This window comes from Glycine max, chromosome 5, assembly GCF_000004515.6.
Source record: "Glycine max cultivar Williams 82 chromosome 5, Glycine_max_v4.0, whole genome shotgun sequence".
Lineage (NCBI taxonomy): Eukaryota > Viridiplantae > Streptophyta > Magnoliopsida > Fabales > Fabaceae > Glycine > Glycine max.
In genome coordinates, this window is record NC_038241.2 from 3052534 (window position 1) to 3120741 (window position 68208).

The 68208-nt window shown below is 33.0% G+C and overlaps 8 protein-coding genes across 10 annotated transcripts; 5 read left to right on the top strand and 3 right to left on the bottom strand.

The window, feature by feature from the left end:
• Positions 1-2966: 2966 nt before the first annotated feature.
• LOC100806155 (uncharacterized) lies at positions 2967-9366 on the top strand. Its single transcript, XM_014775444.2, has 3 exons — positions 2967-3409; positions 4405-4776; positions 4875-9366. The coding sequence occupies exon 3, from the start codon at positions 4923-4925 to the stop codon at positions 9207-9209; it is 4287 nt and encodes a 1428-aa protein (XP_014630930.1). The 5' UTR covers positions 2967-3409; positions 4405-4776; positions 4875-4922; the 3' UTR covers positions 9210-9366.
• A 1899-nt stretch (positions 9367-11265) lies between these two features.
• Positions 11266-15408, bottom strand: LOC100806681 (rac-like GTP-binding protein ARAC8). Of its 2 annotated transcripts, NM_001369170.1 has the most exons (8): positions 15119-15408; positions 14806-14893; positions 14356-14465; positions 14205-14268; positions 12900-12964; positions 12752-12817; positions 11903-11994; positions 11266-11614 (listed from the first exon to the last, which is right to left on the bottom strand). In NM_001369170.1, the coding sequence occupies exons 1-8, from the start codon at positions 15221-15223 to the stop codon at positions 11575-11577; spliced, it is 630 nt and encodes a 209-aa protein (NP_001356099.1). In that variant the 5' UTR covers positions 15224-15408; the 3' UTR covers positions 11266-11574. The 2 variants fall into 2 exon arrangements, with proteins under 2 accessions (NP_001356099.1, XP_040871167.1); XM_041015233.1 differs by having other exon boundaries at positions 11266-11994; positions 15119-15405.
• Positions 15409-19077: 3669 nt separating this feature from the next.
• LOC100817187 (protease Do-like 9) lies at positions 19078-24331 on the top strand. Its single transcript, XM_003525217.5, has 9 exons — positions 19078-19825; positions 20751-20950; positions 21308-21488; positions 21603-21794; positions 22428-22660; positions 23455-23556; positions 23638-23688; positions 23793-23897; positions 23982-24331. The coding sequence occupies exons 1-9, from the start codon at positions 19234-19236 to the stop codon at positions 24078-24080; spliced, it is 1755 nt and encodes a 584-aa protein (XP_003525265.1). The 5' UTR covers positions 19078-19233; the 3' UTR covers positions 24081-24331.
• On the bottom strand, positions 24234-26115 carry LOC102661182 (WAT1-related protein At4g15540). Its single transcript, XM_014775924.3, has 4 exons — positions 25683-26115; positions 25441-25599; positions 25192-25343; positions 24234-24629 (listed from the first exon to the last, which is right to left on the bottom strand). Exons 1-4 carry the CDS (start codon positions 25902-25904, stop codon positions 24554-24556), a joined length of 609 nt encoding a protein of 202 aa, XP_014631410.2. The 5' UTR covers positions 25905-26115; the 3' UTR covers positions 24234-24553.
• A 3145-nt stretch (positions 26116-29260) lies between these two features.
• On the bottom strand, positions 29261-30913 carry LOC102659936 (WAT1-related protein At5g40240). Its single transcript, XM_006580580.3, has 5 exons — positions 30854-30913; positions 30270-30461; positions 30004-30162; positions 29762-29913; positions 29261-29634 (listed from the first exon to the last, which is right to left on the bottom strand). Exons 1-5 carry the CDS (start codon positions 30911-30913, stop codon positions 29475-29477), a joined length of 723 nt encoding a protein of 240 aa, XP_006580643.1. The 3' UTR covers positions 29261-29474.
• Positions 30914-35600: 4687 nt separating this feature from the next.
• Positions 35601-38650, top strand: LOC100500416 (RING-H2 finger protein ATL48). The gene is made up of 2 exons (XM_006579496.4): positions 35601-35811; positions 38258-38650. The coding sequence occupies exons 1-2, from the start codon at positions 35751-35753 to the stop codon at positions 38428-38430; spliced, it is 234 nt and encodes a 77-aa protein (XP_006579559.1). The 5' UTR covers positions 35601-35750; the 3' UTR covers positions 38431-38650.
• Positions 38651-44935: 6285 nt separating this feature from the next.
• On the top strand, positions 44936-51734 carry LOC100527526 (putative ubiquitin-conjugating enzyme). 2 transcript variants are annotated; one of them, NM_001250382.2, is made up of 7 exons: positions 44936-45004; positions 46984-47056; positions 49064-49143; positions 49473-49587; positions 49928-49980; positions 50210-50338; positions 51297-51734. In NM_001250382.2, the coding sequence occupies exons 2-7, from the start codon at positions 47013-47015 to the stop codon at positions 51431-51433; spliced, it is 558 nt and encodes a 185-aa protein (NP_001237311.2). In that variant the 5' UTR covers positions 44936-45004; positions 46984-47012; the 3' UTR covers positions 51434-51734. The 2 variants fall into 2 exon arrangements, with proteins under 2 accessions (NP_001237311.2, XP_040871119.1); XM_041015185.1 differs by having other exon boundaries at positions 44940-45004; positions 46804-47056; positions 51297-51662.
• A 5573-nt stretch (positions 51735-57307) lies between these two features.
• LOC100807741 (RING-H2 finger protein ATL47) lies at positions 57308-59695 on the top strand. Its single transcript, XM_003525444.5, has one exon. It carries the CDS (start codon positions 57979-57981, stop codon positions 58966-58968), a length of 990 nt encoding a protein of 329 aa, XP_003525492.1. The 5' UTR covers positions 57308-57978; the 3' UTR covers positions 58969-59695.
• The last annotated feature ends 8513 nt before the right edge of the window (positions 59696-68208 follow it).

The window sequence follows — 68208 nt, forward strand, 5'->3', positions numbered from 1 at the left end:
TAATGTCTCTTCTTTATTCCCCCTTCCCCATATTAGGTTTATTCTCACACCCACTAATTACTAAAAAGAACCTAACCCTTGAAGGAACTGCAAGTGCCATAACCCGAGACAAAAGAAGCGGTGGAATATCTTGAAACGATGACACTGTGGAAGAAGTGTGTGCTTTTACGTTTTTTATGAGCAACTTTGGAATTGCAGGATCCAGGCATGAAATGGGAATAGTACTGCTAAAAAAAAATCAGTTTTAGAAAAAATATCCATGACTAACAATAATTAGGTATATAATAACCAAATATATAAAAATATTCATAAAACTATAAACAGTTTTATAGAAATGATTATTTCAAATAACTTATTTTATTTAAAAAATAATTATAGTTATAAAACTATAATCAATTTTATAAAAATAGTTATTTAAATAACTTATTTTTAATGATTCATAATCGGATATATAACTTATTGTATAAAAATTATATAATTGATTTTAAAAATAATAATCAATTATACCAAATTATAACTAGTTATACAAAATTAGTTATAATTATTATAACCAATTATAATCTAGTTATTTATTTATTTATTAATTATGATTATTTAAATAACCAAACCATACGAAAAAAAAAGTGAGATTTTGTGTTGCAAAAAGAACTTCTTGTCAACTTTTTATGTTACTTTCTCTAAATCTTTCGTTCTTCCCCATTCTGTGTCTTTGAAGAATGTACATTGACCCTAATCCCATGTTACTTTCTCTAAATTTTTCATTCTTTGGAAATTAGAAACACAGTAAACTTAAATATATATTTAGTTTCTATAATATATTAAGTGTGACAAAATGTCACATTAGTAACCTATTCAGCATGCCGCATCAACAAATTATTTGACAACCACGACTACAATATATTTCACATTAGCAACATATGTTACTCGGTGTGACATGTCAAATGGATTTTTTTTTTATAATTATCAGAGGTTAGAATCTATTATCTCATATATATTATTGGGTTAATTATTGTTTTAATTCATGGGGTAGGGGTTAGTCCCTAAAATATAAAAGTTTTTTTTAGATTAACAGATTGTTATTTGTAGCCCCTCACGTAATAATTGGTCTTTTATGTAATTTTTAGCTGCTATAATTTAAATTGTATTTTTTAGCAGCTAAAAAATTTGTATTTTAAAATCGTCATAAAATATTAAAAATCACCAAAAGTATCATTTTATTATGCAAGGGACTAAAATGAACAATTTATAAAAAAAAATCAAGAATTAAGTAAAAAATTAAATTTCACATAAAAACAGTATATCTTACTAATTCAAGGACTAACACAATAATTAAGCTCATATTATCTAAATTTCCCACCATTAAGCGACTCTATTGGACACATAACTAACCTAACAATGGCACAAGATGGAAAAAAATAAACAAAAGTTATAAATGACAAAAACAAAAAAATTAATATACTTTTTTTACAACAAAAATATATTATACTATAGAAACTAAAAAATATTTAAGTCAAACAAATATTTTATGAGAGTTAAAAGCAAAAATCATTATATTTATTGAGATGTAAAATATATTTAACCTAAATATATTTTAATATGTTAAAACATTCCATTTTTCATCTAATACATTTAATTAAGAAACATATGGTCAAACTCATATAAATTGTTTTTTTACAGTGAAATAAATAAAAAACATTTTTCATGTTTTCTTTAAGTCTAAGCATAAGTTTTTCTGACTTAAATAAAGTCGTAATATTGTATTTATTTTTGTTGGATAACCTCTAATGTTATATAATAATGAGAAATGATTTATGTTAAGTAAAATTAACCCTGTCATTATATTACGTAGTGTTTGTTGGGGAAGATTCGAGGGGTAAAACCTTAAGACTCAGGTTTATGGGTCTTCTCCTCATTTATATGGTAGTCTCCCCTCGAGCGGAAGTCTTTATCATCCACGAATATAGCCATGGCCTTGTTGGGGAGATTCGAAGGGTACACCTGTGAACCACGAGCCACCACATAAGAAAGCCTGACACCACACTCTAACCCAAGACCTTAAGGCTCAGGTTTATGGATCTTCTCCTCACTTATATGGTGTTCAACCTTTCCACTTCGACTCGATATGGGACTTCACCTCACACTAATCCAACAGTGTTTAGTTTTGATTTTGATAAAATTAATATCAATAAAATTGATTTTAAATATATGTATTTTTATAAACTCCAAAATAAATAAGAATTAAATTTAGCAGCAGCAGTTTGAAAGCAGTAGTATGATGAAATTTTCTGCTTGATTACCTGGAACCGCAGAAACGTCGATTTTATTACTTGCCGCAATAGGTGTTCGAACAATAGAGGACAACCTTAACTTATCCATCATATGCCATCATGTGAAGTGTTTACATGAAATAATAATTCTCCTTATATAACTTAAAATAATTATTTTGAATAACAAAAAATTCAGAAAAAAAGTACTGACCGTCACTATAATTATACTGTAATCTAATTATAATTCATTTTATATATAATTTTATTAATTTTTATACTAAATATTTTAAAAAATTATATTAATAATAATTTATGATTGAACTATAATATAAAAATATTTTATAATTCAACATTTTTAGGAATAAAAGTAAATTAAGTAATTAATTGGCATTGAGGTGGCGAGAACATGGCAATTACTAGAATTAAAATAATAATGAGAAGAAAGAAAGAAACAAAGAAAGAAGCGAAGTGGAGTGTGTGAGTGTCAGAGACAGATTAATAATGAGTTCAGAAATCAGAGAGATATTATAGAGAGCAACTCCAACTACAAATCAAAAGTCAAAAGGGGCCACGCATTATGCGATTCCCAACACCACACGGACCAATCTCCACTCATATTCGCCTCACCTCCCTGTGACGTTATCATTCTCCCTGCCCGCACTGCCCGATCCTGCCCGTCCTACTCAACCCAAGTAGCGCACCCCCCCCCCCCTCTCTCTCTCCAAAAAACCTCTTCGCATCGCACGCATTTCCCTTCTCGCAAGATCGTAAGGCGGCTAAGAAATTTCGCTTTTCATCGCCGCGTTCCGATTCGCGTTCGATTTCGGGCCCTGATAGAGCTTCCGAATTTTAATTGTTGCTATTTTTGGCGGAGGATGTTTTCGCGTTAGGGTTTTCGGATGCAGATCTAGGGTTTCGCGGAGGTCGAAACGGTGCGTTTTGAGGTTCGTGGTTGGGGAATTGATGGTAGTCGTTGGGTTTGAAGGTGGGATCGAGGTGTGGAGAGGAAAAGGAGGACTCGGCACATGTGGAAATCCCCCACGCGTGCCCACTCTAGTGTAACCGTTGATTTTTCTTCTTCTTCTTCTTCTTCTTCTTCTTCTTCTTCTTCGTTGAAGTCTTCAGTTGATTGGTTTTATAAGGTATTCCTCCATGCTCTTTTGTTTTTATGGAACAATTTTTGGAATTGAGCTTGATTTATTGAGGTGATTTGTGTCAATGGGGGAAATGAATCCTTCGAATTTATTCTTGTGTTGCCATAGATTGAACTATGCCGGTAGGATGTGTAGTTTTGAGAGATTTTTCTCTCTGGGAGTGTTAAATCACCTGGTTGAATGCTCATCGAGTTAAGATTACTTTTAGAAATTTCACACCATATTACTATTCCATTCTCCAACTAATAAGGTTGTATAAATGATTTTTTTCTGACTTGTTTTTACTATGGTTTTGAGGTTGGGTTGCTATTTTGGTTGCGTTGTTCTGTAATCTCTATCTGCATTAAAATAAATTCTTGTTACTTATGGTAGGCTTTGATAATTAAGAAGAAAATCTACCTGGAATTATAAACTTGATTTCTTTCCTGTGGTTGTTTATTTTGCTATATTTTACTTTTTTAGTGCTTCATTAAGTGGATAGTATGAACGATTGAGTTAAAAAAAAACATTTATCACTCTCTTCCGAGTTCCGACTTTTGACAATGCTGGAGAGTTCAAATTCTTGTCTTTTTTTCTTTTTTAATAATTCTCTAAATCTAAGTATTGGTTTTCTCTTTCTTAGTTATGATTTTTTCTTCTTTGGCAAACTTTTTTTTATTACATGTCAAAAGAAAAACATGTACTTATGATAGATAATATGCTTTCAGAGGGATAAAGTGGATTTCTTGTTCTTTTAGTAAACTTCTATTTATGTATGTCCAAAGAAAAATGTCTACTTATGATGGATGATTGATTTAAGAGGGCTAAACTGTTTAATACTTGTTGAAAATGCTTTTTTTCATAACGATAATCTATCGTTGAAGGAAATTTGAGCTTTTCAAATTTAATTATAAGAAATGGCAGAGAACTTAAATGTGGTCTTTAAATATATTGTTAAAATCATTAATGGCTTGCTGAAGATTTTATTTCTTTTCAAATCATAGGATGGTCGCAAAATTATTGCTGGTGACTGTGCTCTCTTCAAACCACCTAAAGACCGCCCACCTTTCATTGGAATAAGTCATCGTGTGACAGTTGGTAAAGAGAATAAGTGGAAGTGAAGTGTTAATTGGCTTTAACGACCCATTGAAGTAAGACTTGTCAAGGATTTGCTGTTGGAGAGTGCTCCAAACAAAATTTTCTACTCTTTTCACTAGGAGGAGATTCCTGCTACGTCACTGCTTCATCCTTGTAAAGTTGTGTTTCTTCCAAAAGGTGTCGAGCTTCAATCAGGGATTTCTTCATTTATATGCAGGAGGGTTTATGATGTTCTGAACAGGTGTTTATGTTGGCTAAGTGATCAAGATTATATTGATGTAAGTTTATAATGTCTTATGTTGTTGTGTATGTCTCTTTGATTCTCTAATTTTGGTGCTTACCTTTCCCCCCGTTTTTGTTGTCCACAACATCCCAGGATTGTCAAGAAGAAGTAGATAAGCTAGTACATAGGACTTGTGTAGAAATGCAGCCAGGCGGTCGATCTCCTAAGCCAGTGAGCAGTCCAACATCAACATCACAGTTAAAATCTGGTTCAGATAGTGTCCAAAACAGTGTTTCTTCCTTTTCTTCTCATGTTAAGGGTAGGAAAAGGGAGAGGGTAGATCAAGGGCAAGAATCTGTAAAGCGAGACCGTTCAACCAAAAATGATGATGGGGATTCTGGTAATTTTAAGGCGGATAGCATTTTGAAGACAGAGATTGCCAAAGTAACAGAAAAGGGGGGTCTTATTGATCCTGAAGGGGTTGAGAAATTAGTGCAGCTGATGGTTCCTGATGGAAATGAGAAAAAGATTGATTTAGCTAGCCGGTCAATGCTTGCAGCTGTAATTGCAGCAACCGAGAAATTTGATTGCCTTAGTCGGTTTGTGCAACTAAAGGGTTTGCCTGTATTTGATGAATGGCTCCAAGAGGCACATAAAGGGAAGCTTGGTGAGGGTATTGGGTCTAGGGATGGTGATAAATCTGTTGATGACTTTCTTTTTGTATTACTCCGAGCACTAGATAAGCTTCCAGTAAACCTTCAGGCTCTACAAGCTTGTAACATTGGTAAATCTGTGAATCATTTGCGAACTCATAAAAACTTGGAAATTCAGAAGAAAGCCAGGGGTTTAGTTGACACATGGAAAAAACGTGTTGAAGCTGAAATGATTATAAATGATGCTAGGTCTTGTTCAGTTCAGACTGTCCCCTGGCCAGCCAGACAACGACTTTCTGAAGTTGCTCAAGGTGGGAATAAACATTCAAGTGGGTCAGCTGATGTTGCCATGAAGAGCTCAGTTACACAGCTTTCTGCATCCAAAACTGCCTCTCCGAAGATTGCCCCAGGAGAGAATACTACAAGATCTACATCTGCATCTCCAGGGTCTACGAAATCAGTGCCTTCACCTGCACCCGCAACCGCAAACTTGAAAGATGGACAGCCCCATGCTGCAGCTGTTAGTGGTTCATCTGATCTTCCTGTGGCAAATGCAAGGGATGAGAAAAGTAGCAGTTCTAGTCCATCTCATAACAGTCAATCTTATTCAAGTGACCATGCCAAAGCTGGGGGTTTCTCAGGAAAGGAGGATGCCAGGAGCTCTACTGCAATGAGTGTGAATAAGGTATCAGGAGGCTCTTCACGGCACCGAAGATCTATGAATGGATTTCCGGGTTCAACTCCATCTAGAAGGCAAAGGGAAACTGGATCGAGCAGAAATTCCTCACACAAGAATTTAATTTCAGAGAAAATATCTCAATCTGGATTAAGGGAAAAAGCAAATGATGGAACTCTTCTTGAGGGGCATACTCCGAAGCTGATTGTTAAGATCCCAAACCGAGGTCGAAGTCCTGCACAAAGTGCCACGGCAGGTTCTTCTGATGATCCTTCAATCATGAACAGTCGAGCTTCATCTCCTGCTCTTTCAGAGAAGCATGATCAGTTTGATCGCTGCTCAAAGGAAAAGAGTGATTTTTATCGAGCTAATATTGGTGCAGACATTAATACAGAATCGTGGCAGAGTAACGATTTCAAAGATGTATTGACTGGTTCTGATGAGGGTGATGGATCACCAGCAGCCATTACTGATGAACAGTGTAGGACTGGTGAGGATTGTAAGAAAGTATCAGATGTATCTAAGACAACTTCTTCATCACCTGGGAGTGAGAGTAAAGCCAGGAATTTGCAGGATGCTTCATACAGCTCCATCAATGCTCTTATTGAAGGTGTTAAGTACACTGAAGCTGATGATGTTGGAATGAATCTTCTTGCTCGTGTGGCTGCTGGAGAGATCTCAAAATCTGAATCGGGAATGCCAGCTGGATCCCCTAAAAAAAACACCACTACAATTGAACAGTCATATGCAGGTAATGCTGCAGTAGTCAAGTCCTCTGAAGAGTATCTTGTTCAGGATAAGTGCTACTCTAATGCTGAACATATGAAGCAGGATTCTAGATCTGGTGATTTTGGGACAGATGATGATATTCGGGCATTTGAAGGGAAAGCTACAGGAGAACACAATCCATCTAGTATGGATTTACAGGTTACTGAAACTAGTTTAGAAAGCAAAGGAAAATTAATTGTAAAATCATCTGGTACATCTGCTGGCATTCCTGAAAGCACCTTCCAAGAAGTCAGAGATATTGACTCTAGCAAACTGGTAAAGGAAAAGAAGGTTGTTGTGAGAGTGGATGCTGTCAATAATGTTGATGAGGTCAATGTTGTTGCAAGAGAAGGTGAAACAGAGGCAATTGAAAAATTGTCACACACCTGTGAAGAAGTTGATGTCAAGTGTGATAACCATGCTTCTGAAGGACTAAGCTGTGACAAAGAGACAGCTGGCAAGTCTCCTGCCACTTGTGTGCCCTCTGACTCTGTAAAAGCGACAGATGAGAATGCGCTCCAATCATCTGGTTACATTGTTGATAAGGTTCCTGAATACCTAAATGAAAGGGAATCTGAAAAAAATGATGATATGGCTGCTCAGGATCATGCTAAGCAGTCTTTGAAGCAAAAAAATGAGTCTGAAAATGATGCTATTATGGTGCCCGAGAACAGAGGTTTATGTTCAGGTGCAACTGGTCTTGATGCTGAATATGTGGAAGAGAATTCAGGTACAAAAGAGGTTTGTGACCAAGATGCAGGAGCAGGACAGATACTGCACACAGATTTACCTAGCTTTCCTTCACGAGAAATGGATCAGCATTCAGGTCAAAGGGATTCAAAATTGGCTGCCATGGAATCAGAGGAAGCAGAGGAATGCACCTCTACCACTGGAGATGCCTCTTCTGCATCTGTTGCTGGTGTCTCAGAAGTGGACACAAAAGTTGAATTTGATTTAAATGAAAGGCTCAATGCAGATGACGGGAAATGTAGTGAGATACCTGGGTCTACACCTGCTGCAAGATTGGTCAGTCCTGTTCCATTTTCTGCTTCATCCATGTCTTTTGGTATTCTCTCGATCACAGTGGCTGCTGCTGCTGCAGCAAAGGGCCCCTTTGTGCCACATGAAGATTTATTGAAAAGTAAAAAGGAGCTTGGTTGGAAGGGATCCGCTGCTACTAGTGCATTTCGGCCGGCTGAGCCCAGGAAAGTTATGGAAATTCCTCTTGATATGTCTACTACCCCTATTCCTAATGATGAAGCTAGAAAGCAGAGTCGGGTACCATTGGATTTTGACTTGAATGTTTCCGATGAAATAATACTTGATGATCTTTCTTCTCAGAACTGTGCTCGTCAGACTGATTGTGTAACTCGTTCAGATGATGGGCATGATCCAAATAAATCAATGGCCTCACATGTTCGTTGTTCAGGAGGACTAGGTCTTGACTTGAACCTAGTGGATGGAGCTTCTGACGTGGGCAATTGCACCTTAAGCAGTAGTCATAAAATGGATGTACCACTTACGCAGTTTAAATCAGCCGCCAGTGGTCCTCCAAATGGAAAGATGAGTGTCCTTAGGGATTTTGATCTGAATGATGGACCTATAGTTGATGAAGTCACCACTGAACATTTGATGTCCACACGATCTGCCAGGAATAGTGTACCATCTCAACCTCCTATTTCTGGACTTAGGATGAGTAATGCAGAAGTAGGCAACGTCTCTTCATGGTTTCCTTCCACTGGGAACACCTATTCAGCCGTAACAATATCTTCAATTATGTCTGATAGAGGTGATAAGCCATTTTCAATTGTTGCCCCTAATGTGTCAGAAAGGGTGTTGGGTCCTGCAACTGGCAGCAACCCATTTGGACCTGATATTTATAGGGGGGCAGTTTTGTCATCTTCTCCCGCAGTGCCATATCAATCTGCACCATTTCAGTATCCTGTCTTCCCTTTCAATTCCAGCTTTCCTCTTCCATCAGCATCATTTTCTGGTGGATCAACTCCTTATGTAGATACAACTTCAGGAGGGAGGCTTTGCTTCCCTGTAGTAAATTCACAGCTTATAGGTTCTGTTGGTAATGTTTCAGCCCATTACCCCAGGCCTTACGTTGTTAGTTTCCCAGATGGTAGCAATAGTAGTGGTGCTGAGAACAGTAGGAAAAGGGCAAGGCAGGGTTTAGATCTTAATGCTGGACCTGGTTCAGACTTAGAGGGGAGAGATGAGAGCTCACCTCTTGTACCACGGCAACTTTCTGTTGCTAGTTCACAGGCCCAACTTGAAGAGCAAGCAAGGATGTTTCACTTAAGCAGTGATGTTCTTAAAAGGAAGGAACCCGATGGGGGGTGGGATGGCTACAAGCAATCATCATGGCAGTACCATAATTTGTAATCTTAGAATCTAATGACCCACAGATGCCTGTAAGTTTTTAGTTTTGTAAATTCAACTGTTGTTTGTAACATGTAGGTGCCCGAGAGGAGGATATTTCAAAATATATACTGTATTGTGCTGATGTAATACAGAGGAGGGGGGAGAATTTTTTCATAAAGCAATTTTTTTATTTTATATTTAATGATATAGGAATAAGTGCTATTGCAGTTGCCCTGTGAGTTTTATGTCCGTTCTCCACTGAGAGCATTGAGAGCATTTGAGTTTTATAATCCTGTATCTTTGAGAGCATTTAATTCTTCTTGCCTGGTTTTTTCACTGCATCGTTCCTTTTTAACCAAGTATGTGGTGCTTCGCAATTAAATGTTCTGATGCCATTTAGTTTGTATACTCGATGTTTTATCTTCGGGTAATTTGAGGAGCCAGTGGTCTTCATCTAAATTGCGAGCTTTGGGAGACTTGGGCGTTAAGTGAGCACCTGATTATGTATATAGACTCTGAACCTGATCTTGTTTATCAATGTATCTTAGAAACCTTGCTTTGGAGAGCACCTGTTTGCTCATTTCAGTAGTTTCTACTTTCTAGGTCAGTTTTCCACCTGTAAATATCTTGAGGGCTTGCCTTCAGTTAGGGCGGATAGTGGTCTCTTGTATCGTTTCTTTTTAGGTTGTGTTTGGTTTAGAGTGGGAAGGAAGAAATAGGAGAGAAATTGTGTACTTTTCACAGGGGATCCACACTTTTTAGATTGTACTTCAATTCAAAAAAATTCTTTTATTTTCATCTTCTAATCCAAACACACTCTTAGCGAACCAAAATCATTACTTTGTCGGCCCTTCTAAGTGGATCGTAGAACTGCTCTAAATAAATATACCTTTTTATATGTTCTGGTACTAAATATCCCTTCTTGCTTTTTTTTTTTTTCCATCTGTTTTTATTCTTTTTACCTTTTAGTTGTACTCATACACCAACTGAAAGGTATAATTTTTGCAGCTTGGATTTTCTTCCTCTGCTGTGGATGGTTTAATTAATCTTATATCCCTGTTTTCTTTTATCCTTTTCTGATTCTTGTATATGTGCCATGGCTTTTTTCTGATACTTGCGATAGAGTGTAACTGCAAAGCTTAATATTATATTATTTGTTAGTGGAGTTCAAAATTTTGTATGGCCACTTCTGAATTTGGCACTGCGGTTGATGTTCTTACTTCTTAGTGACGGCTCTCTGTTCGTAGGCAGTAAATTATAATTTTAGAAAGCATGATTCTAGTTACAGCTTCTGCCAAATACTCAATTTGTAGAAACCATCCAAGTTTTGTGGAACTCGGAAATATTTTGTTATGTATGTACTCTTTTTTCTCTTTAGTTTAAATTTCTCTTCATTTTACTTCTATAAACCAAACAACAATTTTTATCGTCTCTCATTCTACTCACATAACCTATTTCTAATCTACCCAATACAACGTACAAGACACTTTAAAATTTTCAGAATGAAAAAAAGACAAAATTACTAAATAAAAAATATAACCGCATTAGGGAAAATGCCTCGATTCTGAAGCTGGTTCTTGTCAGTAATGCCTGCAAAGTACTTCTTCCATTTATTTTTAAGTTTTAGATTTTTGAATTTTTTTTATTTATCTATCATTTGTAAATTTCAAGATCATATCAATTATATCCTTGTTTGTTTTCTAATAGTTAATTAGTTTATACATGCATTATGCATTTATCGTAGAGTGAGAAGAAAAGGAGTAAAAAAAGAAATCTCATGACTATTTTATTAAAAAAAAAATCTTAATTTCTAGATAACAACCTTAAATAACACATAAAAATAAATGGAGGGATTTGTTAATGAATACTCTTGAGATGTTGGTTATAGAATTAAAAATATACAAATGAAAAATAAAAACAATTTTTTTGACTGCAAAGTAAATACTTAATGCTTTTTCAAGCAACGAATACAATAAATACGACTTAATCTTCATGTATCTGGCTATCTCTGCGTATGAGCAAGATAAACAAAAACCATTTTTTAGTTTGAATGTAAACAAAAATCATCAAATCAAACTTAACAAAAAACCAATTTTTTAATCATATATGTGAATGTAACACACAAATGTGAAATTTTGTTCTGATTACATCTATGTACGTGATGATATCAACAGAAGCAAAATAATAGCTTGCCATGAATAATTAATTGGCTTTGACTGTCCTTTCCTTACAAGAAATTTGCACGGAAAAAAGCTCAGTATTTCCTCAAAACATAACCCTATCATGAAATTAAAAAAGCCAAAGGACCCAGGTCAATTTAAAAAATTCTACAGAATGATGATGACAGTGCTTCTCCCTCCCAAGAAAAGCCTTTGGATGAAATGTTTCATTTAAAACGAACTATATTCCTTCCACAGATGACATTTCTGCAATTCCATTGAGATGGATTAAATTAAACCCTCCAGTACATGATAATCCACAAACTATATACAATCAATAATAAAAAGTTTGGCATGATTAATGATGTCTCAAGTCTTAACTATATAGAATACCACTTATTCTTTAGGTCAGGTATATAACATATATGAATAATTTTGATTGTAAGTGGCACACAGTAAATATGAATTCAATAAACACTTATTGAACTATCCCTTTTCACAAGTAAGAAAGTTTCACGTGCAGGAGTTGTTATGATATGAAAAAAGTGTACTGACAGTAGACACCCTCGACGTGGTTTTTTCTTCTCTTGTTTTTGTGGAGGCTTAATGACCACCTTTATAGCAGCATCAAAAACTGACTTCACATTCTGCAATTAATTGCATTGACAAATGACAATAGGGTCATTTACAGCTGAATTTCAGAAATAACAGGAAGTATTTATCTGCAAAAATGGCAAACACTATCTTCTGAAGCAAAAGTGAGACATAGATACTGAACTTAAAGCTTATCTTTATCGTAGATATTTCAATATTTCAATTCCAAAGAAATCATTAGGGTGAGTTTACATCTTTCGCATATTCTCTCTATAGAACTAAACTTCCCTAGAGCAAGTAACGTATAGAAATCACCACTCAATAATATATGGTCCCTTCATATAATTGATTTAACTTTTTTGCCAACTGCCACACACCAACCATATTCACAACAACAACTAAGCTTGTCTCACCAGGTGTACTCAGCTACATGGATCAATTGACATCATTGGTCTTCACCAATAATCAAATTTTCAGCAATACCATTAAGCAGTAATAACACCATTATTATTATTATTATTAAAGTTATCTTGGATTTTTCTCCATCCATTTTAATTGGATTTTATATTTGATCTTCTTTTCTCTCCAATAATTTCAAAAAGAAGTGTTCCCTTAGCCTTGCATTTCCCAGTGCAATACGTACTATGTCTGAAGTATGTTATGCTCCGTAATGCACTGGCCACAATGTGCTAAAATGTTCTGAAGTAGACAATTGAAATATTTTTCTTTAGAACAGAAATGTCAAAAATTTGTCGACAGATTGCTTGAGACATCAAGTGTTGTAAGAATAAAATGGCAGTATAAACATACCTGCTGAGTTTTTGAGCTGCACTCTATATAATATGTAGCTCCCACCAGTTTACGCAATTCCTCACCCTGATTATGAACAAAACCCAACAGTTTCAATAAACACTGGCTATTGAACTCTTTAGGTGGCTAATAAAGTAAGACATAGTACTTGCTCAGAAGTCACAGGCACCAGACCAGGATGATCAGCCAAATAGTGCTTGTCTTCTCGGAGATCTGCATGATTATCATAAATACAGTATTTTATGCAGGAATCAATCACTGCACACCTAACTGATTACCATTTACCACCAACCATGAAACATAGGTGACAAAAAATCTATACAATTGGAAGATTCAATATTTTAGCATTAGTTTTATTTATACTAAGTTGTGCCTTGGTGACTTGTTGGTCATGGGTTCGAATCCGGAAACAGCCTCTTTGCATATGCAAGGGTAAGGCTGCGTACAACATCCCTTCCCCATACCTTCGCATAGCGAAGAGCCTCTGGGCAATGGGGTACGAAGTTTTTTTTTTTTATTTATACTAAGTTGCTATTGCAGCAAGGATGAAAGAGAAATGTTATCCACAACTAGAGGCTATCAAACTCAGCCAAGGTTCTTTTCAGGATTGACTGAAGTCAGAAATAGTAAAAGTCTTGAAGGGATATGAGTGGTCAAAAGTCTTCTAATATGATAGGTAGAGACTGAAATTTGTTCATAGCAAAATATAAAAAATGTCATTATCTGAAGTAACAAATTGAGGAGATAATTAATATTAACTGTTGACTTATTATATTGTGATTCTGTTGACCAATATTTCATAGTTAGCTTCCCTCTGAATAAACTTTCTCCCAATTTACTACATTTGATGGTCAAAATTCTTCAATTACAAGCCCGACTGAAATTGAGTTATTTATTAAACTTTCTTGTAATATGGCTATGATGCTTCTCCTCATGGTCCATGTCCATTATATTTCATTTTGGTAAGAAAAGCTTGAGACATTCTTTTTATGAGCATTGAACAGTATAAAATGTAATACAAGATAATCTTAAAAGTGATTAATCTAATAAGAGAAGAATATTCAATCTAAGCTATGAGAATGAGACCTTTAGCCTTTTAATGGCATTACAGAATCAAACTTTTTCTATATAGTTTCACTCCTAACTAATGTTATACACGATATCTTGTAATTCTATGCCAAATGAGCTAGTATGTTTCAGCACAACAAAATGACAGCCTAAAGAATCTAATCTATCTATACAGCATAGGCCTATAGCTATGGTTCTAGCATGAAATCTGGTCTCAGTATAGATGGGTTCTGGTTGGACAGATCCAATTTTCACAGCATTCAGGTAAGGCCTTATGAACAAAATGGCCATAACAAAAATAGTAAAAATTAAAAGAAAACTACAAACAGAAGATAAAATAACATTGGATTCAGACAAATTGTAAGACCATTGCTTAATGACTTACCCAATTTGGTGCCAACTAGCACCACTGGAATGCCGGGAGCAAAATGCTGCAGTTCAGGAACCCACTGAACAGTGTATACAAAATTAGAAAATAGAAGAGAAACCAACAAGACATGCCAAAGTACTAATACAGTTTAGAGGCCCTAGAATACCTTCTTCAACACATTTTCATAGCTTGCATGACTGACTAAAGAGAAAGCCAAGACAAAGACATCTGCCCCCCTGTAGCTCAAAGGCCTCAGTCTGTTGTAATCCTCTTGTCCTAAGGAAGACAATGGAAGCAAATGGAACATTACAACCTTTGCCATTGCACATGACAAAATTCATTCAGCCTCATAATTAAATTAATTTGCATACAATTGTGAGCATTAAAAGAGCTAATCTTGATCATCCATGTAACAGTGAGTGATCAAGATTAACTACATTGCACATGACAAAATTCACTCAGGCTCATGAGAAATTAAATTGCATACATTGTGAGCATTAGAAGAGCTAATCTTGATCATCCCATGTAACACTGAATGATCAAGATTAACCACTCTCTATATAAATATGTATATACTACAACAAATTGACAAGCCTGTGTAACTATGTAAACATACCAGCAGTGTCCCAGAGGCCTAAATTGACAGTTGTGCCTTCCACAACTACATTTGCACTGAAATTATCAAACACCGTTGGAATATAGTCCTGATAACCAAACAACCCCACAAGCATAGATACCCAGCATAGGGGGCAAAAGGTGAAAATTAGACTCCAAGACTCAAGACAGAAGCAAGATATTAAGGAACTACCCAGTCCCAGATAACAAAGTGACATTGATTTCATGAAATCTAATATGATCTCAACACTAACTCATAAAAAGAATCTCATACAAATGAGAGAGAGATATGATATGCAACAAAGAGTTGATACCGTGGGGAATTTGTTGCTAGTATAGCAAATGAGCATGCAAGTTTTGCCTACAGCTCCATCCCCAACTGTCACACACTTGATAAACCTTGAAGCTGTTGCAGCCATTGAACAACAACAACAAGTTCTCACAAAGGTTGTGTTTGTTGAATTTAACAGACAAGTTAAGGAAGAGAGAGAGACAGAGAGAGAGAGAGAGAGTGAATGTGTATGTGTGTGTGTGTGTGTATGCGGCGGCACTTCACATGATTCTCACTCATTCTCTTGCTGTCCCTTTCTTTTTTGAAACAACTTTTTTCATCTTTTATTTTTCGTTTCCTTATATTTCGGCTTTGGGGAAATTCACTTTCACAAGTTAAAATCTGAAGATGACATAAAATAAAGATAACCGTGACTCTGTGAGTTAATCGTACATGTTGAATTTGAATAATGAGTTTGTTACCCACTCTTTCATCACGTGGACAGATTCATTTCAATTCATTTTATTAGGATGATGAGGCATGAGGCGGGTGAAGGTAGTTAGGTGCATTTATAAGATAACTAACAACCATGGTGATTGGTGACCACCATTGCCATGTCTGTGTTGTAACCATCATCACCGTGGGGACTAATATTTAGTAACGTATTTTATTTATATTCTATACAATTACTTGATCCATAGTTTCGACCCATCTTTCTCATTTTTATTCTGTGAACTCAAGTTGAACCTCCAAACACATCGAATTTCTGATCACATTGCTATCTACCAACCATGCCACATAATGTTATTAGTTACAACCAATTTCTACATAACACATAACTAATTTAAATTATTAGTAACTGTTGTTAATTATTTTGAAATTTAAAAACTTAAATATATCTCTTTTTATTTATATCGACAATTTAACCCTACCAAGTCAGTCTTATAATTTCATAAGTTCCATATAAAATTAATCGGAACCATAGATCATAAACAGATAGTGATCCAGAGCTACCTAATCATTTTTTAGCATGATGTGATAAGATACTAACTAACATTTACTATAATGAATAATGGATTGTCTATAAGGGCTAGCAGCTGAAATCAAGTCTAAGCTTTTTTTAGCAAAGTGTTTTGTTCCATTTCAGTTCAGTAATATTTTCTTTAGTTTGCACTCTCTTAATAATAATCACAAGGAGTATTTCAAGCCTCAGTACTTATACGAAGTATTTTTGTGTCTTACTATCTTCATTTCAATCACGTTCCATTAGTAAGAGCATTTATGTAAACAACAAGCCAAAAGTTAGGGATATAAATTCTGTATTTTTATTAACAGCATTTATACAAACAACAAATGAAAAATCTCTAAGTTAGAGATAAATTCTATTTTCATTATATAATTACACGAAAAACACAAGATAAAAAAAAAGTCAATGTTTGTCGACTATGAACAATGGCAGCATAAAGATTCATTTAGTAAGATGAGCAAAGCAAATGGTTGTGCAGTAGTGCTGGCTTTATGGGGAGAAAAGGATGGGGGGCTACACATTATTACTGGCATTAACAGGTTGGTGGGATGTTTAAGTAAACATTAAGCAATATGAATGATAGAAGGGGATCCCCCACAAAAAGGATCAAGGAACACGTTATGAACACAAATAGCGTCCTTACAACAGTTGTTAATGCATCATTGTTGTTTTTTCTTTTACCCTTTTTTTTACTCCAAATACTGTTAGAAGCTTAATTTCATTGAGGAAATTTAAGATGCTTATGGTTGAATACCGATCTCCATAATAACATGACCATTTAACAGCAGCTTGTTTGGAGGGTAAAATGAAGTTGAACAGTATGTACATAAAAGAAGTAGAATAGAATAAGTGATACTGATTTTTATTATTTAGATTTTTAGAATAGAATGGATTGGAATAGAATCTAATTCCATTTCATTGATCTAATACTCCTGTTTTCACCTCTAATTTAATAGTATGAGATGGTTAGTCTTTTTCTTCTATCTATTATAAAAAATATCTAAACAGTGAAATAATAATTTGTTTTATTTTAATTCATTCTAATTCACTCATTATTAAATTAAAAGGTAAATTTGTTTGATTAAAGAAAAGAATAGCGGGAAGGGCTATAGGAGTAGTTATTGTATTAGAAATTTTCTTAAATAAAAAAAAATATTAGCTTGTATGATTTTTGAATTGCATGAAAATCTATGTAAAATAATTTTAATGACATCATACACCAAAATTTGTGACTTTTATATATAAGATTTCGGGCCGCGCAGTCGCTGAGTCAATCCAACAAATTCTAACTTCTTTTGCTATTTACAGCCCCATGTAGTTTTAAAAAGATATTATTCCAAAAATACCATTTTCACAAAAACATGATTCGATTGATAAAATACACAATAAAATCATATTTCTATTGTGTAAGAGGAAGTGCAAAAAGAATAATACACAATGAAAATGTGATTCCATTGTGTATTTTGCCAACGAAATAAAGGTTCCATCGGGTAATTTTTTGTGTACCTCTTCTAAATAAAGAAACATAATTATGTTGCATATTTTTTTTATAAATATTCTTAATTAACTATATATGCAAGTTACTTTATTTTTAAAAGTAATCAAATAAATTATGATATAAATTATCTTTTTAAAATTAATTAAGAGACAATTTACCTTTTAATAGTAGTGAAAATCATTTTTAATTTAAAATAAATTAATTAGGTAGAAGTTACACTTACTGAGATAATCAAAATAATTATTATATGAATTATCTTTATTAATAATAATAATTTAATTATGATATTAATAAATTAATTGTATCGTAATTAATTTGATTACATAAAATACGCAACATACATACATTTCTGTTGTATAAAAATATACAACGAAAATACGTTTGTTTTGATGAATCAATACAAATATAAATTAAAAAGCCCGATAAGAAGATCCATTACCAATCCATTTTTTAGTGGGACAATATAAGATAGATTATGTGAGCTAGCGAGTTGAAATCTCTTGGCCCAATTAACCAAAATTAGTAGGTTAAACCAGTTAGTCCAACGAGCTTAGTTAGTTTTGATATTCCTAATTTCAAAATCAACATTGCAAATGAGACTATCAAGCATATAATTTTTTTATGTGAATTAAGAAATTGTAAAGAGTTAGTAACACATTTTCTGACATATTTATTTTGACAAATTATATTTACTATTGGTAATAAAATTGGGTAAGTTTTACTCTTTATTAAATTAATCGCATTAATATTTTTATAATTTTTAATAAAGTTTAACAAATAGGAAAAACATTAATAGTGTTTCATAGGAGAGAAGTAATAAGAAGTGAGGGCGAGTCCACGCATTTTGTGAGTTTGATAGGAGTGAAATACTGTGAAATTTTTAAAATATGGTTAGGAACCATACTGGTAAATTTCTATTCTAAACTAAGAAGAAATGAGTGAAAATGAAGCGTTGTGTTTGACATTTAGTAGGAATAGGTTTTACGAGGATTTAAAATTGTCGAAAAATATAAACTTCGATTATAACCTTAAACCCTAGGCACAATCAATCATCTCTTGCAACATAATCAATGATGTATTTTTTATTTTTCTATTTTTACTCTATTACGCTTAAACAAACAATCCATATGTATTTCAAATCTACTTGTTTATCTTCTTTTTTCCCGTAATATGCTAAACTCATTTCATTAAAAATAAAGCATAAATACAAAGTGGAAGATAATGAAAGATTTGCAGACTAGCATACAAATGAATGAACGATTTGATTCGCTTGCATGGCAGATATTGCTATTACATGTAAAATGCCCATGTTGGTGAATGACTTAAGCAAGTCATGTACATGCTTGCAATAAATGATACCAGACCTGAGCTATGAATTATTAGATAGTGCAATGCTAGAACACCTTTTAAAAATTTAATAATAAAAAAAGAACAGCTGTTTTATTTATTTTTTTCAATATAAATGCTCCCTAGATAGTGGTTTACTCGGGAAAAATCGAAATATAAGTGACAAGACCCGAATGAAAATGAGTTTGATTTTTTCTGTGCTTTGTTTCTTCCTAGGTATGAATCTGCTACAATTTCTCTGATTCTGAAATAACAATAACTCATAGTAATACCCCCAAACAACAAAATGGGAGATAACAAACGTAAGAGAGGACGCAAAGCCAAAACCCCCGCCTCCGAAACCCTAGACCACCCCGCCCCCGTCACCACCACCGCTCCAAATTCCACCTCCACCGCCATGGACGATGTCTTCTCCGTCGGCAACGTCGAGCTCATCGACACCACGGCCTCTCCGCACCACCGCCGCCTCCGCGCCCGTCCCAACCACTCCGAGAAGCCCCACGCTCTGCCCACGGGGCGCCGCCACGCCCGCCCCCTCGACAACGGAGGCGGTGACTTCTCGGTCCCCAGCGACGTCGTCGGGGTTTCCCCTGCCGTGGCGATGGAGGCGGACCCGGCGGCGTGGGTGGCAAGGGCGCTGCCGGCGATGGACTCGGTGGTGAAGGTGTTCTGCGTCCACACGGAGCCTAATTTCTCGCTGCCGTGGCAGAGGAAGAGGCAATACAGCTCGAGCAGCAGCGGGTTTGTGATTGGCGGGAGAAGGGTTCTCACCAATGCGCATTCGGTAGAACACTATACACAGGTCAAGCTCAAGAAACGTGGCTCTGATACCAAGTACTTGGCCACTGTGCTCGCCATTGGAACCGAATGTGACATTGGTAACAACTATCTCCTTGTCATTTATTTACTTTGAATTTAATACAAGGATGATAGAGTAGTAGAAATTTAGAATCATTAGACAATAACAGTGAATAAGTGAAGGGAACTAACATATATTTGTTACTGTACATACTCACTATATGGATGAGATTAAAGTATATTATATACAGAAATATATTTATCCGCTCTATGACTTCATTAAGAACCAACAAATTGGGATTTAATATTTAAAAATGATTTATTGCTATTTGAAGCTATTGTATGAAACTAGTTGTAGCATGGTTCTAAACTGCGGTTGCCATTGCGGATGTTGCGGCATGAAACTATTATATGTTTGCACTGAATATGAAAAAGAATTTTACTATTATTCTAATTATTGGTATATGTTGTATTAATGAGATGGTACAACTTTTCATTCATTTTAAGATTTGGTATCCCGACATCCCGTACGACCACACCCATTTGACCATTGACACTTAGAAGTTAGAATAAAAGATTGAATTATGCGTTTTTGTCTTTTTAGACAATAAAAGTGGAATAGAACGGTTCTAAGGTTCCGTTGCAGCTCCATTGTGGCTATGCTGTGGCATTTCATGTGATTGAAATTCAAACTGCAATTACTGGCTATTGTGGTCACGGACAGCTCTGCAATAGCAATATTGCGGTTGTGGACTCCAATCTAAAACCATGAGTTGTAGTATCGTAATAGTGAGGTTATGAAGAATAAGCTGTGTCAAGCCTTCTCGTTATATGCCTTTGCTTGTGTGTACTCATAATGGATGATAGATTTAGTTGGGGATTTTTTTTTTTTGAGGGGGGGTTACAGAATCACTAATTCTCATCCTCCAAAGTATTACTAAGGAGGCTTTTTGCTATACTTCTTAATATGAATTCAAATTAATGCATTTGATTTTACACTTGTAGCCATGCTTACAGTTGATGATGATGAGTTCTGGCAAGGGATGTCACCTGTAGAGTTTGGGGAATTGCCCACACTTCAAGACGCAGTTACAGTTGTGGGCTACCCAATTGGTGGAGACACTATCTCCGTCACCAGTGGTGTTGTATCACGCATTGAGATTCTATCTTATGTCCATGGTTCTACAGAACTTCTAGGTTTACAGGTTAGGTTGAAATGATTAGTCTTCCATTGTTATTCGTTATCATTTAATGTCTGTTTGGAGGAGCTTATGGGGAGCTTATTTGAGCTTATAAAAATAGCTGAAGATTCTCATAAGCTCTTTATACCTAATTTCATCAAGTTTCTTGGTATAGCTTATCAAAATAAGCTCTTTTTAGCTTATTCCAATAAGTTTTATGATCAAGTTTATGGCATAAGCCCTCACATAAATGACATAATAGGAGTGTACTGAATAAACATTTAATTAAGGTATAGCCAAAATCCAAATGTTCCCTTAGTTATGAACTTATGATTTGTTTAATGTATCCTGATTTTCCTTCATTAAGGTTGTCTTTTGCAGATAGATGCTGCTATAAATTCTGGCAATTCTGGTGGACCTGCATTTAATGACAAAGGAAACTGTGTGGGGATTGCATTTCAGTCCCTCAAGCATGAAGATGCGGAGAATATAGGTTATGTCATTCCAACGCCAGTTATCATGCATTTTATCCAGGATTATGAGAAGAATGGAGGATATACTGGTAATATGGTAGCTAGGAACTAAGATGTAGATTTCACTTTTACAAGATGCTACCTGAGCATTTTTAGAATTAAGTTTTATGCACTCAGATCTTTCTTTCTCTATCTGCTGTTAGGATTCCCTATTCTTGGGGTTGAGTGGCAGAAAATGGAAAATCCTGATCTGCGAATGGCCATGGGCATGAAACCTGATCAGAAAGGTGTGCGCATTAGAAGAATTGATCCTACTGCTCCAGAATCCAAGGTTTTGAAGCCATCAGATGTTATCCTTAGTTTTGATGGGGTTGATATTGCCAATGATGGAACAGGTGAGTGGTTTTGTTTCAGTTTCTTTATACATTATGCCCAGTATGTAGCTTACATTTGTTTAGGTGTACTTTGTTTAGCTACTAAAAACTAAAAAAGTCTTGAGTAGAACTATTATTTCTTGTTTGATAGCAACTATGATAGAAGAAAATAGTGTTATTTATTAAATGTGTGACCTCTTTTAGAACAACGACAGCATTCGTTGAATTAAATGTGTCACACTGACGACTCCTCACCATATCTCTCAGATTTTGATCTTTTACATAAACCACCTGTTTTATGACTAGAAAGTGCCTTGCTAACCCTTTGTTTGGTGAAGGAGAAATAGGGTGGAGAGGAAAGAAATAGATGGGAAATAAAAAGCTGAGTGTGTTTGGTGCAGGGGAAATGAGAGAGGAAAAACAAAACTCCGTCATCTCTGATTAGTCATAGTACATTGCTGGATCAATTTTAATTCTTATGTAATTTAGTTGTCACTATCTATATTGGTGCACTATTTTTTGTGTTTGTTTACTGATTAGGTAGCAATAATGAGACTTCATGTAATTAACCATCTCTCCTGTGGCCAATATATAATATATCATAGATTTGAGTTTAACAGTCTGTAATATAACCTCTTGGGGTGTTCTTGTCAGTTCCATTTCGCCACGGAGAGCGCATTGGTTTCAGTTATCTCATATCACAGAAATATACTGGGGATAATGCAGCAATCAAAGTACTGCGGAATTCAGACATTTTCAAATTTGACATTAAACTTGATAGTCACAGAAGGCTTATTCCAGCACACAGCAAGGGCAAACCTCCCTCATATTATATTATTGCTGGATTTGTTTTTACAACTGTTTCTGTTCCATATCTTCGTTCCGAGGTCTGTGGCTAATCCAGCATCCCTAATTCCCTATGCATTAATAATTCCGTTATTTGGTGTCTTAGGTGTTGCTGTTTGTTTTACTATTGTTAATATTGATATGGATGCACTTCAGATTTTCAGCACTTTCAATGTTTCTTCCTCCCAAGTGGCATTTGAATGTCTAGTACTTGTGTTCTGGACAAATTTAATCTGATCTGATGATTTGAACTTGTGTAATATCTGTTTAAAATGAAAAATCATTCATCATTGCTGTGTAAAACTCAAGACAGGGATCATTATTGATGAGTAGATCATTGAGATGTTTAGAAATTAAAATAATTTATGCCATAATGATATAGTGGACTGTGCTGGTGAAGTTATTACAAGGTTTTTTTAATGGATGAATAATGTGGTTCAGGTTTCATAGCAATGTCCTGCTATCTGCTGCATTTATATGGCCTATACATAACATGTATTAGATTCTGTGCAAGGACTATGGTTCTGTATAAAAGTTGAAGCTGGTGATTATGTTTATTAATGTATTTATTTCAGTTTCTGTATGTATCTCCCTGTATTGAATGTAATCTAAGTCTAGTCTGTTTGTGACATGTAAGGTTTTGATATTATACTATTATATAAGCTTTCACTCTAAAGTCTCATGACATGAGAAGAGTATATTACCTTGTACCTTTTATTATTGACTTTACTTTTGGCATTAACTATTAAATTCATTCATTCAACCTGCATTTAGTAACTTCCTTGTGGATGGAGCCATTCTTTTCCAACTCATTTTACCATGTATGAATGAACAGTATGGAAAGGATTATGAATATGAAGCTCCAGTCAAGCTTTTGGATAAACTGCTGCATTCGATGCCACAATCACCGGATGAACAACTTGTTGTGGTCTCTCAGGTATGCTTTCTCTCGGTCTTTCTTTCTGTTGTTTCTCCTAAGGACCTTATGATGTCTGATTAACTTTTTGACACATTAAAGGTGCTGGTGGCTGATATCAACATTGGATATGAAGATATTGTTAACACCCAGGTTGGTAATGGTTATGTTCCATCTTTTTTGCTTTTCCTTGCTGACAGCTATATTGGCTTAACTGCTCAGTTTTTTACTGGTTTTTATTCTGTATATCTGTGAAGGTCCTTGCTTTCAATGGTCAACCAGTGAAAAACCTGAAGAGCCTAGCCACTATGGTAGAGAGCTGCAATGATGAATATCTAAAATTTGATCTAGATTATGATCAGGTTCACTTGCCATCCTTCCCCGTTTTATGTGCTTGTGTGAAAATGGCAGTAGCCTTATTAACTAACTAATCCTCTTATATGCAGATCGTGGTGCTTCGCATGAAGACTGCAAAAGCAGCTACTCTTGATATTCTTGCAACGCACTGTATTCCATCAGCAATGTCTGATGATCTTAAGTCATGATATGAATCACAATGTAGTAGATTCTGCATCATGATCTTAAGTCATTATATTTTTAGTTAGATTGTTTCCCTACATGGTACTGGGAGTTATGTTTAATTTAAGTGCTAATGCCTCTTGGGACTCTGATGGTTCCACATTTTGAAAGAGATGATAGATAGGTAAGCAGGATTTACATTACAATTCATTGTCTTCTGATACATTGGCCTTTTTCAAATTTTGAGGGAACTGAGCAATGTAAAGAGTTTCTATTATTTTCACCTATGTGATATATACCAGAGCAGGCAGTGCAAAACAGAACTATAGATTGGCAACAAAGTTTTTCAGAAAAATAAAGATTCTTTCACCACATTGGTGTCTGTTACTTGAATAAAATTGGCCAAGATGAACGTAGTCATCCGTTTGGTTATGCTAAAACGTTTCTTTGGTGGGACTCTAATAGAGGACTCGCTTGGGCAGATGGGGATGATTTTCTATCAACTTGGAGGTCTTCTGCGTTTTCCTCTTTTGATTGTGCCCACAATAATGTGTACAGTCCGATGGCGATTATCACTGCGCCAGTGATATTAAAAAAGGTAAATAGAAAGCAGTTGTACTGTCAGCAAAGATTACCCAAGACACGGTTAAGCAGGCAATTAGAAATTTGGGAGCTAGATTGTTGAAACAAATTGCTTGATGGTTTTATCTAATGTGCAATACCTATGAAGGTTCAATTATCAATTTGATCTCCTAATTATTTAAAATAGTTCAATTTGTTCTTCAAGTTTTAAAAGTAAATCAATTTGGTCTTCAAATTTTTAAAAGTTTCAATTTCGTCTTCAAGTTCTTAAAAATTTGAGAATCAAATTGGTTTATTTTTAAGAATATGAAGATCAAATTAATTTATTTTTAAGAACTTGATAATTAAATTAAATTTTTTAAAATTTGAGGAACAAATTGAATCATTTAAAATAATTTTAGAAACAAATTGATGATTAGTCCAATATGTACTTAAAAACATGTTTCATTATTTCTTATTAGTACAGTACCTTCACTTGTTAGGAAATGAAGGACTGAGTGTTAATATGATATCTGACGATAATAGAGGTGAAAAACAAAGGACAATGAGAATTACCTGCCAAAATGGAGTGTTTCACAAAGGAAGACAACACTCGAAAAGGCAGCAATAGCAATCCCTGCAGGCTTGAACATGCTAACAAATACAGGTCCTTTCCTTTTTATGCACCATGCCGTTACAGAAAATGTCACCGCGCTTCCTGCAATAGCCTGCAATATTGTTTTCCACACACGATACGAATGAGCATAGCAATAAATCCTCGAGTTGGTTTACAACTTGTTTTAAAGGTTTCTAATATGTGCTTACTGAATAGAATATACAGATGAGCTTATCGTTGGGGCTTATTTTCCATACATTTGAATCTCTGACTACAAAGAGAGAAAGTATTTCACTTTGGATGGTTCCAAACAGGCAATAGTAGGCTATTATGGTTGATTGAGATGAATATTCTTTCAGAATTACTGCCTGCAAACAAGCTCAACCACATCACTAAAATTAAAGACCTTCGCAACTATTTAGCTTAGTGGTCTAAATATTAGGAATCTCACCTGAGTAATATTCCAGGCTGCAAAAGAAACAGAGGCAATGGCAAATACGAGACCCCCAATGACCCAGTTACTGGTTTCATCCAACAAAGATGGTTGAATTCGAAAGGTGATGATAAAACTACCCTTATAAAGGGTAACAACTAATGCTCCAGAGATGGACAGCACTGCGCCGATGACCTTGATCTTGCTTATTGAGCTTCCAATTTTCAACTTCTCCATCATATAAGATATGGTTTTTAGTTAAGGCAGTAAAGTAATCCAATTGTTATGCTTATATAATATCATAGTTTCTGTATCGCCAACAACCATGGTAATGATAGAGAGTGTGTTGCTAGCATTTACCTGTACTTATAGTTTTAGTTCTAATGTTGAATGTAACAACATATACTTTATAAAACCTGAGTTGTAAATGTAATTATACACAATGTCTTGCAGTAATAAATTACCTGGGGGTAACCGCTAGCACAAAAGTGATTGCTGGAGACAAATTGCTCGTAGTGGATCCAAGAGTGGCAGAGCTGTAGTCAATGGCGGTGAAAACACAATTCTGCATGACAGTTAAGCTGCAAATCTCCGATGAACAACAATCTTACATTTTTGTGTATGGTGATTATCTTTCCTTATAAAGTAATTGGAAAAAAAAGGTATATAATGCAATCAATTAATTACATAGACACACACAAACCCAAGAATGCCGAGGAGGAAGAACTTGCAGAGAAGCGAGAAAGAGAGGGATGGTCTTGTTCTGCAAACAAGAGGGAGAGAAGTTGAAAATATTGGCAAAGATTAAATAGAGTGAAAGAGTTGTGCTATCTAAAAAAGTTGAAGTTGAAGTCTCAAGTTGCATGGCATGACGTGGTAACTTTATAAAATTAACTTGTGATTCCTACTTACAACAAACAACCTAATAAGAACTAATAATTTCCTTTGTGCTGAGATTTTTAAGGGACACCGTGTTTTCATTTTGTTTTCTTTTGCTCTTAATCTTTAAGTCCAATCTAAGAGAAGGTGAGAGTATAACTGTCTATGAAGAAAGGGGAAGGGAGGAGTATGAGAGTTGCGAGAGCATTGGAGTAGCCAACAAGAACGAAGTGGTTCATTCCTCTTGACATGGCTGCTTTACTCAACGTGGACAGCTCCACGTCAAGGCACTCCACAGTCGCCATCGCTATGAATGGAGTCCATTCCACCAAATTGCGTTTCACTCCCATTTGATCCTTTTCCTTCTCCTTCTCCCCCTGCAGATGTTGTGAATTGGGTGGGTTTTTAACATGAAAAAAAGGTTGGTTAACATCTTGTGGGTTGAGTATCATACTTGGATACCCCATCATATCATTTTTAGACACTTCATTGATTCTCTTTTAATCACATCACATATTATATCTATTATTTTTTCTCTTTCCTGGTGTAATTACTATATGTGGGGTGTCTAAATTTTTTTTCTTCCTTATATGGGTTATTAAGACCACTAATTAGTTCAACAGAGGTATGTATATATATATATATATATATATATATATATATATATATATATATATATATATATATATATATATATATATATATATATATATATATATATATATATATATATATTGTTTTCCTTGCAGTAGCATCACAATTGACCTTTATCCACCAATAAAAGTGGGAGGCTTCCGATCAATATTTGATGTCCCATCACGTGGCTGCATACTTATAGTTGTATGAAATGCATGGCTGGTTTCATCCCTGAGAATGCAACATCATTACGTGCCCTCCTGTGGCAGTGGTGTGAGACATATTTTATGAATAGTAGAGAATATATAAAAGAGTGTGACTCGAGAATATCAATTTCAACTATAGAGCCATAAATTTAGCAACTAAATTGTCTATACTCTCTTATCACGTGCCTTTGACAACTTCTACCAGTCTTTCGTGATAACATACAGCCTATAAGTACCATATGGCACCAGTAATGCTGCATCTTTTTAAAAGTGTGAGATGATGACATATTAACCTCTGAAAGATAAAATATTTAAATTTAGTTCTTAAATATGTAAAAGTGTAACATATTGGTCGTTGAAGGAGGTTAAATACTATTTTTCCAAAAGTTATAGTATTACTCTATTTGTTCCTAATTTTTTGTTGTTATGATTTTTATACTCCAATTTATTATTTTATAAGTTTCTTTATCATTTCCAATTATTCCATTTATAACTTACTTCAATTTACGATAATTACTTCAGATGGAATCAACGAGAAGTTCGACAGTTTATAAATCCTACTGCTTACGATTTTGACATCTAATTCGATCTATGTGACACATGGTAACAGCTTCTAACTTGAAATTCTTGAGAGCTTGCCTTGAATCCTTCAATCTCTCAGCACTTAAATCATTTATCTTCAACATATTTATCTTCCTAGTTTCAATTTCAATCTCGAGAAATTGAAATTTGGCCAATCTCAAGGTGATGCTTCCAACACTTAATAAAAAATTCTAAGTGGGCACCAACAGATCTAGAGTATAAGCAGGCCCCCTTGCCTTCCTTCCCTGTCTTATGTGCTTGTGTGAAAATGGCAATAGCTTTATTAACTAACCTATCATTTTCTAGGTAGACAGTGGTCCCTATTGGTAAATATTTGTGTTTTAATTTAAAATTTATAAATATATATTAATTCTATTTTATAAAATAATATTTATTTTAGATTTTCTTAATATTTTGTTTTAATGAGTCAAACTAGTTTGTTATATTTGTTGTGACAACTGTAGGTTGATTTTCCAACTGTCATATTTCTAACGGTCATATTTTGTTGTTGCAAAATGCCTATATATATCTCTTTTCTCTTTTCTTTTCTAGAAATGACAGACTGAGAGCTCTGGTTTCTTTCGGCCAAAAATTTATCTCTTTCTTTTCCTATACAAAACTTAATTTTTGTGAGAGCAAGAGCATTGGTGTTTATAAGGTTCGGGAATCATTTCGCTGCACACGATCGGAACCAACGGGTTGTCGTATCTTGGGAGAGGAGCGCAATTAGAATTTCTTACCCGTGCAGTGAGGGCGTTTTCTCTCTAAGGATAGCGTTTACGCGCTTCAACTCAGGCTATTTAATTCTTTCCCCTAATTTAATTTTTCCTTGTGCTCATTGTATGTTATAATGCATTATTTATGTGATGTCAATTAAATTTATTTTGCTACTCTTATTTTGTTATTTAATTCAAGACTGCGCATCTTATTCGTATTTAATTTTCTTTCATTTTTATTTTATTTTCCAACACCCTATCCTTCGCACAACGACTGCAAAAGCAACTACTCTAGATATTCTTGCAACACATTGTATTCCATCAGCAATGTCTGATGATTTTAAGTCATGATCTGGATCATAATGTAGAAGATTCTCTCAAGTCATGCACAGTATCTGGTAAAATTAATGATGCAGATGTGTGGGCTTGACTTAACTTTTGGTTAGATTCTTTCCCTATATGGTGCTGGAGTATGTTTAATTCAAGTGCTAATGCCTCTCGGGACTCTCATGGTTCTGCACTTTGAAAGGGGCAATAGATAGGTAAGCAGGATTTGCATTACAATTAGTCATCTTTTGAGACATTGTCCTTTGTTAAATTTTGAGGAAACTGAGCAATGTAAAGAGTTTTCATTACTTACACCAATGTGATATATACAGACAGGCAATGCAAGACAGAACTATAGATTGGTAAAAGAAAATCCCCTGAAAAGTAATGATTCTTTCACCACACCGGTGTTTGTTGAAAAAATTGACGAAGATGAACTACTAGTACTAGACACTGGTAAATGCTTATGCTAAAACATTGCTTTCATGGAACTCGAGTAGAGGACTCGCTTGGGCAGACGGGGATGACAGTCCATCAACTTGGAAGCCTTTTGCGTTTTCCCCTTTTGATTGTGCCCACAATACTGTGTAAAATCCGATGGCAATTATCACTGCACCAACAACACTAAAACAATGGAAGCACACAAAAATGCTTTGTTGATAACTTGACATTTGATAACAAAGTCCCGTGGTCCAGGTGAACAACATAGCAAAGAACATTTTTTTTTTTCTTTCTAGAATGAGATAGTTACCTGCCAACATGGAGTGTTTCACCAAGGAAGACAACAGTCGAAAAGGCAGCAATGGCAATCCCCACAGGCTTGAACAAGCTAACAAATACAGGTCCTTTCTTTTTAATGCACCAAGTGTTTACAGAAAATGTCACCACACTTCCCACAACAGCCTGCAATATTGTTTTCCACAAACTAATGAGCTTTCAGCTATAAACCCTCAACAATTTACTTGTTTTTTAGGGTTTCAAGTACGTGCTTACTGAATAGAATACAGCGATGAGATCAATGTCAGGGCTTATTTTCCAGTCATTTGGATCTCTGACTACAATGAGAGAAAGTATTGCACTTTGGATGGTTCCAAACAGGCAATAGTAGGCTAATATGGTTAACTGAGATGAATATCCTTTCAGAATTGCTGCCTGCAAACAAGCTCAGACAAATCAATCCATCACTAAAATTAAAGGCCTTCGCACCTATTTAGCTTAGTCGTCTAAATAAATAACCAGACTTAAGAATCTTATCTCACCTGTGTAATATTCCAGGCTGCAAGAGAAATAGAGGCAGTGGCAAAGAAGAGACCTCCAATAACCCAGTTACTGGTTTCAGCCAACAAAGGTGGCAATGGTTGTGTTGGCGAGGGTTGAGTTCGAAAGCTGATGATGGGACTTCCTTTGTAAAGGGTCACTAGTAATGCTCCAGCGATGGACAGCACTGTGCCCTAAAGAAATAAATTAAAAAAAAAAAGACTAAATCAAATAAAAAAGGTATATATGATATTATTTTTGATATAAAAAGTGTTAAAAATAACTAAAAAGATCGTAGGATTCAAACTTAAAATTATCTTTAATTATATTTTCTAATTTTAAAAAAATTATAATTTTAAAAGATAATAATCAAGCACTAATTTAAAAGAAAACAAAAAATAATTAAAGAAAAGATAACATGTAATTTGATTAGTTAAAAATGTGAGAGTTTAATTCCTGCAAATCTACCAGTTCTCACAGGAAAGAACTATGAAAATTGGAAGATTCAGATTAGGGTAGTGATGCGATTCCAAGGGGTTTGGGAGTTCGTAGAAGAAGGTTATATACCTGTGGGAGAGAGAGCAACAGAGGAATAAAAGGCTGCTGATAGAGAAAAAGAAAAGAAAGATTGCAAGGCACTTTTCATTTTGCACCAAAGTGTAGATGGTGCAAACTTTGAAAAGATAGCAATGGCTCAAACCTCCAAAGAAGCATGGGACATTCTGCAGAAATCTCATGATGGAGCCACAAAAACCAAGAAGATCAAGCTGCAAACTCTGAGGAGACAATATGAACTACTACAAATGAAAAAGAATGAATCAGTTGCTGAGTACATCACAAAAGTGCAGACAATGGTGAATTCAATGAAGGGCTATGGAGAAAAGATAACTGTGCAATCAGTTGTAGAGAAGGTGCTTAGAACCATGCCACCCAAGTTTGACCATATTGTGGTAGCCATCGAGGAATCCAAAAATCTTGAAGAGCTTAGCCTAGAGGAATTGCAGGGATCTTTGGAATCTCATGAACAGAGAATGAATGAAAGGATAAATGAGAAGAAAAGTGAACAAGCCTTGCAAACACGGTCTAATCCAAAGAAGCATGGTGATAGATGGAAGAAAGAGAAAACTGAAGGGAAGAGCAATAAATGGAGGGGAAATCAGAACAGTGATAAAGACCACAAGAAAGGAGGGGGATCCAATTCCCAAAACTCTTCAAATAGAAAGAAGTTTGACAAAAGAAGTATTCAATGCTTTAACTGTCAAAAGTTTGGGCATTTTGCTGATGAGTGTTACAGCAAACCCAATAACAAAAGAGAACCTAAAGGTGATGATGCAAAATTGGCTCAGGAAGAAGATGATGACACTGAACAGGTACTGCTAATGGTAACTACTCAAATTGAAGGGGCAAGTGATAATTGTTGGTACCTAGACACAGGTTGCTTCACTCATATGACAGGAAGAAGAGAGTGGTTTCTCAACCTTGATCAATCTGTGAAGAGCCAAGTCAAATTTGCAGATGGTAGAATCTTGATTGCTGAAGGAATTGGGAAGGTCCTTATCAAAACAAAGGATGGAGGTCAGTCTTGCATCACTGATGTACTCTTTGTACCAGGTATGAAAAGTAATCTACTCAGCTTAGGTCAATTATTAGAAAAGGGCTTTATGACTAAGCTTGAAAACAAGATGTTGAGAGTGTTTGACAGAAATCACAAGCTCATTTTGAAGTCCCCTCTTTCAAAAAATAGAACATTTAAAATTGAGATTGATGTGATAGAACAGAAGTGTTTTACTACTACAGTAAACAGTGAAGAGTGGTTATGGCATTACAGATTTGGCCATTTAAATTTTAGAGATCTGATTAAGCTAAACTCAAGAGAAATGGTGTTGGGTTTGCCTCAGATCAAGCCTCCTAGTGAAGTATGTGATGGTTGTTTACAATGTAAGCAATCAAGAAGCACTTTCAAACAAAATGTACCAATCAGGGCAAAAGAGAAACTTGAGGTGATTTACTCTGATGTGTGTGGCCCTATGCAAACTGAATCTCTGGGTGGAAACAGATACTTCATATCCTTTATTGATGAATTGACTAGGAAAGTATGGGTTTACCTAATAAGAAGGAAGAGTGATGTCTTTGAAGTCTTTGAGAAGTTCAAAAATATGGCAAAAAAGCAAAGTGGCTCATTGATCAAGATATTGAGAACAAATGGTGGTGGTGAATATGTTTCTACAGAATTTCAAGAATTTTGTGATCAAGAAGGCATAATTCATGAAGTGACTCCTCCCTACACACCTCAACATAATGGAGCAGCATAAAGAAAAAATAGAACCATAATGAATATGGTAAGGAGCATGTTGAAAGGCAAGAGTCTGCCCAAGTACTTGTGGGGAGAAGCAGTGTCTACAGTTGTCTTCATCTTGAATAGGAGCCCTTCAAAGAGATTGGAAGGAATAACACCTGAAGAAGCTTGGAGTGGTGCTAAACCAAATGTGAGCCATTTCAGAATCTTTGGATCACTTTGTTTTAGGCATATCCCAGATCAGTTAAGAAGGAAGCTAGATGATAAAGGTGAACAAATGATCTTACTCGGATATCACTCAACTGGAGGCTATAAGCTGTTTGATCCAAAGAGTAAGCAGATAATAATTAGTAGGGATGTGATATTTGATGAATCTAGAAGCTGGAACTAGGAGCAGAATACTGAAATGAAGGGACCTTCAATAATGATAAGGTCAGAAGAGGAAGAAACAAGTGAAGGGAATGGTAATACCACTCAAAGAGAAGTGAGACCCCAGAGAAATGCACCCAAACCAGCTAGATTTCAAGGTTTTGAGATGTTGTCTGATGCTGATGTAAGTGCAGATGGGAATCTTGTACATTTTGCTCTATTTTCTGAAGCAGAACCAATAAACTTTGAAGATGCTATGACTGATCAGAGGTGGGTTGAAGCTATGACAGAAGAGCTTAAATCTATTGAGAAAAATCAAGTGTGGGAGCTAGTAACTCAACCAAAATCGAAGAAGCCCATTGATGTGAAGTGGATCTATAAGATTAAGACAAATCCAGAAGGCAAGGTGGTCAAGTATAAAGCTAGACTTGTGGCTAGAGGATTTTTACAGAAAGCTGGGATTGACTACAAAGAGGTGTTTGCACCAGTTGCTAGAATTGAGACTATTAGAACAGTAGTGGCAATTGCTAGCCTAAAGAATTGGACAATGCACCAACTAGATGTGAAGTGTGCTTTCTTAAATGATCCTCTTGATGAGGAGGTCTATGTGACTCAGCCACCTGGATTCTCTATAGCTGGCCAAGAGTCAAAGGTTCTCAGGTTGAGAAAAGCTCTTTATGGACTTAAGCAAGCCCCAAGAGCTTGGAACAAGAAAATTGACAGTTTTATGATGAAAATTGGCTTTGATAAGTGTAGCTGTGAGTTTGGAGTCTATGTAAGATCCAAATCAGTAGGTAATATCATTATTATATGCCTCTATGTGGATGATTTGTTGATCACTGGTGGTAATGAAAGTGAGATAGCAGAACTGAAAAGGGAATTGATGAGTGAGTTTGAAATGACAGATATGGGGGTTCTATCCTATTTCCTTGGATTTGAATTCAAGAAGACTGAGAGAGGTATTTTGATGCACCAGAGCAAGTATGCAACAGAAATATTGAAGAGATTCAACATGGTTGAATGTAATTCAGCAGCAACACCAACAGAGGCAGGTCTTGTACTTGAAAAGGAGGGCAAGGAAGACAAAGTCGATGCAACTGAGTTTAAACAGATTGTTGGTTCTCTCAGGTACTTGTGTCATTCAAGACCTGATTTAGAATTTGCTGTTGGACTGGTAAGTAGATATACGAAAGGACCCAGAATTCCTCATCTCCTAACTGCCAAGAGGATTCTAAGGTTCATAAAAGGGACCATCAATGCTGGAATTTTATTTCCAAATAAAGACAATAACAACTCAGAGGAATTGATGGGATATACTGATGCAGATTGGGGAGGAGACAGAGATGACAGAAAGAGTACTACAAGTTACATATTCATGTATGGTGCAACACCAATATCGTGGTGTTCTAAGAAGCAATCCATAGTGGCTCTATCAACATGTGAAGCTGAGTATGTTGCAGCTGCAATGAGTGCTTGTCAAGCTGTCTGGTTGGACACATTACTACAGGAATTAAAAATCAAGGAGAGTGATGGAGTGAAGCTTTTTGTGGATAATAAGTCAGCTATAAGCCTGTCAAAGAATCCAACCTCTCATGGTAGAAGCAAACACATAGAAATAAGGTTTCACTATCTTAGGGATCAAGTGAACAAAGAGAAATTGAAAGTGGAGTACTGCTGCACATTTGATCAACTTGCTGATATTTTAACCAAACCCCTCAAAGGGGAGAGGTTTAAAATGTTAAGGGACAAAATTGGCTTGATGAACTTAGGAGATCAAAATTAAGGGAGGGTGTGAGAGTTTAATTCTGTTTTGGCTTTGTATATAAGAGAGAGTAACAGAATTTTAAAATTCTGTTATAAGTGCTAGCCTAAGAGTGAAGGGTTGTTACTTTGTTTTGCTTGTATAAAAGGGCAATCATACATCTTAATAAAGGGTTGTTTTTCATTCTATCATTTTCAGTCTCTAGTGCTATTTCTAGTAGGTGTGCAATTTTGTGCTTAGAAAACAGTGAGTGATACACGAGTGAATGTGTGAGGGAGTGAATTGCATCTCTTGCAATTGAGTGAGGAACAGTGTGTGTTCCAACAAAAAAATCATCCGTATCAAAATTCTAAAATTGTTGAGGTTACGATAAAAACTTAGTTAATATTGAAAAACATAAGATTATATATTAAATATATGTTAAAAACGTATTTAAATTTTGAAGATAAAATATAAATATTTGAAGTTAGTTTTTGATATTCAGTTATTGATTGTTAAATTATTCATATTAAAAACATAAGAATGTATACCGCCTTCAATCGCATCTTTTGCCCTCTATTTTTTTTTTCTTCAAAATTTGCTCCCAAATTTGTAAAACAACGTGAATTTTGTTCCAATGTAAAAAAATCGACACAGTTAAGATATCGTGTAAGGGTTTTGTTTTTGTTTTTTCTCTTTAAACTGTCACAATTAACACAATTTTGTGACGTTTTTTTTTAATTAATTATGGTAATTTTTTTTACGTGGGAGTAAAATTTGCGATGTTTTATAAATTGGAGAGAAAAGTACGAAAAAATAAAATTGGAAACGAAATTCAAAATATTGTGAAAAATTAAAGGAAAAAAAATGCAATAAGCCAAAATAAAAAAAAAGGGGGTTTTACTTTACTTCCTTATTATATATGCTGCTATTAATATTATCAGGTATGTGGCAGAGCATTGTCCAAGCACCGACCCCACCGCCATTAATTTCCATATATTGATTTCGTGCCATCTATCTTCTTCTTGGTTCTCCAATTAGGGTTCAACTTCAACCTTGCTTTCTTTTCTGCTCAACATGGCTGAAGATTATCTCCAAGAAGAGAAGAAGCGAGTTCGGAACCCTTTTGTCCCCATTGGTAAAAAGTCGCCTATTTATTTTTCCTTTTCCTTCCTCTTCAGTTTTACGCTTTCAATTTCAATTTCAATTTTCCTCATCTTTGATTCGTTGTATTTGACTACCTTTTTTCATGTCTCTGTTTGATTCCGTTTTTTCTTTATACTGAAAAGAGAATCGGATTGAGAAAGAGTTCAGATGGTTTATAATTAGGGAAAACTCTTTGGTTAGATAGTTACTTGATGGATTTGGAGAGTTAGGAATTGGTGTAATATGACCTTAGGAGGGGCTTATCTTCCATGTTGCTAAAGAAAAGTGGTGTGATCTAGGGTTGTTGTGGACTTAGTCACTTAGGATTTCTGTAACAAAAGAGGGTAAAGAGAAAATATGCGTGGTATGCTACTGGAGTTGTCTAATGAGAAAGGAAATGAGAAAATAAAAAAGATTATAATTTGGAGATGTCCCTGATGAATAGAGTTGAAAATTTACAGATATGTAATGTTGCACTGTCCATACGTGTGAGGCATAAATTGAAAAGATAAGAATTACCTAACTTTATAAAGGATGATGTGTTAGTTCAAAAAATTTACTTAGGTTGCTGAATTCTATGTGTAATTGTTGAATCTGCCTACTTTGAGTGTGATTGTTAGGAACAGAGAAAAAGGAAAGAAACAAGTCTATCTTTGAGGGCTAGGAACCTCCTAAGCATCAAAGAGGGGAAAAGGAAATTTCCATATTGCTTGCTGCCTTCTTACATCAACATTCCTATTTATACAGCAATATAGCATTGCTGAATTACACCAGGACAAAATAACAGAAAGCCATAACAGAAAAGGAGAGGCAGACAGCATATTCCACTTATCCAATTCCATCCAGCTTAGCACCCGCTAACCAATTCCGTTAGATGAAATCCTTCAGGTATCTTGGGTGGCTGGATCTTCCTTTTGGACCTCATGTTCCTTTTCCTATTATTCCCTGGTCCATCAAAAACACCTTGTCCTCAACGTGATATGAGTCCTTCAAGTGAGCATTCAATGTGCCACCCAGGTCCTCCAGGATCCCAAGGGCTGTCCCAGCTAGGCTCACCTGGTTTAGCAGCCTTGCACAGTGCAAAATCAGCAGGGTGACGATTTCTTGAGTCCACTGCTACTTGTTCTCCAGCTCTATTATGTGCTAACCTTTGTCCAAATAGGATACTATAATTTAGGCATTTATCAACAACATAGAAAACATCACCATCAACTTCGTACACATACCTATTGTTGATAATTGCAAGGGGAGTGAGCACAGGTTGGTTCCGTACTGCTGTCGAGGTAACTCCACAGCAGTATCAGTTGCAGAGGGATGAAAAGGTTTAAGGAGGGAGGTGGGAAGCAGCCATGGAAGGCGGAGTCGGCATGCTGGTCTGAGTGGCTGCAACTGCAATGGAGGGAGGTGAGGTGGACTGCTCACTTGCTGCGCTTTTCCTTCACGCAGAAGCTTTCCAGAAGATGGAATAGCAGTGGATGAAGAAGGGGAATGGTGGCTGGTTTCCAAGGTATTCAGGCTATGAAGGCTTGGGTAGCAGCAAAGATGAGTTGAGTTGCAGTGAGCTCAGCAATGGCTTCCTCGAGTCGGTCCATGTTAGTCTTGGAACGAGTGGAGTCAGCCATGGGCAAAGACAATGAGAGCACCAAAATGTTAGGAATAGGGAAAAAGGAAAGAAGCAAGCCTAGCTTCGAGGGCTAGGAACCTCCTAAGCATCAAAGAGGGGAAAAGGAAATTTCTATATTGCTTGCTGCCTTCTTACATCAACATTCCTATTTATACAACAATATAGCATTGCTGAATTACACCAGGACAAAATAATAGAAAGCTATAACAGAAAATATAACAGAAAAGGAGTGACAGACAGCATATTCCACTTATCCAATTCCATCCAGCTCAGCACCCGCTAACCAATTCCGTTAGATGAAATCCTTCGGGTATCTTGGGTGGCTGGATCTTCCTTTTGTGCCTCATGTTCCCTTTCCTACAAGTGATCAATCAAGTTACTAAGTTGTTGATCACTGTATGCTAATGGATTTAGGAAATGAATCATGTAACTTAGACATTGGAAATTTCACTTCTAGAGTGGGAACATGGAGTCTCTCTCTCTCTTTTTTTTCTTTCTAGACTGATGAAATGTGAAGGACATGGGGTGTAAGTGTAATGAACGTCCGTTCACCCTGCACATGAATATGAATTTGATAAGAAATAAGGAATTTGATCATTTCAAAATTAAATTGTAATGTGTGATGGAGAATGAATTGGCATTGGGGAAACATCAAGTTTACATTGCTTGGTGTTTGGAGATGGCTAATCTTAATGTTTTTCTATTTGTTTTGGTGATTGGATTGGAGCTGGTTCTTCTTTGTGATTGTCTTGTCTTTGTCATTCAACTTATGTTGGTTAATTTCCTGTGATTAACTTTAATGTGTTAATTTCAGGTGCACTTGTTACTGCTGGTGTGCTAACGGCTGGCTTAATCAGTTTTAGACAAGGTAATTCTCAGTTAGGCCAGAAGTTAATGAGGGCTCGTGTGGTTGTCCAAGGTGCAACAGTGGCGCTCATGGTTGGCACTGCCTTTTATTATGGAGAAAATCCTTGGCGATCGAGTTAAAATTTGAATGGCCTGAAACAAAAGTTGAAGTTTGTAATTGCTTGGTTCCTTGTTGGTTTTAGTTTTATTTTTGTGATAAAGAATTTGGTCATTTGAGGACCAAATCCAAACCCTTGCCAACATTTAAATTTTTTCTCACAACGCATAACGATTGAGTTCATCTGAATGTACTTTTATATATAGTTCTTTAATCAAATAAACAACTCTCAATTGTCTCTTACTATCCGGAGTAACAGAATGAAAATGGGGGCTTGCACGGCCACAGGGTTATCTTCATTATGGAGGCCAGGTTTCCAAACCAGTAATGTTATTTTTTATTGTCGGTAAATAGTTTTTATTAGTGGGAGGAGTTGAACCTTTGACTTCTTATCCCCTTTATTCTCTCTTCACCATTCAATTAATCTTATATCGTCCAATAATGATATTTTTAGTTATTACATTTGTGTATTTCACCTTTTTTTTACAGAGAAAATGTGGTTTCTCCTTCTTTTTTTTTTAACATGAAAGTTAGGTGTAAAATGAGTCTAGGAAACTAAGTAGCACATGTAATACATAAAGTAACAGTACAAAAAGAGGAAGAAAAAAAAAAACTAAAATGAAAGAAAACTGTAGCACTGTTGGGCAGACAGGAAGGAAATAGATGGGGAAGTAGGTAGGAAAAAAGTGGAGTGAAAGTTAACTTTTTAGGTATTACCTTAGTGTGGCGTGTTTCGCGTTTGTATTTAATTTATATTTTATAATTTATAGGAATAATTTTTTTGATATATTATTAATTATTTAGTTTAAATTTTAATTAATATTTATTAGTAGATATGTCAATAAATTTTTTATATATATGCATGTTTCAAAAAATTGTTATATGTGTTGTCTATGGTATGATCTTTTTTACTTTAATGATGTCTTATATATTTTTTTTTAATTTTCTTTAAAAAAAATCTCATTTAGTTCTTTTATTTATAATCATATTATTAGTAAAAAATATTTAATAATTTTTTTATGATTAATTTTCATAAAAAAGTTACATGTGTTCACGTTACAAAACATTTTTTTTAATTAAATTAATAATTAAACACGTTACGTTATTATATATACATAAATAAGTAATAAGATCAATTTATGAGAAATAGTGATAAAATTAATAAAATCATTTGGATATATTATAGGTATGATGTACTATAATTTATTTTTTATTTAATTTAAGCATAAATAATATAACAAAAAATTTGTAAGTTGACTCAAATTAATGTTTTTTTTAATTTTTAAATAATAACATATTAATTAGAATACTTAAATTAAAGTATTAAAATTTTTAAAACATATTTTTAGTTTAGAAAAAAAAATGTATCAAGTTATAAAATTTTGTATTTGATATAATAAACAACATTTTTTTAAAGAGAAATGATTAACGCTTGATTTTGGATAAAAAATTGAATAAATTTATTTATTTTTATTTTGAACGGAAGGACAAAGGCCTAGAAAAAAAGTGCTAAGAATCGCCCTTAAACATGGTTGAGATATATCTCTGATTACAACAAGAGAACTAAACGAAGACACAAGATAAAAAATTAAGTTACAATAGAAATTCCATTTTTTATTTAATTTAATTTTTAAGCTTTATAAGTCATCTAAAAATATTCAAACTATAAAAAAAGGTTATCAAGTAAACTTTAAATATCATATTTGGATAAAATTATATTAAAAATTATAAAAAAAACCTTACATTATATACCCTTTCATGCAAATTGTTTATTATTTTTAATTTATTCCTTTGTTTATATAAATTTTAAAATTTAATATGAATTAATAGCATGTGACAAATACATGCATTGATTTTAAGCATTGATACATCAAATCAATATCTACTTGAATTATTTTACAAATGATTGATTTGTGTTATTAATAATTACTTTCTTAAGTCCAATTATAACATATTTATAATATTATTAAAACATTTTATTGTTCTTCTTTTATCAAGGTTGTTTCTTCATAGTTGATATATAATGCGACTTGTCACCACATAGTAGGTCATATGGATTTTATCCTGTTTTCTCCCCAAATCAAAATATCATCTCTTTCACCCCAAAAGAAGAATGATTGAATCATATAAATTTGGAGTGTGAAGTGTAATGAAGTATAATTCAATTGATTTTTGAATTATAAATAAATCAATAAATTAATACCATAATATCTACTTGAATTCTTTGATAAATGATTGAGTGTTATTAATAATTTCTTAAATCCAATTAAAACATATTTTATAATATTATTAAATCATTTTCTTGTTGTTGTTCTAATAAAATTTACAGGTAGACCTTAAATTATGTATATTTGAGAAAAACTTAAAAAAAATATAAATTTAACTTTGAAAAAAAGACAAATCAATAGAAAAATGATTAAAAGATAAAATGTTTGAAAAAAGTAAAGAAGTAAAGATAAAAAAAACATTGAAGCTGTAAAATAATTTAAACAAACAAACTTTCAATATCAAATATTAGGAAAAAGAAAAAGAAAAAGAAAAAAAGAAAAAATCAAAACTATGATCATTCTAATTAATAAAATTATCTTATTTAAAAATGTATTAATTAAAGATTAATATATGCCAATCTTAATTATTTTAACTCAAATCAGAACATATTTGATTGAATAATTGAATTGAATAATGTCCTTTAATAATTTTAGAGGGAATAAATATGAGATTGTCAAGCCCTATAGAATCAAACATTTTTTTTTTATATATACTAGGTTAATTCTTGGTACCTTGTAGGGGCATTAAATCATATTTTATAATTTATAGAAATAATTTTTTCTATTATTTTATTAATATTTAATATATTTTTAATTATTTAGTTTAAATTTAATATATGTATGTTAGTAGATATGTTAATAAATATTTAAATATATTTTTATATGTATAAATGCTTCATAAAAATATTATTGTTGAAGGTGTTGTCCTAGATAGGATTATCTTTACTTTGTTAATGTCATGTATGCTTCATTTTGTTTTGTTTTTTTTTCTAAAGATGATTTAGTTCACTTTTTTTTTTAACTGTGTTATTGGTATAAAATATGTAATGACTTTATTGATGACTAATATTCATCAAAAAGGGACATCATTTATCAATGTGACAAAACATTCATTTATAATATATTTTTAAATTAATTAACTAATTAAATATGTTGAATTTATCAAATATACAAAAATATTATAAATAATATTTTGAATTTATTAGAAATAGTGATAAAAATTAATAAAATTAATTGGATATATTATAAGTATGATATAGTTTATTTTTTTATTTGATTTAAGTATTAATGATATAACTAATAATTTGTAAATTGATTAAAATCAATGTTTATTTAATTTTTAAATAATAATATATTAATTAGAATACTTAAATTAAAGTTGTTTATGACAATGCACATAATATATATTGCACGGCATATAATTGATTATAGCATGACTATAATTTATATGTGATGCAATAAAATTGATATCATAACATAATCGATTAAGCAAGTGGTTGGGAGCAACTGCATGCCTTTCATTACTGAAAAACATAAGCGAATGCAGGAGAAAAAAATGATACCCATGCTCTTATATATTCGTTTTATTATTATAATATGTATGAGGAGGGCGTTAACATCAATAGTTTATAAAAGACAAACTTAATGTTAAATCAAGTGGTGTCCACAGAAATTTCAAAATTTTGGTTTCTTCGCTAACAAACAGGTAAAATTCGTACACTTTCATTCACTTCCTCCCTACTTGAGCTTAATCAAACATATTGTAAAGGGTTGGAGGAAGGAAAACTAGTAAATCCAATAATTGCAAAACTAACTTGTATGATTTTACATACTTCAATGTGCTGTAGCTTCAATGTAACTTCAATAAGAAAAAATATTTCATTGTTTTCTTCCTTTGGGTTCCTACTCTTACTTCAACACATTTTTGTTCTTCTTCTTTCAAATGAATTGTAAGAGTCATCTTTTGCAATAATATCCAAATTACTAGAGTTTCTTTAGACAACACTACGTTGCTCAAATTTGTTGCCTTTAAATGAGTTTCTTTACTCAATACTAATTTACTCAGATTTGTTGTGGGTTGTGTTGGATCGCCTTAATTAGATTTAGGTTGTTAGTTACTGGACAAGTGTCGATCTAGAAGGAATAACAACGGAAGAAAAAAAGTGTAAGAAAACTTCAAGGCTTTATCATGTTTGTTATGTGATAAGATGTCTTAAAATTACTAATATGAATAGCTTTTTTAACTTTGAGCGTATATATCTGAGTTGCTATTGTTTATTTATTGTGCATTGTTCAGACACTCTTTGTTTATCATCGTGTGCTCTTGTAAGTATTGTTGGATATTTTTAATTAATGATATTTTGATAAAAAAATAAAAAATAAAAAATAAAATTTACTAACCTGTATGTATAAGTATAATTTTAAGTGTTACTTAAATAAAAAGAAATATGATCGTAGAGATGCTACTTGCCTTGGGATTTGAAGGTATAAATCTTATTTGATATAGTATATAAAATAATATAATACATGTTAGTTAGTATTATTAAGACAATTAAAAATTTTAAAATGGAAAATATTGAATAAAAATACTGTTTTTTCATATTTTCAATTCATCAAATGTTGTATTTTTTTTTTCATTAGTAAGTGTCCTTTCTTAACACTATAACAATAACAATTCGGGTTTTCAACTCACCCATGAGACTATTAGTCATTATTTTTATCGTCTATTTTGATTAGTTATTGAATTAGGAGAGAAATATCTCAAACAGCTGGATGACTCACAGATTATCTAAAAATTCTTCGAAGCAACCGGTTTGAGTGTTTGACTCATATTTTAAGGAAAACTATATCTTTATCTTGAAAATTAGTTGAAGTTTTTTCTAAATGAAATTTAAATAAAAAGTAATTTAGAAATAATATTCTTTGGCTATGATTATACAAATGCAAATTAGTAAAAAATGTTGGTTTACAAATTTAGCATATGTTGCCAGCTCACTTATACTCGTTGAATACCATTAGTGGTAATTATATCAAATATTACTACACTTTCCAATAACTTCTCTGCTTTAACATGATGATAGAATGTTCATACATTTTTAAATAAACTTAAGAAAACAAATAATTTTAATAAATTTTCTCAATTTCTGTAAATTAATTAAAAGACTAATAATAAGGAAAATTTATATTTTAAAGATTCTCTGTAAAAATAGGCCAAAATTAAATGACTAAAACGTAGTATTTTTTATATTATTGATTGAAGTTTATTAAAAATTACAAATTTTTGTAGATTTCATATTTTATATAACATCTTTCTTTTCTGATTTTATAATTTTTAATAAATTTTAGTAGGTCTCATCTCTTATCTAACAACATGCTTTACTGATTTTATACTTTTAGTAATATCATGTGCTTAAATTAATGATAAATGTATTCTAACTTGTGATTCCTTCGAGAAGAAAAACTTGTGATTCCTATAGTAATAAATTCGAATCACTTCTTCCGATTGAGAATATATAAGCAAAATTTTGCTTTGCGTATTGATTTTAAATATAAGTAAATTTTAATTTATTTTATTTTATTTAATGAGTTTATATTTAAAATATTTTTTATTTAATAATTTTAATTCTAATGACTTATTTTTATTTGTGATATCAAATTCTAATGAATAACAATTTAGAAAAATAATATAATTTTTAATTGAGATTGATGCAATGAAATGTTATTAACTAACTTTTTTATGTGTTATTTGAAGTGGTTGTGAGTTTTTTAATTTTTGGTTTTTAAATATAAATTTTAAAACAATCAGATGCTTCACAAAAATGAAATTGAAATGGTTTCTAAATATTTTCAAAATAATTTTACGTTCATTTACAAAATTAAGATAAAAGTTTTATAAATTTGATTTTTTATTAAAAAAAATATATTCTCTATATTTGACAAAGATTATTTCGGTGGTCACAAATACTATCATTAATATTGTCATTACCATCACCATTGACATCGCTACTCCCATCCCACTAATGTTGTTGCGTCACCACTATAACTATTATCTTTGACATCACTACCTCAACTAACAATAAAACTATGATCACAATTATTATTATCATTATCACCACTCCTACCACCACGACCATAAATACCATCATCATCACCATCATGTTATTCTTATCTTCACATTGTCATCAACATCATATAAAGAAAATAATTTTAAACTATTTTAGTAAGATATATACTTCCAAAATAAATTTATTTTGAAACTAAAAATTGGAAAAGAAAATTAAAACTAACGACATTTTAAAGACTGATTTGAAAAGTTTTGAAACTAAAAACTAAAAACAATTAGTAACACTTACCAAAAGATTGGTGAAACATAATCGCCACGTTGCCGTACCTTTTTGATAACACGTGGTATGTCCCACGTCGACATTCTATCTCGCTCACACCCACTCCCTATATATTTGTTCTTCCTCATTTTCTTTCTGACCTTTCTTCGTTCCAATTGCAATTACAATTACTCTCTGATCACAACGCCATCGCCAAAGGGTTTCAGGCAAGCCATCATTTCCCCCAAATTATACTTTCACTTCTCGCATGCACACCAATCCACATTTCCTCTTTTTTCATCTCTTGCTTTTGATTTTGCACTGATTCAAGCATGCTCGCCATTGCAATATTGTTTTTCTTTATGTTTGGTTAAATGGGTCGGCCATGGATCTTTGTATCGGAATCTTTATCAATTATTTCTGTAACATTGTTGGTTGGTATTGTTTTTGTTTGATTAACGCTATGATGCCTTTTCGCATTTTGTTTTTCTTTGCCGCATTGGTGGCTGGGAAGTTGATCGAAGTAAGATAAGGAATTCTGGGTTTTGCCCGTGTTTGAAATGGACGCTTTCTTTTGCAAAAGATTTTAACTTTAATGTATTTGCACTTTGTGCCAAATAGAGCGTGCAGTTGTGCCACATTGTGTATCACACACTTCGTTTTGAAAAGCTCTTTTTCTTCATATTTCGATAACTCATGAGACCATTTCATTAATTGCTGTTGTTTAGTGTTCTCTCCTTTAGAAATTTTAACTTTGTGTTTCGATACTCTGAAGGATGATAATGTTGGTCCACTTTTTATTCACATAGATGCTTGTCTGTCTCATTTTGATAAGAACTTTTCAACAGTTGAAGTATTCTTCTATCCTTCTGAAATGAGGCTGTTGTTGTTGTTGAAGAATTCTTCTATACTAAGTTGGAATTTGGTATAAGTTTGTCTGTAATGTAAACTTCCAAGAGTATGCGCTATGATGAGCAGAACTATATACTGCGTGTTTGGTTGCTCATCAGTGAGAATGACCGCTTGCCATTTTGATGCATCTAATACTAGCTCTTGTGTTATTCATACGAATTGGACGTGGAAATGGGATAATACAAGTTGATCCAGACACACACATAATATATACCTCTAGAATTGTCTATGTTTGTGTCTAGTTTGCCTTGTCCATTTTGTCTTTTTCTGTTTGGGCCATGCGTAATATGTGTTTGATTCAACTTATTTTGGAAAATAATTGCTTATTTTTGCTAACATTTCGAGAGAGCTTTTAAAAAAAAAGTGATTATTTCACTAATTTTTTTTTATGCAAAACATGCAATGAAAAACATTGATATATCTTAAGCAATCTGTTGTCCTTCATATATACTGCCTGTAGTTTTTTCTTGTTGGAACATTTTGGGCAGTTTGTGTTGGTTCTTTTTTATGAGACCCCCTCTTAATTGTCTACTGCATTAATTGCTTTATTTATTTACTTTTTTATAAAAATACCCTTAAATGGAGATGCAGTAATTGGGTTGAAAGAGATTAAGAGAATGAAATTCCAGTAGTTTTAAAGGTTTTTTGTGGAAAACTTATACAAATTGTTGACAAGTTTAGTACCACTAACTAAATTCCTTAATTCTTTGAAAGTAATCAACAGGGTCATATATGTAGAACTAATGGCAATATCTTGTTTGGATCCACATTATTGAATGGAATTTTTTTTTTGAGGTTTTGCCATCCGGTTTGTATCTGATTTTTAACATTTGCATCCAATCTGTATGTCTCTTATCAGTCTTATGTTGTCAAATGATATTTTGAACTTTAAATGCAAAAGCTTATCTCTTTGACTCTCTACTATCTTCATATGATATAGGGTATTTCTTTACTGATTTGGCTTCTTTTATGTATGAATAGAAACACATTTATTAATCCTAATTTTTACTTCAAAGCAAAAGTTTCTTTTACTTGGGTTTTCTGCTTTTCTACATCATTTATCAGCATATGGTGAATCTTTGTGGGCAAACTTATGTGTTGGTTTGATATGCAGGACATCACAACAAATATATTGAGATATATCAAGTTCCTCATCCTCTTCTATTTTTAACTGAAGTGAATTGAACTTATATAGGCGGCACATTGAAATTGTTTTTTGTTTTAGACCTTTTTGTTGTGGTGAAGATGGTAACAAATATGTGCATTTGGAAAATATTAATTATCCTTGTAGCAGGTTGAAATAAGTGATTTGTTATAATCAACATGTCATCTCCAAGCAAGAGAAGAGAAATGGATGTAATGAAACTGTAAGTAGATTGTTTTACTGTGTTTATGGTTAAATTATTTTAAACTGTTCTTGAATTATTATTATAGCCTTTTTTCTATAAGTTATTTGGGGATTCATGATAAAGAAAAACTTCATTTTTGATGATGGTAAGTCACATGGTGTGCATGAAACATAATGATTTTAACTGTAAAAGTAATGATTTCTCCTAAAATCAAACAACAGGGTTAAGTGATAAGAAGTAAACTTTAGAGGTAAGTTGAGAAAGGGCAATATTTCAAGGAAAAGGCATTTTACCCATTTATTAATATTCATGACAGAAGGCATGCTTATGAATTGGCCGTTTCTATTATGAAAAATCACCTGGAAGTGAAAAGTGAATTCATCACAGCATGAAATGTCTAACATAGAATCCAACAGTAATTTTTTTTAAGAAAATTGCTTATGATTTTACTCCATCACATTACATTTTAGCACAATCTGATTTTTAGTCATAATAAAGGTATCACCCTTTTTAGTGGGAATAGGAATCTGCAGATTACTAAGAACAATTGAGGAAATTAAAATGAAAAAAAATGAACTTGCTTACTTAGTCTTAGTCTGTTGGCAGTTTCTGTGAGAATATCAGCATGATAATAACCCTATCCCCTGTGCCAAAAAAAAAAAGAAGAAAAATCTGCAGCAATCTTGGGTAATTTCTCATTTGAGTTGTGTGTATAAGATGTGTTTCCATTTTATTTCATTGAGATGCCTCCTGGCTGAAGCCTGAAGCTAAATGCAATGGCTTCTTCTTTGAGGCATAAGGGCTTTGCCTTTCTGTGCAACATCACCATGGAGTCTTTTCTGGTGTAATTGCATCTTATTTCCCTGTGATAGGACCAAAACGCTGCTTTATTTATGATTTTATTTTCTAGTGCAACATTATTTAAATGCTGATGATTGAAATTAAACTGCAACCATGTAATACTTTGTCAAAGTAAATTCTTATTACAAATCGATCTCCTTCCCTCTACTTTCCTTTTCTTCCTCCCAAAAAATAAACCAATCTTAATCACATATGATGCTTTCTATTGCAAACTTAATTTTGTATCCATTTTTTTTATTTCCAGTAATCATATACTTTTCCCTTTGCTGTGGTGTTATTGACATTAGTCAATTAGTGCAACTTTGTTGGTCTTGTAATGTGGCAATATAGGTCGTAGACTAAATAATGGCGATATGTTGGTGTCTTGGTGGCAATATCATTTATGCATGTTCTTGTTACCTAAATAAAAAGTTGTTAATCAGAAAGATGCAGTAGTATTATTTGGTGCCATATGGTGCTTATAGGCTATGGTATCACAATAGACCGGTAGATGTTGTTATAGACACATGATCAGAGAGCATAGACAAAGTTTGAATTAGTTGCTAAATTTATGGCTAGAATAGCTTGGTTGAAATTGATAACAGCAATTGATGATGAAGGCATATGGGATTGATTTAATTTAGTAATATGTACCTTGAAGAAAACAAATGATAAGAGCCCACTACGAATAAAATTTTCAATAAGTACTTGTAGAAGAAATAAATAAGGTAAATAAACCACATTTCTCTCATAAGCTAAAAACGTTTTATGTAGCTCAACTGTTTTAAAAGCTCTCCCATCTAACTTCTCCAAATATTGATATGCATATGTTGCTTTTAACCTGAGAGAAATTTCATTAATTTCACCTTCTTATTTTCTTCTCCTATAAGTACTTATTACAAATTTATCCAAACGAGTCAAAGGCTCGAACCTTTTTGAGGGACTTGGCATCGACCAAACAATGCCAATAATGATACTATCATCAGTCTAGAGTTAGAAAGTGCATGCAAGTACTGATTTGTAGATGCATGCTTGTGATTGTTCCCTATTATATCTGTCGGATGAACTGAGACTATCACTCTTAGCATAATATTTACATCTTACCCACTTGTACATGTATGCATGATTTACGCATAGCAAAATCTTCCTAGTCATTTTTCTCAAATATTCCTTACTTTTTTCCAGGATGATGAGTGATTATACAGTGGAGACGATAAATGATGGACTCAATGAGTTCAATGTGGAGTTTCATGGTCCAAAAGAAAGTACTGTCAAAATTCTATGGTTAACCTAGTCTTTTGTTTGATGAAACTGTACTTGTATATGAAGAATTAGTTACTAATCAAATGCTTGTCAAATAAATATTTCCCCTTTTCTTTTTCCTTTCTGAAGGAGAAAAAGGAAGGACAAGACAATTTTAATGAGAAGTTCCTTTATTTCTATCAACATAAATTTCCATCTAATAGTTATACTTCATCTTCTAGCTTGGCATTGGTTTCCTTATCTTTAAATGGGTTGAGTACAAAAGACTAATTACCTATCTTTAAGCTATTTGGTTGTTCCTTGATTTACTAAATTTATGTGATTGTTGCAGGCCTTTATGAAGGTGGAGTCTGGAAAATTCGGGTTGAGCTTCCTGATGCTTACCCATACAAATCCCCTTCTATTGGCTTCGTGAACAAAATTTTCCACCCAAATGTTGATGAGCTGTGAGCACTTCATATGCTATTAGTCAATCTTTCTTTACTTTTTTTGGGTGAATGTTTTTTCTGTGCAATGTAGTTTCTGCCCTGATCTGGGTTGGCAGTAGATTATTACCTTTTTTTTTTTTTTTTAGATTTGAGTTCCACGATGGCATAACTGCTTTCTTTTATTTATCTAGAGAGCAAAATGCTTTTCTGTTTCTATTTCATTGTTTTGGGATTTTCTACAAGAGGGAAATGATATTTCTTAGAAGTATCAAGTCACAGAAACAACTTGCTATTGATTGGTGTTTTGTGCGTACATGGATTATTACTCATTCTGCTCTGTACGTTTCATCACCTGCAGATCTGGCTCTGTATGCTTGGATGTCATTAACCAATCTTGGAGTCCAATGTTCGGTAAGTCAGTTATAGACTTTCATATTAAAAGTTTCAAGTACCCACCATCTAAAGGTTCTATTATTTTTTTCATATTTCTTGTGTATTTATACTGAGGTATATAATTATCTAAATGAAATTCAACAGGAATATGGAATGTCCTCCTTCCTTAATGTCCCCTCTCCTTGTCCGTTTAGTCTGTTATGCTTTTCATTTCTTATAGATGACCAATGTTTCTTGTGTTTTTCAGATCTTCTAAATGTCTTTGAAGCTTTTCTTCCCCAACTCTTGCTTTATCCAAATGCTTCAGATCCTCTCAATGGTGATGCAGCATCGTTAATGATGAAGGATAAAGAGCTGTATGACCAGAAAGTTAAAGGTGAGCATATTTGTATGTTGGGCTACTTTTTCTGATCATTTAAGACAAGTATTATAATGGTTTCCTATTGTAGTCTATGATCCAACCGCAGTGCCTATGACCTGGACTGCCAGTGTCTGTTTAGTGCACGAATTTGTGCATACTGCATAGAACTGGAATTGGACATGGGAATTTTTATTATAATGTTTAGATGTCCTTTTAGAATTAGAATCGAAATTTTAAGTCCAATTCTATGAAATTATAATATAATTAAAACTTCCCAATTCACAATTCCCAACCTTACACTCTGAATCAAAATTACCTCACCCCACATTGCGCAACTACTTTCCTTGTTTTTGCTGCTCCTACTGCCATTGTCTCCACCTTCACTGCCACCCTTGTCACCGCCTGTGTGTCCCTTTTACCATTGCTACCTTCACTATCATTGCTGCCGCCCAACACCATTGCTATCGCTGTCATCACTGATTATCATTTCAATTGGGCACAGCAGCAGCACCACCACCCTCAATGCCTGCTGACACCATTGTTACCACTACCATTACTACCACTACCACTTATAATTGCAATTTTTAACTCCAATTTTGATTGCATGCGCTTAGAGGACCCTTATTGTAATCTTTCGTATTAATCTAAACTAATCAGTTTCTGATTAGCTTAACATCCTGGGCGTATCACATCTGGACTTTGGTTTGTAATGATATAAAACCGTCCTTGTACTCCGGGACCCAATTTCCCCCTATTTATTCTCTTAACACCTAAGAAGTTGTATCATGCAATGGTTAGTACTACATAATTTGGCCAAAGGCTGTAAATTATTCAAACGTGATGATATTATTTTTCATATATTTCTTAATATTTGGATATATTGTCTAAGTTATGTTACCAAGGTTTGGTGAATGGGGGCTATTTAATGGTGACAAAAGATATATAAAAATTGCTCTGCTATTTGTGGGGACAGAGTATTGTGAGCGGTATGCTAAGAAGGAAAACATTTGCAACTCTACGGCTGGTGAGGAGAGCGGAGATGAGGAAGACATCAGTGAAGAAGAAAGTGCATCTAGTGATGATGAAATTCCTGGTCGCGCTGATCCTTAAATGGGTTCAGTGCTCTTCCATTTGTACCTTTAAATTAAAGGGTGCATGTAATACCAATCAAAGCATTATTACATGATTATTACTTGTTCAATTATAAGACGTAGGATTATATACACTATTTTTTCTGCCCGTAGAATTACGATTCTCATTCGTCAGTAATTTCATGAAAAGTCATAATGTAATATACAATTAGTGTTTTACATTTTGTCTTTCATTATTTTGAAAACAAGAAATGTCCAAAGATACCTGTTGAAAAACTCAGTTGTTTTCTCTTGTATAATTAGCTAAATATATTATTTGCAGTTATGATGGAACTATATTTCTTCTTGTCAGCGGAATCTTGATTCGTGAACCCAAACAGTAATGAAATCATTACTTCAGTCTTTAGGACTAGTTTTAAGCAATTAAAAGTAAAAAAAAAGTTTTTTATATTAAAAAACCATTACTTCAGAAAGATAAAAGTATATAAATATTTCCTTTTTTAATGATTTTTAGTTACTTAAAGTTTTAAAGGTCAATGTCAATAAAATTAGCAAAATAATAATATTGGTTACCAACTCTTGGGCTCTAATTGGTTATGAGGAGAGAAATAGACTGAAAATAATTAGAGAAGAGAAACAAAGTGGAGATAAATTTGAATGTTAAGTTATTTGATTTAAGAGAAATAAAGTTGAATGTTAAGTTGTTTGATTTAAGAAAAATATGTAAGAAATAGAGTAAAGGTAATATTGTCAAGTTGCTAGGATTAAATGAAATGAGAGGATGTAATTTCAAGTGAGCATAGAAGGATACACAAGCGAGGCTAAAGTGAATGCGGAAGGAGTAGAACACCCGGACGAAAAATGGATAAGCTCTCTCAGCTTGTGAGGAGAGAAATATAGTGGATAACAATAGAATAGAGATGATTAGAGAAAATAAAAACACTCTGTTCTATTGTTTTTTCCCCCTTCAAAAAAAATAAAAGAGAGATGATTAGAGAAAATAAAAATAAAGTTGAATGTTAGGTTGTTGGATTTAGGAGAAATAGGTGAGAACTAGAGTAAATAAAATAATAATATTTGTAAAAATACTCATATACCTTTATTCAACAATCAATTGTTTTTTGTGACAAAATAAAAGGGCAAACATATGTAAACTATTTCTACGCAAACTTCGCCAAACAAGTAGTCTCATTTGGGTTTTTGCCCATTGGAAATCACTTACACCAAAACACAACTTAAGAAGTAGAGAGAGTCTTGATTAAAGATGAAAATAGGGTAAATAAGATTTTTCCACTTAAAATTGAAGACACTCTGCACTGCCATGAAAGAAGAGAAAAAATTACTTAGATGGACCCTACATATTGCAAACTTAACACCCAAATCACTTACCAAACAACCACCACATACGTCATTAAAATTAAACAGACTATTGGTATATTTAGAATAACAATAAATAAACATTTCTGTATTTTAAATATTCCACCAACATGACTTATTTATCTTTTTCTATCATATTATATTTATATTTTTTTTCTCTCAGTGTTGGATAAGATATTAGGTGTTGATAAAACATTTTCCATATTTTTATTATACCAATATATGTATTATACACATTAACAAGTTTTACTAGAATGTAATTTTCGCGTGGTTAGTTGGATTTTTACATTTCAATGCCATGAGTCGCCATTTTCTATAAGGGTGTGGCGATGGATAATTTGCTATTCTTGAAAATTCGAAGACTGTAAACATCCACGAATAGTAAACATAAGATGTTTCAACTCCCTTTTGTGTTTGTCTAAATATTAGTATTTTCTTACAAATATTATAAGCATGGTAATAACTTGTCACTGCCCCGACTGTATAATCAAGCAAACACTTGAAAAACTCATCCACAAAAATTAAGTGCAGAAACCAACACCTTTAACATTCTCTAACCTACTAGTTATTTTTATAACTTGTTACTTAATTCTTCATTCTTGTAAACTGACTATTGAGGATGAAAACCAAAATTTTCATACACACCAATTACCAAATGATGACACCTAGCATCTTGCTTAAAAAAGTTGTTCCCCTTAAAATTTTCGAACATGGTAGAATTGGGATCTGCATTGGAATGTGGTCTCAATGAATGCATCTAATCAAATGCTTTTCTACTCTAAATGATTTCAGGATTCCAAAGTGGCCAATCTTTCAACTGGGGTAGAAGACTTAATGTTGTTTGCTAAAATAGCTTAGGCTTTGGCTTATATGCATGGGGAGATTCGTGGAAGTGGAATAACTCATGGTAAATTAAAACCAAGTACTAGCATTTTATTTGGCAAGAATATGGATCCATGCATAACCGAATATGGTCTGATGATGATTGAAAATCAAGCTCAAATGCAATTTCTCATGGTGAACATCTCAAAAACAGGAGACTTGGTGCTGCTGAGCATGCATATAGCACCTTCAAAATTTCTATATATCATTTGATGTGATACTTCTCGAGCTGCTGAAAGGAAAGGTAGTTTAAAATAGTGGATTCAATTTGGCTAAATGGGTGAATTGAGTGGTCAGAGAGGAATGGACCGTTTAAGTTTATGACAAGTCCTAAACTCACAAGGTGCTAGTGAAGAAAGGATGGTGAACTTGTTGAAGGTGGCTATAAAATGCATAAATCCTTCTCCAAATGATAATGCAACTATGAGTGAAGTTGCAGTGGTGGCAATTACATTGAAAGAGGAAGAAGAAAAATACATGAGAATGAGTTTAGTTATGCACTTTACATTCTATATGTATCATAAAAGACTTCCTTTAGGTGGTGTCCTCTAAATCGAACTTACCTAATTTTTATCAGTTTCAAGTAGACAGTGATCAGTAACATTTTGCCCAAGTTCATCTACAAAGAAAGGAAACAACTAAACTGTATGATTTCGCTAAAAAAGAACAAACAAAATCAGAAGAAAGAACCAAACATGCAATCGAATCTAACTGCTGAGTGCTGAGAACCGAAGGTTCCTCCTTTGCACTGTAAGCCATTTTATTGACTATTAGTAATTTAATCCCATTTACACACTGATAACACTACCTTGGCAAATATGGCATTTGCTGGTGAATTTAAATAAATAAATAAAAAGTTTGTAAGCTTTAACTTGATAGTAAGTACTAAATCCAACATAATTCATTTTAAAATCTAGAATAAGAACGAGAAGAAAATCAATTGCAGGAAAAAAAAAGAGACATGTTCCGACCTTAAATTTATTACATTGTTAGATTCGATATATTTGAGATATTGACTGCTTTGACCGTCGTATGAATCCTTACTGATTGTCCTTAAAAGGCACTTTGTTGAGTTGAGAAAAAAAGATGATGCTCATAAACAGTTTTTAGTCTCAGAAGTAATGTGAGACTTTTTGGTGGGATGAAACAAAACATACACTGAAAGAAACCAAAGAAGTAATGCTTTTAAAATTCTACAAGATGTATAATTTCATATGGATATGTTATCTTTAACTTCTAACGTCTATTCTGCATTCCTAAACCAAAAGAGGCAAAGTTATAAGAAAACCTAGAGAAAATGCACCAAAAATAAGGAGGCTAAATTAGTAGTTTAGCATCTCTTTTGGTCAAAATCTACAAATGAGCATTACCTTAGTGTTTTTGTCTAAAGGATGCCAGAAATGAGAAAAATAAAATACTTATAAGCTAATACGTTGTCTTGCCCTGACGAAGAGATGATGCATTTTTAATAAATAGAATTAAAGAATATAAGGTAGTTTTGGTTTTATTTTCTGTCTTTTATTTTTCTTTTTACTATATGATGCTTTGGTTTGTCATAGATGATGATTGCTTTAGAGAACGGGAAGTCACCACCCCAGTTTTGTTGAGGTAATAACAGCAGAATGCATGAGACTGAGAGCAGATTCCATCTTTTTGACTTCTTGCTGGTTAGTACGGGGGCTGAACACCATTTTATTTGCATTTCACACCTACTTTGGAACGACAAAATCATAGGTTTAATTCGTTGCCATGCGTGCAAGAATTCGGGACCCTACCATTTACTTTGGTCTTTTCAGGATATCTATAGTGTCCATCACCTCCAAACATGTCAAAGATGAATACAGGGAAGCTCGTGAACTCCTCACTCTTTAGCTATTATGATTTAATAGCAACATTAATCATTTCAACTTTTTTAAATGTGGTTCAAAGACTTGTACATGATGCATCAAAACACGCCTATAATTTCACACACCCAAAAAAACACGATACTATATAATCTTGAAAAAAAACAATAACAAAGCCTTTAAATGAAGTGAGCTAAAGTCAATTAAAAATTGGTGAGTAGTATTCATAGTTTGTTTTGTTAATGATTAATATGTGTCGAGAACTTGATTACTTTAGAGGAATCTTTCTTTTTAATTATTTTTTTTCATCATAAAATTTAAATTTAAAATCTTCGGACCAAATAATATAACTCAGACCAATGACACGACCAAACTTGAAAAGAAAATAAGAAGAAAATAAAAAGACACATAAAACTTACACTTTAATTTCGGAGATTGCAACTTCAAGAGCATAAAAGCTTACAGTACACAAAACTGCAACATTTGCAACAGAAAACTCACGGGTCCATTCAAACTATAAATCTTAGATAACATCCATGTATGAAAAAAAAATCTCTTTTCTTCTTTTATTTTTTCTTTGCTGCTATCATGCCAAGATTGGCGTGGAAGGGTCATTATTATCTGCAATGATTCTATACTCGAAAAAAGAAGCCACACCCTACAAATAGACAGCTTTGGAATTTAGACTTATCAATTTGTGTTGTATATATAGGTCAACATCTTAATCATTTGGCTATTTTCTTCTTCCTTTTCTGTTTTACGCCTTATAGCCATCTTGTATTCTGGCATTCATACAAGTCAAAATGAAAGTTTTGCATAAAACTGTCAATTTACTAAGCGGACATTGGAAATAGGTCTCCTGCAGTTATACAAGAATACTGTATAGTCTTTATTTGATGCAGTTGATAATCCAAGGGCCAAAAACTTGAAAACAACATTTATTTCAGTAATTCATAATGAAAAATAAATCTCAACGGCTTGGATCTCATGCAGAAGATCTTAATCCGCTAACTCCTTGGAGGGTTGGTGCAGTACAAACGTTTCAATCAAATGACATGGTAATAAAAAAAATTGCATCCTATCTCTATAGTTTCCAACCATGATTTTTTTTCCAATTATAAATACATTATAAAAATTACAAAAGTAAAACAAAATTTGGGATCACTAAATCAGATAGGCAAATGTTAACGAAATGTTTCCTTTCTATGCCCTTTGGTTGTGGGAAGATAATAGGTGAGAAATGAAATAATTTTGTAGTTGAATAAACAGAGAAAAACTACATTTTTTTTCTTTTGTTGTTTGAGTAAATAATTAGATTAAAGGAAATATACACTAAAAAATAAATAAATTGTAATTGGATCCTTAACCGTTTACAACTTTTGTAATTGGATGCTTAGAATTAGTAAAGCTGTAACATTGTTTTTTTGCAGTCTCAAACCACCATAAACTAACTCCAAGACTTAATTACAAAAATTGTAGAAGGTCAGTAACCCAATTACAATTTTTTTTCCAGTTTATAAATCTAGTTAAAAATGTTGAGGACCTATTAATATATTAAACCTAAACCTTTTCTTGTTAAAAAATGACAGTTTGTGGTTTATGTTACAAATTATAGAGGCCGAACCAAACAAAAAAATTACAAGATTAAAAATCCAATTACATTATTTTTTTAATTTGAAGATCTAATAGAAAATGCTCAAAATGAAAAATCCTCCTTAATTTTTTAACCTTAAAACAAATTAGACATTGTTTTGGAAGGACATCTGGTGCAAAAGTAAAGAGCAACAACTTTCCATGGCCACCAACCACTGCACAGGCAATGTGGTTACGCTTGTTGACTTTATCAAAAGGTAACATACACACTTCCATCTATCACGTCTTCCTTTATTATTTCCTTATAAGCCCCCCATATCCCCTTCATCAATCATCTTGAACAATTAGCTAGTGACTTTCAGCAAGTAGAAAGAAAAAAGGAACCAAGTTTCCTTACTACACCTTCCACATAAACAACCACAACATTTTCTTATGCTTCTCTTCTCACAACAGTGACTCTGTTGCACTGGAATGAATCTTCCTCACAGCACTTCATAATCACAATCTTTGTTCCCTTCTCCAATGTCAATGCTAGAAAATGCCACCTTGGCCAAAGCACCTGCAAAATCCAATCAGGAATATCAGTTTTCAGAATATCTACATGCAAAAGTCTACTAGGTCGGCATAGTAGCAAGAGTTTAGATAATTTGTGTGAGATCTTAGGTTCAAATTATATATATATATATTTTCCATGGGTCTTTTTCTTTGAAGATAATTTTGTTTTGAGTTACGGTTGAACACTAAATGGGTACATCTCTTTAAGGGGAAATTCGAATCTTGTTCATCGTAAGACTAACCCCTTCTGCTGCAAGACATAATCCCCATTTGTCAAACTCGGTGTTCTACAAAAGAATATCCATCTGCCAAAATGCGCAGCATCAATGGAAAGTTGAAGTACTCATCATATTATCCTCAATCTCCATTCTCAGCATTCGAAGCTCCCAACGATGGTAACATTAGCAATAACAAAGAAGCAACAACGCCATCATCTCTCAGCAGAATCAGTCCACTCATTTTACTGGTCATAATAGTTCTAGCAGTTATCTTCTTCGTCTACGGACTCGTCCATTTGATTCTGTGGTTTTTCATGAAGAGGCCATTATCACCTTCATCTCTCTATAGCTACTCCAACAGGTTCCACGAAAATTCCACGCGCTCCCGTGTTCTCCAAAGGCAGCTTCAGCAACTCTTCCGCTTGCATGATTCGGGTCTCGACCAAGCCCTCATAGACGCTCTACCCGTTTTCTATTACCAAGAATTGTTGGGGTCGAAGGAACCGTTCGACTGTGCCGTGTGTTTGTGCGAGTTCTCCAAGGAAGACAAGCTGAGGTTGCTTCCTATGTGCACGCACGCCTTCCACATGAACTGTCTTGACATGTGGCTCCTCTCGAATTCCACGTGTCCTCTTTGCAGGGCATCTCTGTCCGAGTATATGGAGAATCAGAATCAGAATCAGAATTCAATGCTTAATGTTGGAAATTCCAACTCTTTGGTTTTGCCCAGAGGTGAAGAAGAGAATAATGGGTGTTCAGATAGTCAAAGATCAGTGGGGAAAAGGGTGTTTTCTGTTAGACTTGGAAAATTTAGAAACAGTGGAGTGGAGGGTGGAGAGGTGGGAGGGGATGGTGGTTGTAGTTTGAATGAGAGGAGATGCTACTCTATGGGTTCGTATCGGTATGTGGTTCGTGATTTGAATTTGCAAGTAGTGTTATCTCATGGTGATGATGTTTTGGAAAATGGGAATGTGGAGGGGAAGAGGATAGGGGACTCAACCAAAGGTGAGAGCTTCTCTGTTTCCAAGATATGGCTTTGGTCCAAGAACACCACATTTCATGACTCTAATGCACCTTTCCCTTGATTAGTTCTTGCTCTAAGAATTGCATCATAAGAGCTAAGCGTGTGTTTGGTTAAACAGCTTTTATTTTTCGCGGTGCCGGCAAGGTAACTCTTTGTTGCTTCTGATTTTTCAATTATTCATTGTGATTTTGGGAGCTGAAATTGATTGTGGTTGGTATCCAAACACACACTAAGAACAAGGTTGAAACATGTGAGGAAGCTAGATTTTCTATCAAGAATTGCATGGAAATATCATATACCATTATATACTCAGGTTTATGTTAGATGATACTAGTATTTGGGCGGGATTCTTTTTATCTCTCTCCACTTAGTACTCGAATTACATTGATCTAGGTTGAAAAGAATGGTTCCAGCATTTCAAGCTGTTGGGAGGATTTTTATTCTGGATCATTGATATGAGAAAGAAGTATTGTAACAAATTCTGAGTAAAATTGTTCGATAACATTGTGCCAAGAAAAAAAAAAAAAAAAAAGAGTCCAGTAATGATATTCTAAAATTTGCATGCCAGAGAGGTGTCGTGATACACTGTTACTCTTCAACCTGCCAAATCTTTCCCAATCAACTAGAAAAATTACATACTTTTGAGGAATGTATTAATTAGATCTAATTTTAAAAGTTTAACAGGAATTGATACCTTACATTCTGTATCACTTGAAAAATGATTAATTTATCAACATATCATAAAACCATTAAAATTATGCATCAGGTAACTCTTCCTTATTAAATGTCTTATTTTCAAGTTCCAACGTTAGCATTGACAGTTGACACGTTGTCCATCACCAATGGACCTAAAAGCTCCATACACAATTTGATAAGTAGACACAAATTCATCTTCATTATTCCATATATCCATTGCAACTTGATTTGTGCCCAAAGTAAAATATTTGCCTTCACTTTTCCATATTTAGTCTCAATCTTAGAATATACATAGAATTTATGCTTTTAAAATTATTTGTTATAAAATTTCAATTCTAACATAAAAGTTATATATTTTTTGTTCATGGATAAATATAATTTTAATAATAATATAAATAAATATTAAGATGAACAAATATTGCTCACTGTTTTACAATTTTTTTTCCTTCCAATCGTGATTTTAAACTCTCCTTAATCTAGACATGGGTCCAATTGAATAAAACGAGTGATGAACTTCTAACATTAAGTAGTATCTTGGTAAAAGAAAAATAGTGTTATGCATTATACTGCGTCATCATTTTATTTTATTTTTAATTATTTTAAAATTAAATATTAAAATAAGATAAATTAGTATATAAACTAAAATGAAAGCAAAATTACAGGGGGGGAAATAAAGTAACATATTTACAAGAAAAAAATATTTAAGTCTTAAATATAATATGTAAATTAATTTAAAATAATATAAAATAAAAATCTTAAATAACAAAAAAAATCCTTTAATAATCATACATTTTCTCAACATTTCATTTTTTTTTATACGCATTGTATTCCCATTCAACTGGAAAATTACACTTTTGAAAACAAAAAAGCCAAAGCAAGTGCGTGGAAGCTTTGAGTCAGTAGATAGACAGGGACAACCGGTCTCCACTGTTAAAAAAAATCAAGGTAAATATTAATTGTATTTTAATGTTTTTGTAATTCTTTTTTCATACCTTCTTTTCTATACAATTTAATATTAACGTTTAAATATATTTGTATATTTTTTCTATGTTTGAGATTGAATTTTTTTTTTATCTTAATGGGACGCATAAACACATTTGTCTCTAAATTAGACAGAAAGAAAAAAGTAACTATTTATCTAAAAATATAATTTATTAATAAAATTGTAAGAGGATAAATTAATTTGAAATAAAAATGAAAATTTTTAATTTAGTTTATAAATATATAAAAAAATATGATAAATTAATTCAATAAATAATTTAATAAGAAATTAATTATTAAATTTAATATCAAATAAGTTATAAAAATATAATTTATCATTAAATTCATCCTTAATAATAAATTTTACCAATAAAATAATTTCATAAATTTAATGATTAATTTTTACATTTTAAATATTAATTTAACATGGTATCATTTCTTAGCCAAATTACGAATTTGGCTATTTATATATATAAATAGAAAGTGTGTGGGATTCGGAGAAAGTGGGTTTTGTGACAAATTTCTCCATTTGGGGTGCTTTTATAAACTATTTCCCCATATGAGGTCCTTTTCAAAGTTTTTCTGTGAGGCGTTGTTTTTTACGTTATTTACATGCATGCACCACATAAATTGCCCATGGAAGTAGGGGTAGGTAAGCGGGTCAGCCCGCCCCGCCTGCATAAACCCGCATTGACAGCGGACCGGGTCAGTTCGTCCCGCAGACCCCACGGGTCAAACAGGCCAATCCGCAGACCTAATTTTAAAAGAATTTTAATTTTAATAAAAATACAATACAATAAAATTAAGTTCAATACAAATATAAATAAAATCTCAATAATTCGTCAATTACATCAATAAAATAAATAATGTCTTAACAAAAGAAAATTCAAGTAATAAATCTAAAATATGAAATTTAAACATCTCCAACAACAAATGATTTCATATCTGAAGTAACTTGAGCCTTTTCATCTCTTATGTGAGTTATTTTTTATAATAAAAATATATTGAAATATCTTTAAAAATATTTATTTAACAATTATTTTTTGCTTAAATGATAAAAATTAATATTTTTATTATTTACAGCTTGCAGATATGAAAATGATAAATTAAAAGAGAAAAAAATCGAGAAAATATCAAAAGGAAGATTTTTAGTATGTTATCACTTATCTTTTTTATTTTAATCTTTTATTTATCTTATCTTATCCTTTTTATCTTTATCATCTTTTAATTTAAATCTTTTATTTTTATCTTTAAATCTTTATCTTATCTAATATATTTAAATTTTAAAGTGAAAAAGAGAAAATCAAACCTAATATAATTGGGTCAAAGTCACATAAATCAAACTTAATGCGAGTTGCGGGCAACCCACGGACTCCGCGGGCCAAACCCGCATAGTCGGCGGGTTAAGCGGGGTGGGCCAAAAAATATAACATAACCATAAACCGTTTAAAAAAATTGGTCCGTAACCCGCACGGACCGCGAGCCCCGCAGGACAGTCCATGGACCTAAGCCCGTTTACCCACCCCTAAGTGGAAGTGGCGAGTTTGCTATTTGCGAAGGAGTCGCCTGTGGCAATGGCGATATCGCCATGCATAGGGAACCGCCAGTCAAACTGGCGAGTTCCACACCACAAGAGTAGGCTCGGGCTTTCAGGCTTTGCAGTGATGGCTCAGGCTTTTCTGGCTTTGCAGGGATGGCAGGCACATGCAACTAAAGGGAAATTGCCACTCCTATGGGCGAGTTAGCCTAAATTGGAGTTGCCAATGGTATTGGCGAGTTAGGCGTGGGAGGTGCCAGCATCATTGACGATTTAGTGTGTTTATATACGTCAATCTTCCTTCAGTGTGTGTTGCGGTTTTTTGAAAAGCTCTCAACGCAAAATTTCCTTCTTCACGTTTCACGTTTACATTTGTTTTGCCATAAGCTTTCCAAATTTGGTGGTTCAGGTTTAAATTTGTTAGATTCGAAATTTGCAATCAAATAATTTGTAGTATCAATATTTTGAGTCAAGTAATTTTTTTTAATGTGAAGTTTTGAATAATTTTTTAATTAAATTAGCTTTATATTTCATATGGTTGTTGGTGTGTGTCTAAAATAAAAGAAATTTGTACCATCATCTTTATTTGGAGAAAATATTTTGAGTCCGAAAATTTTATTTTGAATTTCAAGTTTTTAGTATATTTTTAATTAGATTAGGTTAGTGTTGATGTTTTGTTAGTGTGTTAAAAATTGATCAAGTGTGTACTTTTAAAAGTTTTTAAAACTAAAAAATTTTGTACCATCATATTTATTTGAAGTATTTTGAGTGTGGAATTTTTTTAATATGAGGTTGTAGTAATATTTTTTTTAATTAGATTAGGTTGATGTTAATGATTTGTTGGTATATGGTAAAAATTTATGAGCGTTGAACTTGAATGGTATTTAAAATTTCAATATGAAGCGTGTAGTATGTAATTAATATGTGTACTTTTAAAGTGTTGTTTAGTTCTGTGTTTTTAATTTATACTTTTAAGTTTTTGGCATCATTTTTATTTTAATGTATTTGTAGTAATTTTTTAATTATGTTTATTTATTTAGAAGTTATTATTGTTAAGATTAATTATTTATAATATTAACTTTGGTTATGGTTTATTTTGCCTTTAAAATTAGTTCGTTGGAATCGTTTATGTTTTTTAAGTATCTACCATTATATTTATTTAAAGTTAATAGTTTTTGTATAGAATAACATTATAATGTCAAGGTCCAGTAAAGAGACTTTTTGTGATTTTATTTTATTATTTTGAATTTATTATGATTAATTATTTAAAATATTGTTTTTGTAGGTACATTATGAATTCGGTTATAACAGTATTATATTTCAATGGAAGGGTATATGAAGATAATGATGGTGTAATATTTGAAGGCAGTAAAAAAGCGATTCAGATTAAACGTAGAATTAGTTTCAATACTTTGAAGAAAAAAAATTGGAGATAAGGTAAACTTAGAAAATAATGAAATTATTTGTGCTATCACTTGTAGATTTTTAGTGTATGGAAAATATGTTGCGTTACAGATTTGTGATGACGAAGATGTTGAAACCATGCTCGAAAGTTTTCAACAACAAGATCAAATGTCAGTTCTGGAATTGTACATACAAAAGGATGTGGCTGGTGGTTCTATGTTTCATTCTGCAAATTCACTTACATCATGTGGAAATAATTTATCTAATAATGAGGAGCAACCGCCAAGAAATGTGAACAATTTACATGGTGATGATGATGATGATGATTATCTTGTGTCTAACTCAAATGTGGAAGAGTCTGTAGACGAAGATGATAGTACTAACGGTATATCTGATACAGACGATGAAATCACCGACATGATTCAACCAGGAAGAATTGTTCACCCAGCAAAAGGTATAATTTCCTAATAAAAAATAAGTGAATACATTTATTATTTGACGATAATTGTATTTAATTTGAATTATTTTTTTGGACTATTAGGTGTACAAGGAATTCAAAATCCATTTTGGAATGATGCTTTGCATTATAATAATATCAACTGGAGTCATCCTGATGAGGAGGACATTTGTGGTTTGGAGATGCCATCCAGTTTTAATGTTGGGCAAGAATTATATGTTGGCAATGATTTTGATAGTAAAAATGCGGTTAAGAAGGCAGTCAAACAATATGTTATAAAAGTGCATCAAAGTTTCAAAATGGTTGAAAGCAAATGGAATAAGTATGTCGTTTGTTGCTTGAATAAAAATGCATATTGTCCTTGCCCTTTCTATATGAGGGCAATTTTATGTAAAAAAACTGATTTATGGAAAGTCACTCAATGGGGTGGACCACACACATGTCTCAATATGACCATGATCCAAGATCACGAGAAGTTTGATTCAAATTTAATTGTCAATTGTGTAGTAGGTACATATTTTATGTTCATATTATGTTATTCTTTAGTGTTAATTGTAATTTAAATTTTGGTATTCTATTGACAGGCATGATCAGAGAAGATTCATCAATAAAAGTTTCTTTGATTCAAGAGAGGATTAACAGTGAATTTGCGTACAAGGTGTCGTACAAAAAAGCTTGGTTGGCGAAACAAAAAGTCATTGCAGTAGAATATGGCGATTGAGAAGAGTCATATGCGAAACTGTCGTTGTGGCTAACACACATGCAAAATCATTCTCTTGGATCATATTTTCAAATATTACATGATGATTTTATTATTGGGAATACGGTTAGTCGCAAACATCGTCAGTTTCATAAAGTGTTTTGGACTTTTATTCAATGTAAAAAGGCTTTCAAGTATTGTAAGCCAATCATACAAGTTGACGGCACACATTTGTATGGCAAATACCGTGGGACCCTCTTAGCGTTAGGCCATGGATATTCAGTGGTTGCGAAGGACACTCGGGAATAGGTTGTTACATTCCAAATTGGCGCAACACTCTATCGGGTTGGTGCCACTCAACAACATGGAAACAAATGAGTGGCACCACTGCGCACCACGCTACACTACCAACCAAACAAATTGGAGGCAACGTCGACATAACAGTTGATGTGTAAGGTTCCCACAGAAACTGCATACAATAACACAATTGTTAATTTTGACTTAAACATGATATTTTATTTATTATTTAACGAATACATAACGATCTTCTTACCTCATGTCGTTTCATGATATCCAATTTGCGACGAAAAACTATCAGATCATCATTGTCAATATGCTGGTTTCCACGTCGCAGCCACCTACAAAAAAAATATGAAATAATTAGTGGCGACGTGTTACATTATTTATTATTTTCAAATGAAATCTTATTTTTAAAACAACTAACCTGTGTCTGAGTGGTTTATTTTTTATTACGGGAGGAGTCCTCTTTGGAGCCAAAGTCATGTAGCGTTCCTATGCCCACATTTGGATTAAGATGCACATACCTCCAATTGATTTAATTTTGTAATCGGTGGCGCTGGGCATCTCTATATAAATAAGCAAGCACGACAGGTCTCCATGCATACGTGCTGCACTGTTCAAGTCATGTAAAAATTGGAGGTACCTTAGGGAAACTTTATTGCTACTTTTGTCAACAAATAGAACACCTCTTATGAATATGAGGATCCATGCACGGGTAAACCTCTGTAGTTGTTCTACGTTACCGTCATGAATATTTATTTGTGAAAAATGGTGAACCAGCCAACTTAATTTGACCACACTGCCTTGAAGTTCACCTTCCTGTGATCTAACTCCCAACAATTCTTCACACAATTCAACCCAATCAAGATTAGTTTGACCAATTAATGGTGCCCCATCAACACACAGACCATAATACAGAGACGTCTTGAAGAGTAATCGTACTCTCTCCGCATCTCATGTGAAACGTATGTGTTTCGGGCCTCCATCTTTCAATCAAGGCAGTAATTAATGACGAATTTATTTTTAGGTAGTCCATCTTCATTATCCAATAAAAACCTAGATTGTCGAAGCAGATGAATAATTTTCTTTGGTATTTCTTCTTGTCCTTGATAGATGGGGACAACTCGTCTGATATGTAATTTTCTGTCTGATTCCTCATTCCAAACATTTTCTGAAACATGCTTAGCTTGCATCCATAAAACGTCTCCATCTATTGGACCAGACTTAATCTGTATACTAGATGAACATGACGACGAAGATGTCATTGATACTGTAAAATAAAATATAATACAAAAAATTGACAACAAAAATTTTACATTAAAAAAATTAACTACACTTACAAAAAATCAATTAAATATACATATCACATAATTAAAATTTGAATAAATAACAAAATACATCAATTTGAACAAATAACAAAATTAAAAACTAAATACCTACATAAATTTAAAGAAATGACCAAATTAAAATACATAACAAAATTAAACATTAAAACACGTACATAAATTTAACACAACAAAAGTTAAAAAACTAACTAAAATACTCTACAAATAACAAAATTAAATACCTACATAAATTTAAATAAATGATCAAACTAAAATACATAACAAAATTAAAAATTAAAACAGTACATAAATTTAACACAACAAAACTTAAAATACTAACTAAAATACTCTACAAATAATAAAATTAAAAATTAAATACCTACATAAATTTAAATAAATGACCAAACTAAAATACGTAACAAAATTAAAAATGAAAACATGTACATAAATTTAACACAACAAAACTTAAAATAATAACTAAAATACTCTACAAATAACAAAATTAAACATAAATACCTACATAAATTTAAATAAATGACCAAATTAAAATACATAACAAAATTAAAAATTTAAACACATACATAAATTTAACACAACAAAACTTAAAATACTAACTAAAATACTCTACAAATAACAAAATTAAAAATTAAATACCTACATAAATTTAAATAAATGACCAAATTAAAATTCATACAAAATTAAAAATTTGAACACATACATAAATTTAAAACAACAAAACTTAAAATACTACCTAAAATAATCTACAAATAACAAAATTAAAAATTAAATACCTACACAAATTTAAATAAATGACCAAATTAAAATACATAACAAAATTAAAAATTTAAACACGTACATAAATTTAACACAACAAAACTTAAAATACTACCTAAAATACTCTACAAATAATAAAATTAAAAATTAAAATACCAACATAAATTTAAATAAATGACCAAATTAAAATACGTACATAACAAAATTATAAAATAAAACATGTACATAAATTTAACACAACAAAACTTAATTTACTAACTAAAATACTCTACAAATAACAAAATTAAATATTAAAATACCTACATAAATTTAAATAAATGACCAATTTTTTTCCAATTATTAAAATTTAAATTAAATAACATATATTTTACAAAAAAAAATTAAAATAAATCAAAAAATTACTATGGAATAAAAAATTTAAACAATGTATTTATATAAAATTAATAAAGTATCATATATTTCAATAAAAACTATAAATAAGTAAACTAAATGATATTCACATTCTAACTAAACCTAAAATACCATATATATAATACAAATAATATCATACAAACCTAATAAATCTAAACCAACTAATAATAACATAACAACTAAAATTAACGTACAAATAATTTTATCACAAATAATAACATACAAATTTAAAAAATCTTAACAAAATCATATTAATAAATCAACTACAACTAACGTACAAATAATAATATACCAATTCAAATTTGTAACATATACATATAACACAAATAATATTAATATTTCAACGTACTATTTAAAATTTAAAAGTACCACCTAACATCAACAAACGTAGCATATGTATATATAAAACAATTAATACCATACTAATTTACAAAATTTAAAGAAAATAATATTATCAAATTAACTAAAACTAACCTAACATATATATATATATATATATATATATATATATATATATATATATAACAACTAATAACATACAATTTAAAAAACCTAACTTAAATAATATTAATATATCAACTAAAGTTACCAAGTTAAGAAATACGTACCAAAAACACAGAAACCAGGAGAGAAATCACGTAATAGGGAGAACAAAGCATTGTCCTACAAAGATAAACAAACTTAACGTAAATAATTTTTCATATATCAACTAAAAT

Coding starts and splice junctions, on each gene's coding strand:
- LOC100806681 (XM_041015233.1), bottom strand. CDS start 15,223: ATGGCTGCAACAGCTTCAAGGTTTATCAAGTGTGTGACAGTTGGGGAT. Junction 14,269..14,355: donor ATGAAAATGTGTTGAAGAAG/GTATTCTAGGGC, acceptor TACACTGTTCAG/TGGGTTCCTGAACTGCAGCA. Junction 11,995..12,751: donor GCAGCTCAAAAACTCAGCAG/GTATGTTTATAC, acceptor AATTAATTGCAG/AATGTGAAGTCAGTTTTTGA.
- LOC100807741 (XM_003525444.5), top strand. CDS start 57,979: ATGCGCAGCATCAATGGAAAGTTGAAGTACTCATCATATTATCCTCAA.
- LOC100817187 (XM_003525217.5), top strand. CDS start 19,234: ATGGGAGATAACAAACGTAAGAGAGGACGCAAAGCCAAAACCCCCGCC. Junction 23,557..23,637: donor AACTTGTTGTGGTCTCTCAG/GTATGCTTTCTC, acceptor GACACATTAAAG/GTGCTGGTGGCTGATATCAA. Junction 23,898..23,981: donor TTGATCTAGATTATGATCAG/GTTCACTTGCCA, acceptor TCTTATATGCAG/ATCGTGGTGCTTCGCATGAA.
- LOC100500416 (XM_006579496.4), top strand. CDS start 35,751: ATGGCTGAAGATTATCTCCAAGAAGAGAAGAAGCGAGTTCGGAACCCT. Junction 35,812..38,257: donor GAACCCTTTTGTCCCCATTG/GTAAAAAGTCGC, acceptor TGTTAATTTCAG/GTGCACTTGTTACTGCTGGT.
- LOC100806155 (XM_014775444.2), top strand. CDS start 4,923: ATGCAGCCAGGCGGTCGATCTCCTAAGCCAGTGAGCAGTCCAACATCA.
- LOC102659936 (XM_006580580.3), bottom strand. CDS start 30,913: ATGAAAAGTGCCTTGCAATCTTTCTTTTCTTTTTCTCTATCAGCAGCC. Junction 30,163..30,269: donor CAGCCTGGAATATTACACAG/GTGAGATAAGAT, acceptor GCTTGTTTGCAG/GCAGCAATTCTGAAAGGATA. Junction 29,635..29,761: donor GAAACACTCCATGTTGGCAG/GTAACTATCTCA, acceptor CCATTGTTTTAG/TGTTGTTGGTGCAGTGATAA.
- LOC102661182 (XM_014775924.3), bottom strand. CDS start 25,904: ATGATGGAGAAGTTGAAAATTGGAAGCTCAATAAGCAAGATCAAGGTC. Junction 25,600..25,682: donor CAGCCTGGAATATTACTCAG/GTGAGATTCCTA, acceptor GCTTGTTTGCAG/GCAGTAATTCTGAAAGAATA. Junction 24,630..25,191: donor GAAACACTCCATTTTGGCAG/GTAATTCTCATT, acceptor TCACTGGCGCAG/TGATAATCGCCATCGGACTG.
- LOC100527526 (NM_001250382.2), top strand. CDS start 47,013: ATGTCATCTCCAAGCAAGAGAAGAGAAATGGATGTAATGAAACT. Junction 47,057..49,063: donor GAAATGGATGTAATGAAACT/GTAAGTAGATTG, acceptor ACTTTTTTCCAG/GATGATGAGTGATTATACAG. Junction 49,144..49,472: donor GTTTCATGGTCCAAAAGAAA/GTACTGTCAAAA, acceptor TGATTGTTGCAG/GCCTTTATGAAGGTGGAGTC.